The 72,089-nt window shown below is 43.0% G+C and overlaps 2 protein-coding genes across 2 annotated transcripts in view; both read right to left on the bottom strand.

Annotated features, from left to right (window-relative positions):
• dpy19l3 (dpy-19 like C-mannosyltransferase 3) overlaps positions 1-396 on the bottom strand; it is an 81,977-nt gene extending 81,581 nt beyond the window's left edge. The window contains exon 1 of the mRNA XM_056278391.1: positions 279-396. Coding sequence (XP_056134366.1) covers positions 279-396 — 118 coding nt within the window. The remainder of the gene's footprint in view (positions 1-278) is intronic.
• An 11,469-nt stretch (positions 397-11,865) lies between these two features.
• On the bottom strand, positions 11,866-51,826 carry znf507 (zinc finger protein 507). Its single transcript, XM_056279339.1, has 12 exons — positions 51,701-51,826; positions 40,466-40,931; positions 40,197-40,347; positions 39,226-39,469; positions 32,859-32,924; positions 32,624-32,692; positions 26,261-28,762; positions 25,098-25,215; positions 24,576-24,684; positions 19,288-19,392; positions 14,661-14,795; positions 11,866-13,546 (listed from the first exon to the last, which is right to left on the bottom strand). The coding sequence occupies exons 1-12, from the start codon at positions 51,824-51,826 to the stop codon at positions 13,066-13,068; spliced, it is 4,572 nt and encodes a 1,523-aa protein (XP_056135314.1). The 3' UTR covers positions 11,866-13,065.
• Between the last annotated feature and the right edge of the window lie 20,263 nt (positions 51,827-72,089).

Raw genomic sequence — 72,089 nt, forward strand, 5'->3', positions numbered from 1 at the left:
TGACCCGAGTTCTTACAACATGACCTTCATATGGAAAGTTGAATGATGCCACTTACTGCCTACAAAACCCTTTGTTTTCTGATATGGATGGGTTATGACCAGAGAATTCTAATCTTTCTTTGGGGGATAAGAGTGAAGTTTAAATTGATAGTGTTTTTGGGAGGGGGCATCAACAAACTTGACCCTGCAACAGCAAAGGTTTAAGAGCGGAGTGTTTCTGTCAGGTGCGCTGCATATTAAAAGAAAAGGAAATGTGGGGTGGAGGACGAGCGACTCACTGTCAACTGTCTTCTCTGAATGATGGTCAGTACAACAGTTTGACTTCTGAGTGTGTAAGTCAGAGCCAAGAGGGGGCTCTTTGCCCCTGCTGCTCTTCCTCTGGCGCAGAATCGTCATGACACTGGAACCACAGAGACTAGGTTACAATATGAGCTATAGAATAATAACAATAATAATAATAATAATAACAGAATTGCATTACTATAGTACTTTTCAAAACGAAAAGTTAAAAGTGGTTTATAGACATTGTGAATAAACAAAATGGACAAGCAAATAAATAAATACATAAGAGCAAATAGTCATAGACTTTAGGATATCGGGGAAACAGTTAATGGACGTCTAATTAATGTACAAACTCAACAGCCATGCGCTCTCGCGCGCTCTCTCTCTCTCTCTCTCTCTCTCTCTCTCTCTCTCTCTCTCTCTCTCTCTCTCTCTCTCTCTCTCTCTCTCTCTCTCTCTCTCTCTCTCTCTCTCTCTCTCTCACTCTCTCTCTATGTTTTCCCACGGTATCGCTGAGACGCCCCGACGGCCATCGTAACGGACGGTCGCTGTCGCTTATCAAGTTGATCCCGTTCATTCTCTAATATTTTTTCAAGTCACAACACAAGCAAAACAAAAAAGCAACCCAACCACAGAGGAGAAACACATGAAGATGGGCGTTCACGGCCAAATACACGCAACATGCGAGCACCCGTACGCGCGAACACATGCAGGCACGCGCGACGTTATCGTTGCATCGCTGTGATCTGAGGAAATCAAACTCGTAACCACACGAGTGCAGTTGCTTGTTTGTTTGATTATTTTCCTTTTTTCCCAAATCAACGCCTATCATTTCATTCATTCATTCACTGAGAGACGGACAGACAGGCCTGCTTTGCGCCGGCGTTTCCTAGTCACGTCGCTGCTGGAATGACATGAAATCTCAGATCCAATCACTCCGCCCATCTCGGCCGCCTCGGACGGACAAGCACATGTTTTGTTTGGTTTTGTTTCCTGACAACAACAAAAAAACACACACAAAAAACACAAAAAAAAAAACCGGATTTCATTACACTCTAACCATACGTTTTAAGCCTCACCCTCCTATACAGCGTGTTGCAGGATGGTCCAATGGACGGCCGGTCTCTCTCTCGCTCGCTCGCTCTCTCTCTCTCTCTCTCTCTCCCTCTCTTCTCTACTCCTCTTTTCGTCTCGTGTAGATGTATAGCCGATGCATGCGCAGCTGAGTGGAGTCAGTCGCAACGCGGGCACGGAGCGCCGCTGCGGATCAACACGCAGCCTTACGGAAACTGTTGTTTTAATTTCCCTTTGTTTCAAATTCAAATGTCCTCGGCTCGCTCCACTTTAGCAATGTATGCAATCGCAGATTGCACGCCGCCGTCCGGGGGGGGGAGGGGAAATAACCTATGAAATGAATGAAAATAACCTGAATGCCAAGACTACTATCCCAATACAAAGCGAAGCAAGCGTTTCCATCACGTTAAAGGGACGCCACCGGGAAACCACTCTTAACGCCCTTATAGAAGAAACAAACGTGGGGCTCTGAATCTGTTGAGAGGTCCATACGGCCACCGACGACCATCTCGTGTCGGCTGTCTGAAGCTGATTTGGCCATTGTTATGGAATGCAATGTAATAAAACTGAAATCGAACAGAATATGTGAACTTTTTTCTTTCATTTATTCAAATACATTTGAGGAATGCGAGCCCTTGTAAGGGTGTGATAATATAAGGACCAAGTCAAGCCAATTTTATTTGTATAGCCCAATTTTTGACCAACACAAACATAGAGACTAAAAGGGAAATTGCCTTGATTCAAGGTCTAACAGTTAACATTCTCAAAAAACAAAAAAACAAAACAAAAAAAAAGAAAATCAAGGGGGATGTTGAGGTGGGGTCAACCGTGTGTGTGTCCGCGCGCACGTGTGTGGAGGGGGATCACTAATCACTTTTTAAACTTTACCATGTAGGCCTATATAAAGAACTATTTGAGCGCTCACAAAAAACATGTCTATGTCTCTTGTGGTTAATTTTGTGATTCGACTCTTGTGTTATTTATTATATAACACAGCATACATTTTGTAATTATATAGTCATGCTTTGGACTGTGTTAAGCGTTGATTTTATTACGCTACATTAACAATGTCCACAGAACTCCTAGAATCTCTTATTTCGCATGTATAAGTCAGTCCTTGTGTATATATGTGAAGATTGTTGTGTTGTAGTGCTGTTATTCTATGTTAAGTACACTGAGAGAGCCATGAAACTAGAGTCAAAATCCCATGTTGTGCAAACCAACATGGCCAATAAACATGATTCTGGTTGTGATTCTAAGAACACAAATATGGGTAGAATTTAAATATTGGCGTGGCTCGGTGGCACTGGGGGAGTTTGCGTGCTCTCTCCAGGCCTGTCGGTCTGTACTCTGCATGTTTCTCCCCCGTGCTCACATGGGTTTCCCCCAACATCGAAAAGAACCCGAATGAAAAACACGCAGGACGCTTGCCTTTCCTGTACCTGACCACGACATGGATATCCATCTGGAGTTGGTCCCCAGGCACCGAAGGAAAGGGCTGCCCACTGCCCCTAGCTGCCCCTGGAGGAAGGACAGCATGATGAGAAAATGTAGAATGAACATTTCTTAAGCCGCCACTCCCTGCACGTGTGTGTGTGTGTGTGTGTGTGTGTGTGTGTGTGCGTGCGTGCGTGCGTGCGTGCGTGTGCGTGTGTGTGTGTGTGTGTGTGTGCTGGTTCCAGAATGTAGCTGTAAAATGGAAAAAAAAGTCTCTCCTTTTTCTCGTCTTGTCGTCTACTTCTTCTTCTTCTAATTCTAATAAGATACATCACATAGCGCCATTAACCCAAAGGGGATGGAAAAGGGGATGGCACTTTTACAAAGGATTTTTTTTTTTGGTCAAGTTGTTTGATATGGGAGATGGCATTCATTTGCATTCCCCCTCAGATCTACCCCTGGATACATGATTCAAAATGGTTTGCCTTGTTATTGCCTACAGAGTATCTGCAGCGCCACAGGGAGGGCTGACCATTCTTACTTCAGTCCCCCACCTACGCCTAAGAGTTCGGAGTCCTACACCGCTGGTCAAGGTGATGATTTTTGAACTAGCAAACAGATCCCAATACAGATATCGAAGGCTACTGAAGCCTATTGTTTGTTTGTTCATTTGTTTTTGCTTGTTTTCACTCTCTTAACCTCAAAGCTAGAATTGATAAGGGGGGGGGGTTGCTTGTTAAATTTTACTCCTTATTCGGCATTCAAAGTGGCTCAGTCTTGGCACTTATGTTGCTCTTCTTGTGCAACAGCAGCCTGTGCAGAACATACAGAGAATGAAGATCCCTATGGCCACTGGATTTTATACCAGCCACAACTACACTGCTCAAAAAAATAAAGGGAACACATAAGCAATGCAATGTAGCTCCAAGTCAATCACACTTTTGAGATATCAACCTGTCCAGTTAGGAAGCAACACTGACTTGTGAATCAATTTCACCTTTTGGTAAATTGTCTAATTTCCACCAGGTGGAAATTAGACAATTTGCAAGACAACCCCTATAACAGGAATGGATTTGCAGGTGGTGGCCACAGACCATTTGCCTGTCCTCATCTTTTCTGGCTGATCTTTGGTTAGTTTTTCATTTTGCTAGTGCCCGCACCACTAAAGGTGGCATGAGGCGGTATCCGCAACCTACAGAAGTTGCTCAGGTAGTGCAGCTCATCCAGGATGGCACATCAATGCGTGCTGTGGCAAGAAGACTTGATGTCTCCCAGCACAGTGTCCAGAGCATGGAGGAGGTACCAGGAGACAGGCCAGTACACCAGGAGACGTGGAGGGGGCCGCAGGAGGACAACAACCCCGCAGCAGGACCGCTATCTGGTCCTTTGTGCAAGGAGGAACAGGAGGAGCACTGCCGGAGCCCTACAAAACGACCTTCAACAGGCCACTAATGTGCAGGTTTCTGCTCAAACAGTGAGAAACAGAATGCATGAGGATGGTATGAGGGCCCGACGTCCACAATTGGGGCCTGTGCTCACAGCCCAACACCGTGCAGCCCGATTGACCTTTGCCAGAGAACATCTTGGTTGGCAGATTCGCCATTGGCGCCCTGTGCTCTTCACAGATGAGAGCAGGTTCACACTGAACACATGTGACAGACGTGAGAGAGTCTTGAGACGCTGTGGAGAACGTTCTGCTGCCTGCAACATCCTCCAGCATGACCGGTTTGGCGGTGGGTCAGTGATGGTCTGGGGAGGCATATCCTTGGAGGGCCGCACAGACCTCTACGTGCTAGCCAGAGGTACCATGACTGCCATTAGGTACCGGGATGAGATCCTCAGACCCATTGTCAGACCATATGCTGGTGCAGTGGGCCCTGGGTTCCTGCTCATGCATGACAATGCTCGTCCTCATGTGGCCAGAGTGTGTCAGCAGTTCCTGTATGTCGAGGGCATTGATGCTATGGACTGGCCTGCACGTTCCCCAGACCTGAATCCAATCGAGCACCTCTGGGACATCATGTCTCGTACCATCCGCCAACACGATGTCGCACCACAGTCTGTCCAGGAGTTGACCGATGCCCTGATCCAGGTCTGGGAGGAGATCCCTCAGGAGACCATCCGTCGTCTCATCAGGAGCATGCCCAGACGTTGTAGGGAGTGCATACAGGCACGTGGAGGCCACACACACTACTGAGCCTCATTTTGAATCGTTTTGAGGAATTTCCACAGAAGTTGGATCAGCCTATGTTCTCATTTTCCACTTTGATTTTGAGTATGATTCTGAATCCAGACCTTAATGGGCTAATGATTTTGATTTCCATTGATCATTCTTAGGTTATTTTGCTCTAAACACGTTCCTCTGTCTAATAAATAAAGGCTTTCGGCTGAAATATTTCATTCATCGTGGTCTATATTGTGTTTTTAGGTGTTCCCTTTATTTTTTTGAGCAGTATATTTGAGGTAAACTCACGAGGCGCCATTTTTAAATCTGTGCAGCTCTCTCTAATTGACCAGCTCCATCTCTGTACTGTATTGTACTCCACACATGTACAGGCTGAATAGAACTTGGCTGACGACACCTAACCTGAGGGAGGTTCATCTTTCCTATACAGATGTTGCTTACATTAAAGTCTGACATGCAGGAAGGTCAAGAAAATCCACAGGCTGTGGTGAATGATGACGAAGTTGTACAAAGACATGCTGCCAAGCATCTCACGTTTACCCCCTAAATGCACGCACGCATGCACGCACGCACACACACACACACACACTCAATAGGGGATGTGGATCATTGTTATCTACCTGTTTTTGATTGTGTGAATGTTAAGCCCTCTGACACTGCAACTGTGATTTGGGTTAAATACTTGACATTTTGATTGCACGCTCCATCACCTCAATATTTAGTGACCTTAGCGATTTCCTTCCCCTTTTAACGTGAACTTTTCATCATTGAAACAAAAAAAAAAGCATGAATAAAATTCAATCAGATAGGGGTGTCCAGGTAGCGTAGCACTCTATTCCGTTGCCTAACAACATGGGGATATCTGGTTCGAATCGCCGTGTTACCTCCGGCTTGCGCCTCCTCTGGTCGGTCGGGGCATCATGATCTCCTCTGGTCGGTCGGGGGGAATACTGTGATCCTCCCACGCGCCACGTCCCCCTGGCGAAACTCTTCACTGTCAGGTGAAAAGAAGCGGCTGGCGACTCCACATGTATCAGAGGAGGCATGTGATAGTCTGCAGCCCTCCCCAGACCGGCAGAGGGGGTGGAGCAGCGACTGGGACGGCTCGGAAGAGTGGAGTAATTGGCCAGAAACAATTGGGGAGGAAAAAAAGGAGGGGGGGGGTTAAAAATGCAATCAGATAAATCATTGTGTTGTATGAGCGTAAACTGCGTTGACATGGACACTGCAGCCTGTGGAGACGGTGGGAGAACACACTCTACTCAGATGGAAAAGCAAGCGCAAGCACAAGGCCTGAAATGAAAGGCCTGACGATTATCAAAGAGATTTGAGCGAATAAATTGGCAGGACTCGCGTTGAAGAGGGGGGATTATTGGAGAGTAAACCATGAATGTTTAATGGTTGTCATCCCTGATCGTGTCTTTTCCTCCTGCTATCGTCGGACGGCTCCCCTTGTTCATCTCTTCTATCTCGATAGGCACGCGTGTGTTGTGCACACACAAACACATAGCACACATAAAGCCGGACACAAACCAAAATCCCATTCACACACACTTCACATCTCTTTCTCACCCACCCGCTGCTCATTTCTCCAGCCCATGTCATTCCAGGCGGGGATGGAGGAACATTGAAAGGCTATGGCCCATTAAAGATAAGCCACATCTCTCGCAATAAACCCAATTGGTATCCTTAAGCCAGTGTGGGATCGAAGATTCGTTTGCCTTTTTTGACTTGCATAAACACAAAACAAGGCTCATGGAGCAAGGAAATTTGGGAATTAACCATTACACAAGTTAAAAAATGGCCCGTTTGTGACTCACAGAGAGAAACATCTTTTGCACACTCCCTCTCTGCCCTCTTTTCTCTCTCCCAGCAGCATTATTTCAATTTTGCCTTGATCTCCATTTTCATGGTGGCTCTCTAAAAGGTTTAAGTAAAAAACTTGGATCTTGTAAACGAATGAATGAGCTGGCATGATTTCTTCCTCTTGAACAGCTCACAGAGGACGTTCGAATTTCGTGTAAAATGAAAGGATTACAGAGGCAGGCATTTTCCTTTTCAAAGCGAGTCAACGTTTATCTGAGTGTGCATGCGTGTTTGAAGGGTGAATGTGCATGTGTTTTCGCGTGTGCATATGCGTGTATGTGTGTGTGTGTGTGTGTGTGTGTGTGTGTAGTAGGACCTAAGGGGGATAGGGGGATTGTTGCTCTGCTTATCATTGCACGACCAGATCTTGAATTCTAGCTTTTCATATGAACTTAGTAAAAACACTGAAAAAAAAATACATGTTTTAAAAACACTGATTTTTAACATATTTCCAGCCAACCCTATGGAGCAACTGCTCTGACTGCAGTTGCGTTACAATCCCTTCATGTGTTCAGAAGATTCATTAAATGTTATATCTTAAACATACAACTTTATAGTGTGGTGAAACTGAATTTCCTAGCACTTGGACATTGGCCTTGTCAACTCACAAAACCTCAAACTTTCTTCATCAAAAAGTATGGTTTCTTTTCTGACAGAAAATCACATTTAATGAGAAACATATTCCAAGATACGATAAAACACAGCTGCAGTACACTGTGCTCGTTAAAAAAAGGGAGCAGTATAGGCCGTTACTATGCCACAACTGAATTGCATAGCTCTGGAGCACATCACCAACTGCAACGTAAATTTAGTCTTTTATGAATTCAATTATTCCACTGTGTATATTTCAGATAAAAGGCAGGAGTGGATTGCTGGACATAGCATTGAGATAACTCCCATAACGATTCAGCTCAACTGCTCTCAGTGAACCGTGCACGGCCGCTAAGAGAAATTAATGCACAAAATGCATTTCTGCCCGAGGCGAGGCTGTTGACATGCCCCGCTCGAACACCGGTGGTTTTTCTCCAGAAATGGGGGGTCATGGGCAAAAAACTGTCTCAGGACCAGGCTTGTGCGCGTGAGAGGGGAAAAAAACAGCCGCTCGTGTTGAATTCTGGGAAATACTCAACATGTCAGACATATTGTCTTTTGTCTTAAATTTCAAGAACAAGTGACTGGAACTGCGTCACACTGGGGGATGAGAATGATGGGTTTCTGATTCTACTTTGGTTGGGCGGGTCAGGAGCTAAAGCCCTTTTCCCACATCACTAGCTCCTCTCTATTCAGTTGACCCCAAAATGTAAACATAAATTTGATTTTGCTCATCAGGCTTAACTTTATATGAAAATTATAAATAATTCGATCCACTTCAAGACTCATCAATAAGATACAGGGCAGGCGTTTCTACTTTTTTTCAGTCTTTATTATGAAAAATACATTGGCAAAGATGCGAGATAATACTGCTTATGAGGTTGTGAAAATAAATAACAGTGAGGGTCATACACAAGTATGGTCAGAGACAAATCCACAATGGACTTGTGTTACAAAATCAAATGTGAACGGAAACGCACTGATCAGCATGGTTACAACCTCATTTGGTTCACATGCAAGCAGCTCAGTGTGCTTTGTTTAGCGTAAAACTGTCAGTTTCAAAGCAAATAAACAGGACCAAAAACTCCACATTTTACAATTTTTTTGCCTTAGTGTTTTTTTTTTACAAGATCATTAAAAAATAGATTTATTTTTCTCTTAAAAAATTAGTCTTGTAATTTTACAATATTCAAGTACAGTATATACATACTGACAAAAAAACACAGTACCAATTAGCTGAGCTGGACACAGGGAGATATCTATATATATATATATATATATATATATATATATATATATATATATAAAAGGCAATGGCTAATGGGAGATTTTGCTGGCAGAAACTCCCTGCAAATTTTTTTTGTTCAACTGTTATGGTAGTATGACACACAAACACAAAGAGCTAAACAAACAAATAGGTGCTCCACATAAGAGATCTTAAAGCAAAAAGGCACAATGAACTAAGACTGACCACAAAAACAATGACAGTTTTCTCTTCCCTTGACAATCAAGAAGTGAACAGATCACTTCAGATCACTTTCAGAAGGTCCAATATGACACTGATTTATGGTTTCAGTGTGGGGCAAGTTCATGAATTTCTGAAATACTGAGTTAAAAGGGTTCATCTCAAATAAGTATGCGTCCAATTACCTGGTTTAAAATCAAACCAATCAATTGTGAATGTAAAGGGCACCAAGCAAGGATGAGAGAACTTTATCAATTCACTCAATGTGCTTTCAAAGTTTTAATTAATTCAACACACTGGCATTTGCTGACTCTTTGCCCAAAATTTGGAGGCTACATAGCTAGCATGGGTAGATAGCCCATGAAAACACATGGATTGGTGCAAGGTGTACCTCTTACCGGAGCTAATGAAATCAATTGTTAATTCAATTTCTGTCTTGAAAGGTAGAGGTTGAAACTCAGTTTTAGACATATGGTCCCAATTCCATTGCCTACCAACACGGGGATCTCTGGTTTGAATCCCTGTGTTACCTCCGGCTTGGTCGGGCATCCCTACAGACACAATTGGCTGTGTCTGTGGGTGGAAAGCCGGATGTGGGTATATGTCCTGGTCGCTGCACTAGCGCCTCCTCTGGTCATTCGGGGCACCTGTTCAGGGGGGAGGGGAAACTGGGAGGAATAGTGTGAGCCTCCCACGTGCTACATCCCCCTGGCGAAACTCCTCACTGTCAGGTGAAAAGAAGCGGCTGGCGACTTCTCATGTATCAGAGGAGGCATGTGGTAGTCTGCAGCCCTCCCCGGATCGGCAGAGGGGGGTGGAGCAGCGACCGGGACGGCTTGGGAGAGTGGGGTAATAGGCCCGATACAATTGGGGAGAAAAAGGGGGGGCGGGGAAAGTATGGTCCCAATATTTTGTAGACTGTGTGTGTGCCTGTGTAGGGCACAGGAATGATCCCTCACTGACTAAAAAAGCAACCCTGGTCTCTTTTGAGACAAGGGAGGATTCTGAAGACAAGATTAATGCCAGGTTATGACACTAGGTTTTGATAAGGCTATTTCCATCCACTTCATAACCATTACCATTGCCCTCAAGCCAGTTGCACACTGAGTATATGGGTTGATAATAACGTAGCACATGAAGAAATACCTTGTCATTTTGAATTTAAGCCTGCTGTTTCAATTGATAAGGCACATATCATGTTGTGTTAGCAAAAGTGTCCATATTCAGTGACTCAGAAAAAGTTATTAGCATTGCCTAATACAATCTGCACCGCTAGTGGCAAGTTCAGGACCTTGCCGGAGTTAAGCAGGACACATTGGCTTCGATATGGAGCACCGACAACCCACTAAACTGACTAAAATTCAGAATGTCGACATATTTGACACTGCACAACAGAAGGGCAAGAGACTGATCACTTGGATTGCTAAGAACAGAGCCAGTTTATAAGTCTATAGTTATTATTCAATTAGAGTGGAATACTTGGGGAGCTGTCAGAGTGAAAAATGGCCTCAGTGTAATGGGAAAAGTAGCCTCTCAACTATCGTCAGCTTGGGATGTGAGGGTAGTTCTGGTTGGCTGAGTCTTTCTTTAAGTCTCACTGCTTATTGAAATACATATTGTTTAAATCATGCAGGAAGGAGACTGAGGTGCAATCTTGATTATTTGCAGTCTGTAATCATCTTCCCTGCACTCTGATCTGTGCAAGAAAAGACAGACAAAAGTAATCTGCTATGATAATTCAAATTTCAGCTGAGGTAACAGATCTTTAAAAAACAATTTCATTGTGCTTGTTTTGCTGAGCTACAGACATGCACATAAGACAGCAGACAACCCAGGGGGCCTGGAGTACAGGTGGGGGCATGAATAATGGATTTTCTCTTTTATCTTAATTTCCTCAGCCTCTGTCTTTGTGGACATATAAACAGTAAGAGCATGCAAATTGGCCACATAATAAATGTTCTGCATTATAAATACTATATTGGGTGGGGTGAGAGATTGACATGAAAAAACAATGTGAAGTTTAAAGGATACCCCCCCCCCCACACACACACACACACAATACACATTTGTGTATTCTGCACCGCTTTACTCAATCTGGATTTTTTTCTGAGATCTTGATTTGGCCAAAGAGCTGTCTTCTAACTAGGTGGAACATGAACTCATTGTTTGGTTCTTCTTCAATCCACTAGCAGACAAGACATAACTGAAAAAAAAGTCAAAATGTACTCACTTAGAAACCCCTACTGAATGACATAGGTAGTTTAAAATTATGTAACCAGGTGTTATGAGACATAAAGTGATTGCCTCTATAGCTAGATAGAAACTGGTTTAAAGGACTTAAATGTCTCACCATCAATTCTGAATTAAAAGAAAACACGCAATTTAAAGGGAAAAACAGAAATATATTTGACTTATGAGGCTTCAGCTGGAAAACTGTCATCAAGGAAATATATAATAAACTATATCAATAACTCGAACATTTGTTCCATCTTGTCTCCAGATCTGACGCCTACTTAAATGTATCTTACAACTCTCAGATGACAATAATACTCATCTATAGGCTTTTTTTTTATGGTGAGGTGATCAGATTCACAACAATGGTGGGAGGAATAGAGGTGTTATAGAGTACCAGTCTACCACTTCAAGCTGTTCATACCAAAAAAAGGGCTATTAAACACAATATTGGAGGTTATGAAAGCCAAAAAGACTGTGCTTTGTTGCTAATAAATATGTAAATAACACTATGCTCCAAACTATCCTTGACAGAATATAAAACATTTTCACCCCATCAGACAACTGTGAATGCTAAGATGTCTCTAGAATATGTACTATGGATAAACCTTGACAAAAACCAGTAAAATATTTAGTGATTACGTTGACACCAAAATCGATTAAATCCCTAACTCTAAAGTAATGAACCCAACTACAGACATCTATACACTATTAAATAATTAAGCCCCCATAATTTAACAACTTTCCAAACTTCCCTTTAGAAACTTTCCTCTTGTGTATCTCAGTCGACAGGCTGCCATTAAACGGACAGACATCTGTTGTATTACAGTGTAAATAAAGTTCTATCTGTCCATGTAGCCCAGAGACCCTCTTTTTTTTCCTAAGTCTGTTTTTTTAAAACAACTTGTCATCAACATTGACTAAAAGAAGCTCCAACAAGTAAAATTTTCAGTGACATAAAAGCAATAACTGCAAAATATTATATAGTAATAACAATAATAGTTTGTCTGTTAAAATAGGTATATTGGAAACGGACATGCATAGAAGTAAAATGATAAACATCAAATCATATTAAAACAAGAAAACATGCCTTTTGGCATCAGTAAGTCTAAACATTTGGGTGTGTGTGAGTGCCTTTTTAACTGGGCTAGATCCTCAACTGTGTGGGATTAAATAATACAGTAGCAATGCTAGAGCTGCCTTGTGGTCAAGGTATGAATTAGACCGGGGGGAAAAAATGGAAATTATTCCATTTTTGGTGAGGGATTGTTTGGTTTTGTGAGGTATGAACTGGTTTAAACCATCTGTGCACACAAACTTGGATTTAACTTGCTTTTTTTCCCTTGACATTACATTCCCTACTGACATATTACGTTACTTTTTAAACATCAAATCAACTCATATAGATTAACAAGTGATAACGCCACACCTACTTCATATAAATGGTGGACATTTTCTTTGCACTAGCTATAAAGGTGAGTATAGAGAAGTGGACTTTGTTGATTTTATTACTTATTTTAAAAAGAACACTTCTCTAGCATATATTCATTTAAAAGGATAAGCCACTTAAAAAGAGAAAAACATTTCTTACCAAGAGATGTTAAAATTGGACCGTGGCATAGCTCATCTAATGAAAGTCACCATTAAGTTGTTTTTCCTGATGGTCAATAGCCCTATGTTGTTCTCTTTTAACTGCATATACAGCAAACAGTGAGAAACAGACCATCAAATGCACTGAAAAAAGAGCTGCAAATGAACTGCCAAAAGCCAATTAAGGCCAACTCAAAATGGTACCACGATATCATTGCCCAGTTGAACCATCTTGAGGTAAGAAATATGATGAAATCCCTTTTTTGGTCGGTACATCCTTTCAAGAACATAGAATTTGGTGTGTAAATTATAAGATGGGAGATAAATGGCAGATATTGCAGTCTCACTGTGCGGCACTGCCTTTTGCTGTTTGGAGGCCAGGTTGTGGTTCTGTTTGCTGCTGCTCTTTGTTGAGTATGATGCTGATAATATCTCCCTCATGGTCCTTCATGTGTTCCATCAACCGCTCTTTACTGGTAGACTCAAAGCCGCAAATACAGCAGCAAAACAGAAGCACACAGTACTCCATGCTGGCACCTGGGGTGGGGCCTGTACGCAGCCGACCCTGAGGCTGAAACTGTAGCTGGGACTGGGACTGCACTGTGTCCTTTGCCAAGGGGTTTGAGGATTCAGAGGGCCATTGTGAAGAGTCAGTGGTGGGCAGTGGTAAGCCCACTGAGCTATCAACTTCCAACCCAGCTGCTGAGGTTGGTGTGGGTACAGGCAGTGGGTCTACCAGGCCTTTGATTTTGTCCTTGGAAGACTGGGCCACTGAAAGCCTCTCTGCCACAGGCTCCAAGACAGCTGATGGCTTCTGAGGGGCACTAAGGACATCATTGCGAGAGGTTGGGGGAATGTAAAGAGAGACAGAGAGAGAAACACAGCGAGTTGTACATTTGAATGTTGGCAAAGAGACAAATGATGTCTCTATTTAATCTATAAAAAACACAGATACATGCAAACGTGTAAACACAAATACAGATGTCAATTCAATGGATAATTAAAGCAGTGATGAACAGGCCCTCGCACCTCACGTGCGTTGGAGGGAGTGGAAGCCATTAAAGCTACTGGAGGTTGGTTCACACTACTCTGAATAAACTTTCATGAATATTAAACATTGCATGTAGGAGAAAACTACCATTTCCTGTGTCCACAATGTGGTGCTAGAAAACACACACTAAATGTACATTATGTTGCTGCATATAAAATGTAGAGCACACACATTACATTTCATGGAAAGGAAGTTTGTAACATAAGGCTTGACTCCTGGTGCCAGTAGGCGGTGCTGCAAAAGTGTGTCATTAATGCAGCAATACATTTAGTGGAGGTCATCTGACATGCATATGCATTTTCATGAATATCTGACGTTGCACAAAAGAGTTGCATATCACTTCCTGTGTCCACTAAGTGACACTAGAGAACACCCACTAATTGCACGTCATGTTGCTGTATCCACTGTAGCCCACACTATGTAAATTTAATGTAAATCAAATGATGTTTGTCACATGACTGACTTCCTGTTGCCAGTAGGTGGTGCTATGACTATTACTTAATTTCCTGTTGCCAGTAGGTGGTGCTACACAAGTGTGTCATTAATGCAGCAATACGAGCCAAAATCGAGGCAATTTGGCAGCCCCCCCCCCCCCAAGCCCTAGACTCAGATATCAGTGCTTGCCACTTCTGATACAGGTGCAAAGTTTTGTGAGTTTTCAAGCACCTCTAGCACCTAAAAAATGCGGCTGAATACGGAAGAAGAATAATCCCTACAAATACAATAGGGCCATCCAATCACTCGATGCTCGAGCCCTAATGATATTTGGAAAGATTATTATAAAAATTTGCAATTTTTTTCTCCTGGTTTTGTTAATCCGCTGTGTGCCATTTAATTCATTTGATTGATTGTAAGAGAAAAACATACAAATCCCATTGTTTGCTCACCGACTGCTCTGGGAGATGGCTTCATTAATAGCTTTGTTGACTTGCTCATAATTGTAGTTCTGGTCTCCAGCATGCTTCCACATATGGGACTTAAGTGATGGCGGATGGCTGCATACATAGCCACATAAAGTACACCTGCAATATAGATGGAGAGAGGGAGGGACATGCAATAGAGAGAGTTAGAGAAAGGTAGGAGTGTGAGAAAAAGAGAGGATCAAGTCTAACTTAATTTAATATGTGTGTCGAGGTTCTCCTAATCCTTCTCCGCCTTTCTATCAAGAGGAATCAGCCTGCCTTCAAGACTCCACAAGGCGGCCAAGGGAAAGAGACAGAAGAGGATTCACAGTGAACCGGGGAAGTCATTTGTCAAAACTAAACGAATCTCTCTCTTTCTCTGACTTCTCATATTCTTCACAGAGGAATCTGCGCAATTATTAAGAAAACATTTCTACAACCCTTGGAAGGACATGAAAGTAGAAGATCAAGAGCATTGTTTCTCCCTTTAATAAGATGTAACCAATGAGTGAAAAGTGACCAATCATAGAAACAACAAAACAAACAAACAAAAATAGTGATATGGTCATTAGGGGAAACATGAAGACTCATAATATTTTGTGCTCCAGATCAACAGACTGAACAGCCCCCAAAACCAAGATGCAAATGTACCATTTCCTAACCGGTGCCATCACAGCAATGTCATTCCAGCTCCCAAGCTCTTAATTTCAGATCAATGCCAAAGCAAAAATGAATGAGAAATTTGAATTCTTAAAAACCATGACAAACCAAACATCTTGCTCAAATTAAATTAAATGCTAGGACTCTAAAATCAACCTATCAAGTTTTCCTCATGAAATCCATTTATCTTGGCCAAGTGAAATACACACATAGAAGGTGCAGTGAAAAAGAAGGGACTGGAGGTTGATCGTCTGCATTTTTGAATACTTTTCTCAGACGCCATTAAGAAATAAGTAACAGCCATATTCTCTGTCCTCACAACTTTTACCAACTTTGTAATCAGGACCAGAAGAGACATAGCAGTTGTATCAAAAATCACTACAGCTTCTCTTGTGTCAGTCAAAACAGGCATGAAAATGTCATTTGCTGGTTTTTAGGACTGTTCACCCATCTCATTTATTACCATCTCAGGTGGTCGGTGTCAATCAGAATCACTATATGATCAGGCAAAATCGTTTTTCAGTGAAGACCCACAAGTGTGCACTTGACAAATAAATAAAAAAATACCATCCAATTTTTTGCCCCAACTGTGACAAGCATCTGCCAAACCTCGTCCTCAGAGGACCATCTCCTTGGGCCTTTTAGCCTGACAGAGTCCCAGTCCAGATCCAAAACTTACATTCTTTAGAGAGAACGGATCTGAAACTGTTAAAAAGCATTGCAATATGAAGTGCATTCCATCTCTGCAACAAACACGTGGCACTAGACTCTACAGCGATACCTAGATCACCCAAAACATTAATGTGTGGTCAAATGTAAAATTATCTGTGGAAATAGGTTTGTACAAGAATTTAATTTTGAGAAAATTATAATTGTATGCCACTGTACATATGTCCGGTGATGTCTTCGAATGATTTAAAAGGTGGAAAATTATGTTGTGAAGCAATTTGATAGAGTTCCCTCCATGTTCTGGTGGGTTTCCTACAGGTACTCTGGTTTTCTCCCACTGCTCAAAGACACACATGGTAAGTAAATTGGAGACTTTTAATGTCCCATAGGCATAAATGTTGTGTGAGCAATGGTGTGTTGACCCTGTGATGGACTGGAAACCTGTCCAGAGTTTCTCCCTGGCTGCATTCTAATGCCTGCTGAGTAGGCTCCAGCCTCCTGCAAATTGAATTGGAATAAGCAGATATAGACAATGAATTAATGAATGGCGAAATTGCAAAAGAGGCCGGGTGAATTTTAAAAACCACAAACCACTGGTACCGTGATCAGAAAGTAAGTTCCCGACCCTGATTATTCTCGGGTTGAATCACTGCTTTGTCAAGTAGAAATCCTCTTTAAGAAAGTGTAAAAAGAGAATACAAGCAAGGGGATGAACTGAGACTATAGATAATTTTCCCTAAGCCTAAGAAAGTCGCACATTTAGCATGAAGAAGCTAATTTTCAACTTGAGTTTTGAGACCATCATTACCCACAGAGTAGGGGTCAAATGGTTCATGTATTCACACTGACTGTTCGGTACTGACCTTAGTTCAGGGAATGCTGTGCGCCCTTATTGGATCACAGTACTTGGAAAAGTGCGTGTCTGTACACATGTGAACAAACTGGACTGTGATCCAACAAACTGAACTTTGATTTAAAAACCATGGTAAAGACCAAACTATGAGTTTTGTGAACTGTTACGTTCTTATTACAGTGTATAGTTTTTTTTCTAACTTCGTTGCACAGCAAGGACAATCTCCGGTGGAATGAAAAGAACAATGAGATTTTTTTCCCCCACCGACTTCACAAAATTGTTCTCCAATTTAATTTCTAGTTGCCTTGTTTAATTTGACTATAATGCTGCCTGCATGCCATTAGCATACCTCCTGTTTAGTGCTCAGTATAAGCCTTATAAACTAATCAGGGTGGGGACAGAGCAAGCATAATGTCATTACAGTGTCTATATTTTTGCTTAACCCTTCAAACTTATTGACACATGCAAATGGTACAGTCGTGTTACAACTGAAACTGCATGAGAAACCAGACAGTAAACCAAAGTTGTTCAAACAATACAAAATAAGGGAAATGCAGGGTTTTAATGGAGACTTGAAACACAAAACAGTGGTTTGCCAGTTGTGTCCTTGAACCATCAGAAACTGAATGTACAGCAATTTAATTATGATCACCAGATATCATCGTGGTGTTAGCAAACCAAACATAGATGTCATTTTTATCTTCATCACAAACTAAGAACAGAGAAGACATGACATGCCTTCCCAACTTCCCTCGGTAGTTTTCCTAATAAGATCATAATCATACACTTGAAAAAACATCAGAGAGACTTGTAGAGACTCCATTTTAGGCTAACGTTAACACGTGAAAACCTTTCTGGTAAACCTGCTTTTTTTTAAAAATATGGGTATCTTACAAAAGTGCTTCTATCAATTTGTGTCTTTGCCATTCTTCAAATGTGATAAAAGCTGAAGTAATTCACTCGTTCACTGTTAGAGAAGAGTGAATGTCGACATGCCATACGGTGAAAGCAATTAAACGCAATGCCAAAGCTCAGTTTGCAACGATTTACTGTCTGCCATTACATACACAGACCTGTTTAGCTGACTAAAACTCCACTTTCAGACAGGATGGCAAGTAGGAAGACTCACTGTTCTACAGGAATGCAGAAAAAGTGGATAGAAGAAAATACAGACAGAATGGGCATGCTTGCTTGATGACTGTAACAGCCATAAATGGCAGTTAAAACAGAAGCATTGAAAGAACTGACATACCACAGACTGAATATTTAAAGAGACAATGTATACCCGGATTTTTCTAAAATTGTAAACACTTAAAAGCTCCATGTGATAACAACTGCATGTTAAAATTTTAACTTTGAATTAATATCAATGTGGTAATTCGGCTGTTCAATATGCAACGACACATTCAGCTTAACTTGAGACCATTTGTTATAGCTCACGACAATAGCTCACAGCAGGCCGTAATCACAATATATCACTGCCTGGAGTGAGCTATTACCTTTATAAAATGGTTACCAAGTATGGCTGTTTTTATTAACATGTTCATAAAGCATTGTTCTTACAAAGAAATAAGCCCTCCTGGCTGCCTGCACATAGTGCAAGGCCGTTGCTATGTAACATAATAGCTTATTTATCACATGCAGAGTGATACTGAATTGTGTAAAGGAATTAGATGTCATGGCTGTTGTATATGGTTATTATACCACGGCTAACAACCAATCCGATTGCTCGATTTTGGCTATCTGTTTTATAATGTTTATTCTAATCACTGGAGTACTCGTAAGTATACAGGCGGGAAATGTTAGTGTCATGCAGCAAGTGATGCATTTTACTTCAATTCAATTTCAGTTCAATTTATTGTCATTAAAAACAAACATCATGTTTCCCATAGTAGACGCCAGAGGCCTGTGGACACTATGATAAGCAGCTGTTGAAAATGTGGATGGTTCTTGGATATGCATTTGCAAGATGGAACAGTTTAGCGATTTTACAAGAAGTCACACAGCAAAGAGTGACTGTGTATAATGGCTAAGTACAGTTAGCCAACTAGTCACTCTAATCATGCATTTATAGTTTCATTAATAAGATATCCCAACTTGATTTCCAATATATAACGTATTTTCCTTTTGATACCTATCTGATAATTGAACATTTCATCTTCTTTTGTCAATGTAGTTTATAAATAACAATTGAAAAAAAAATGCTATTACCATTCTGTTAATTTGTGTCGATCCACTGTGCACCCTTTTTTGTCTGATGTCATCATGAATTCCGACCAGGGTGCTGCTATTGTGGCAAGTTATCACATGGACTTTTGATGAATACTGCCTTCAACTGATTACGCCTAGTTATACAAGTTATTTGTTTCCATGTAAATGTGCGCTCTTACTCCCCTGCTTTGACTGTCTACATATAATTTTTTTCCCCACCTGTACTGCTCCAAGAGCTGCACAGCCTGGTGCTCCTGAGGGTGCCTTCTCATGTGACTCTTGAGGCTGTTCATGTTCGTCGTGGCGAAGTCACAGCTACAGCACCTGAAAGACAGACAAGAGATGGAGAAAGTGAAAGAGAGGAAATGACAGAAAATGAGAGGAGATAAGGAGCAGAAGAGAGGAGAGGGAGAGACAGGGGCTTAACAAGCTGCTTTCGGAGGTCAATGTATGGCCACAATTGGCCTGCAGCCTGGAGGGAAATAGGAATCTACCACAGACCTGAAAGCAAATGGGTACTGTATGCGGAAAAAATACATTACTGTGTTTCTTCTACTTTGTAGCACTCTGGATGTTTTAGATCTAAGATGAAACGGCCTTGTTAGTTGCCTTGAGGGCATGGAGGCAAACAAAAGACCTGTGGAGGCAAGCAATGCTCAGCTCCATTCCATTAGCCCTGTCTTAAAGCAAAAGGAGACAAAACACCTTAGGCACCTGTGCTCCTTTATGTTAGCAGTCTACAGGGTTTGGTAAAGTTGATCATGGAGCCTTACCTGAGAAACTCTTGATAACTGGAATCCATTAGAACCACTTTTCCCAGTCATAAAGACTTATGTCGTGTGTTTGCTATTTCCCCGGTAAAAAGAAGGTGACGAAATGATTATATTTTGTTAAGACCAATAATGATCAATTTTAGCATTATCTTTAAAGGTAGACCGAGTAGGATTTGTTGGTTGCGGTTTGTAAACACAACATTCAGAGTTGGCCCCTCCCCCTGACTCAATGTCAGAAGGATACGCCCCCTGACCACAGTCGCCAGAACCCATCCCAGTGTATAGGCCAACTTCGCGTTGCTCTTCATCCCCATACTCTTCTTCAGTGCTTGCCAGCAGGTGAAAGGCAACCCCAGATTCACTGTAAAATCTTTGTCTCGCTTGGCGTTTTGCCTTGTTATAGTTGGATCTTTTCAGCGCCGTGTCCGTCATTGTCATGGATGCGTGCTCTTGGATGCGTGTTTACGATCTGGCACCTGGTTGCTATGTTTTTATAGAGTCCTGCTGCCCAAAGGTTAACGCCCAGAAAAAATCACGTACACAGCAAAATAAGAAAAATCAGAAAATACAGGCAGAGGACAGAGTCTTTTTAGAAACAGACACCACCATACGCTTCCAGTGGGTCATAAGTGATGATTGAGATGGATTTTTTTTATGAGTCTATACAGAGATTTTTAGAAAAATCCTACTAATACCTGCACCCCATTTTCATTTGCTTTTGTTAATATTTCTATCATATCAATCTCATTCACTCCGTCTCCAGTTATAACATAGCACCAAATAGTATTACTCCAAGCATTTTCTTTTGTTGATATATTTTTGTCAGGTTTGACATTTTATTGTCTCCTATATTGGTTTTTTAATTATTGCTACAACACTTGGAATAGTATAACTCCAAATTTCACTTTGTGACAGCAATGCCCTGAGGGCTATTGAAAACAACTTGCAAGGAAGCTGCTACTGTAGCAGAGCAAATACATTACTATGTATCTATTCTGCTGCCTGTTCTCTGTGTTGAAGAGGGAAGATGAAGTGGCCTTGTTAATTTGCCTGGAGTAAATGGCAGCAAACATAAGTGCGCATAACTCATAAGAAGAATTTCAATTAACACAATGCAGAATTTACTGCATTTATATCTAATGATTTAATTATATTCACAAGAATGTTTGATTTACCTTAATGTTTACAGATTTTGGAGGTTTCAGGGAAGCTTTTACAGGCTCTAAATATGTCTTAAACCCATAACCAACATGGTATCATTCAATTACTGTAAGGGTAAAGAAAAAAAAATGCTTTCATTTCAAATTAAGTAGAGGTAAAGGCAGCAGAGAAAGAACAGTTTGGATAATTCCTTTACTTAACTAAGAAACTGAGCAAAGGCATCTCAGCATCAAGCAGCTCAGAATTACTTCCAGGAATCACACAAAGTATGACTAGGACTAAAAATATATGACTAGGGAGTTAGTTATGAAGATTTCTTCATGCAATTCTCAGCTAGTAGTTGGACTCCTCCTAAGAGTAACTGTAACATCAATATATACTAATGTAATGTATACATGTAAAACATAATTTACACACTGCACAGTAAAACTATGATGATGTAGTGTTCTTTGCAGTGGGCACTGCACATTGTGACTGCAAACACATATCAAGGACTTTTGGAGTTTGCATTTGTCACAAAGCAAGTGACATCCAAGGTAAATGGTGGTTGTGCTCAAATAAAGCTTTGTTCCACTCTCAGTGAGCACCCTAAAGTCAGGCATAAGACTTTGGCCAATTTAGCAAAAATAATGTTTGCATCCATGGCAATTTGGGTGTTTATGCAGGAGTATTGTGCTTGCGATTCACAAATGCCTTCTTGTCCACATTTGAGGCGATAATCTTAATTTGTTCTAATTTGTAACACCAACAAACCCTGGAATCCCTGCAACTCACAGCTTGTTTCTGTTACTTCTCTTGGTGGGAAAATGAATGAATCTGTGTGTTAGTGGAGGCAATGACAGCGCAATTGGAGTATATATATTATTCTACTGATGGATGTTTGTAATGGACCCAAATCTTTGCTATGGCAATAATTCATTTATTTCAGTTGCTGAAAACAAGTTGTAAGAATGTTCATTTCTATGGAGATGGCACAACATCTTGACATTGATGGATAGATTGCATCCCAATAAATAAAATAAATTAATTATTATTAATTTATTTCAATGTGGAAACTCAAAGAGCTTAACAAGGGAAAGCATGACATTCAGTGTATACCAATTTTCATAAAGCAGTCTGCTTAATTAAGAATAATCAACCACCCTCTTCTTTCAGTTAGTTATACACTTTCAGATTCAGTGTATACATCTCAATATTTATGTCCCCTCTGTTACCATTTCAGCTATGGGATTCCCACTCATTTGGTGTTCCAGGAACACTGTAAGCTAGTGAATGGTTCTCTTTAAATTCAAAATTCATTATGGCTACTGTTATTTATCAAGGCATTTTGAAAGTGAAAAGATGAAACTCCCATCAGTTAAAGCTGCAGTAGGTAGCATCAAACATTCCAGTGCAAATCCTTCCGCCTCTCTCTGCTGCCTGTATCACTTCGCTAAGTCCCACCCACCAAATGACATCCACATTGCTCTTTAGTCCCGTACACTCGTGTACAACCAGGAAATATCAAAGTGAAACACGTGAAACTTCTGTTGTAGTTGAAAAACTTTTTTTTTTTCAGTGAATCTCTTAGTTACACTAATGTTATTAACGTCAAACAGCCAGTTCGAGTTGGCCTTGTTGATTTTTAGGTTTAGGGTTACAACTACAAGCAACCGGTGGGGCAGGGCAGCTGTGAATTGATGGCACATGGGTGCATCTGCACTTACAGAACAGCCAATAGGAATGGCCTCTCTCTGAAATGACCCATGATTGGCTAAAATCTTCCATTCCGGGCTAGATTTTTTAAAATCCTGAATACAGACCCAAGAGGAGGTGCAGAAGTCTAGTTTTCTCTCAGACCACTTGAATTACAATATGCTGAAAGGTTATTATGGAATTCAAATGGCCAAATGACTATCCCTGTAACAAATTGACCACAATTTTGAACAGTGACCATACACGGTCCAGCCATATACTAGATTTTGACCTAGTTAGTTAACTGGCTTATGAGATTTTTCAGTATCAATTCTTCTCACCTATTACAAACATCCTCCAGGTCTTTGCCACTGGAAATGATGAGAGGAATGAGAAGTTGTTGAGCTTACTACTGAGATAACTCAATAGCATGTTAAAGAAAGTTAATGCTAAAAACGTTTGATGGTTTCTGCTCTTGGGTCTTATATACAGATAGTGGGCTGTAGGACAGCCTACAGGTAAAAAACCAAAACTAAAACCCAAGGACCATGAGTTTGAATCTTTGTGTCAACAAACAGATGAAGTCATTCCATCCAAAAAAAAAAAAAATCACCACCATGTCTATTTATTTGAATGATGATATCTACATCCAAAAAATGTAATACCAGTGCAAAACTGATGCCAAAACAAGAGGAGAACTGTCGACTCTAATCAATTGGCATCTACACGTATGCTCTTTACCATCACTGCTGCAGTGCACTTGTGCAAGGTGCACTAGACATGCAGTTCACTAGTACTTGAACAAGGCATCTGACCTTAAAACTATAACACAGGCACTATACTGCAGACCAATTGACCCTCTAATAACACATGTGCATGGTTTTGTGTGCATGTGTGTACCAATTGGAGATATAACATAAAATGTTCGATCACCAGATGTACCACTATTGTGTAAGTGTCCCAATTAAGTGATTCTTCTCCTAAGCAAGGTCTGGTTGTGGCATCTGTGTAAAAATTAGCAAGTGAACAGGCTTGTGTAATTCAACACTCAGTACCTCAGATGTTTTCTGCAGCAAAAGATAACTCTGTGTGTGTGTGTGTGTGTGTGTGTGTGTGTGTGTGTGTGTGTGTGTGTGTGTGTGTGTGTGTGTGTGTGTGTGTGTGTGGTGCGTTTGTAACTTTGTATGCAAGTATGACATTAGATCATAGGCTATGCTTAAGAAGATTGATGCCAACACCAGTGTGTGTTTACATCACATAGCGGATATGTGCTAACACAGAAACTATGTGTGAAACACAGCGCAGCACCATGAGAAATACTACAGCCTCGGTATGACAAGCTTACGGGTTGAGAACTTGATTCTTTACTTGGCTTTTCCTTGCATTTACTGCCCCCTAAAGGGCATCTTTAAAATGACAGCTACAGCCTGTGTATAGAATATTGGAAGGAACACAGAGAGGTAAGGAAACTAAGATAGGCTGCTTCACAAGAATAGGGAGAAGAAATTGAGTCTGCCTGATTCTGTTTGGTTACCTTACTCTTTTTAACACAATAAATGGAGAATCAGGAGTGAATTTGCAACAGCAGACTTCCAAGTGTAGTCACAATAATAGTGATACACCTCTATTACTGATCTCAATAATAGCTCAATAATAACCAGGATAACTACTAAAAAATAGGATAGGATTTGTCCTATTTTTGACACAAGTACAAGAATTAGGATATTCTCCTTTTTTTTTTCCCCCAGCAGAAACAGAAAATCTCAAATTTTTTCGGTGCCGACATTAATACTGCTGGTTAGTTGATTTGGATCACTCAGGATTGGAATGCTCAAATTCAGGATTTTCAGTAAGGAGAGATTCCTTCCCTGAATTCCTATGGGTTGTTGCCAAGCTCACCTGTAAGGCTTGTCAGAGTTGTGGATCCGCCTGTGGTTCCTCACCCCAACATAGGTAGAGCTGGTGTAATCACACACATCACACTTGTACACCTTCGGCACGCTGTATTCTAAAGGGTAAACAAGGTAGGTAAACAGAGCTCTGCAAGCATGGTGGACAAAAAGCTCTAAGAAAATTCTGAAGTCAAATAGGGCTTTCCGTAAAGGCTGTACGGAAAAAGGCAAATGCACAAATACAGAGTTGGAATTAGGAATTAATCTACCATGTCATTGCTGTCACATTAAAAGTTCATAACAGTCTTTTACATGAAAAGTGTAGTCTATTTCATGACTATAGTCAGTGAAAGGCACTCCGACTTCAAATATTAATGGTCGTCAAACTGATTAAAAAAAAAAACTGTGAAAATTACTTGAAAAGAGGCCAGACTGATAAATGTATGTTCTCTTTAAAATGGTAGACATTTCCTAATTGAAGCAAGCTCCAGGCAAAGTTGTAACTACAAAAATATCCCATGCATCTTACCCTCATCTGTTACTCGCTCCACTTCCTCTGCAATTGCCATGGTCTTAGTGACCGGCGCCAGTGCTGCCATGGCATTGCTGGTACAATGGTGCTCTCTTTCATGAATTCTCAACTGACTCTGGAGAAGAAAAAAATTTAAATTACATACACAAATTCTATGCTGTTCCTGTAGACAGGGAATATTCTATTTGTGAGGATTTTCCCTCTTCAAAGAATTAAGACAAGTTCAGGTTTTTTTATTTTGTCTTTGTGAACTAGAAACCTCACGGACTGATATGCGTCTGAGCTCTGTGAAGATCATGACTGTTGAGTTTGAGCAGAGAGAGATATTGAGAGGACATGTTTTATGTGCCTTTCACAATTAGAAACTTTTATCCTGACTCCCAAATCTACTAGATAATATGATGAACTTAATGATCTCTGCTGCAGTTTGGCACTGGAATCTCTTGATAGCAGTTGAATCAATAGTTCTCTCCTCTGCATGCGTCATCAAACCAAAGCAAACTTCTGCTACAGCAATGCGCCATGCTCGTCTAACTTTCATCTCTGACTACCAAACTAATTTATCATTTTTGGCCTTAACTTTTCTTTATGGCCATATCAGGGGTACTTGTGAAACAAAGGGAATTAAAGACTAACCACCAAGAAAACAAGGGAAATATGACACGTAACAATAAAGAGATGAATAGCTGTGAATGTGTCTGCAGTGTCTGAGGATGATGAGATGCATATTTTCTATCCCGATCTCTGTCTCTACTTTTAGGCTTAAACGTCTAATCGAATGGTTACGGTGCATGCCACGTAACCACAACATCACTGGTTCGATTCCAACCAGGGGACCTTTGTTGCATGTCATACCCATTTCTCTCTCTCTCCGTTTCCTGTCTACCACATCACTGTCTGCTATCCAATAAAGGCAAAAAAGGTTAAAAAAAATAAATAAAAATAAAAATGTTGAATCGAGTGGTTCTGAACAGCCTACAGTACTACTGGGTCCATAACAGCTAAAAAAAAAATCTATAAAGCTGGAGGCCTCTAAACATAATGTAAAATGCTGAATATTTTTTGCATGACTAAAAAGGCTCTATTCAAAAACTCAAAATTGTGACAAAGGAAAGGGTGCTTTTGTCAATTGAGTAGAATCCTATTTACTCCAAACTCACCTTGTAATGGAAGGCATCCGAGCACTGCTTACACTGGTACATCCGGGTTTTGCAGTGGTGGATCATGTGGCTCTCCAAGTCCTTACTATCTGTGGCAATGTGATCACAAATGGGGCACTGGTATGGCTGCCTCTGCCTGTGTACCCGCAGGTGCTGTTTGATGTAGCCCTTGTTACCGCTGCTGTAGCGACACAGGCGACAACGGTAAGGCCTCTCACTCCCAGGGATGTAGTCCACTAGACCCCCGTCATGCGCAGCAACCACCCCATCCACCCCACACATGTCGTCCCGTGCCCCGTTTTCTGCTACTACATCCGTCACTGTGTTGTTCTGGAACTGTGCATTATCCTGAAGTTCTTTGAGAATGTCCTCATCGGAGGCATTCTGATCAGAGCGCTCGCGAAGCCTCTCGATGACAGTGAGCAGAGACAAACTAATGCCAGCTTTGGTGGCAGGCTCCTCCTCATCAACCACTCCAAGACCCAATCCTAGGGAATTCAGTCCCTCTTCTCTGCCCTGGCTTTGGAGCGTCAAGTCTACCAGAGCTGTGTCAGTCCCTATCTCAAAAGCCCTTGCTGCTGGGGATGTAACCTCTACGGGACCCTGGCCTGTGTTTGGGCCCTGCCCTGGGGATACAATAGTCTTGAGACTTGCCTTGATGTTCGAGCAGCAAGCACTAGTGGTAGGGGTATGCAGTTCAGGGGTCCTCATGGGCATAGTTACCAAGGCCTCAGCAGCTAGTGAGTGCAAGCGGAGGGACTCGGAGTGAGTCCTTCTGCGACCAGCTGGGGGCATGTTTTCATCATGAGGGAGTTCACTGTTTATGGTGGTCAAGGGTTTGATATCAGTACCTAACTTTTGTCTTTCACTACTGTTGCCATCGCTCCAGTCAATGATCATGTCTTCCTTTACCTCCCTGTCTGACCCCACTGGCTGATGCTGGAGAGCATGCTCTATCTCCTCTTCCTTTGCATCTACTTGGCTCTTATCCTCATCTATGTCTGGGCTAAGTATTAGGGGGCTGGTGGCCATTACTGAATCCTCAGCTGTGGGTAGCCGTTCAACAATAACATTGATGTGACCGGCGCTATTTGGACTACTGTTGATAATTTTCTGTGCGGATGACAGAAGACTGTCTGCCATCAAGGTATTACTGTGGTGACTATCAATCTCCACCTCAGACTCTGCCTCCGTAGTCACTTGCACTTCTACAATTGGCTCCTCAGTGGTCAGGCCTTTAAGTGGGAATGTCCCCTCTTCATCTTCCTCAGTGTTACTTGGGCTTTCATTATGATTAACAATTGTCTGGTTCATCACCTCCCCCTTGGTTTCAACAGCTAGTGGTGTGCAGAGCTGGAGCTTGAAGGTAGCAGGTATGCTGTGAAGGCTTTTGTCTTGTATGACTGGAGAGAAAACAACAACCTCTTCTTTGGCTGTTGTTGTGTTAGTAGGGATGCCTGCTGACCCCTGAGCCTCTCTTCTGGTGGAAGCCTCATCTTCATCCTCAAAGATAGGGTATGAGCAGTCGACCAAGCCCGCATGTTTCCATGCGTGGGTCTTAAGCATCCGCTGCTGGCTGCATACATAGCTGCATATTAAGCAGCGGTATAATCCATACTCTTCATAGCTATACCATTTCTTCTTCTGCTGGAGCTCCACAGTGCTGTCCATTGAACTTCTCAGGACCTCAGCATCAACAACAACCCCAGACCCAGCTCGAGCCCCATCACCTTGTCTTAATAACCCTACCTTTCCCTCACTGGCAGTGTGATGATCCACCAAAGGGGGATTCTTTGTCAAGGTCCCTCCATCATCAAAGTGAAGCCTAATGTGTGCCTCCAGTTCCCCTTGATGCTGGGAGGTAAAGCAACACTCGGAGCACATGAGGATGAGGTCACTGTGTTGCTCATCATGCTGCCTCAGATGCATCCTCAAAAGAGACAGTGTCGGTGAGAGGTGGCGACACAGGCTGCACTGATAGCATGTCACTGTCCGTGTTTTGTGGTTGCTAACGTTGGGACTGCTGGTTATCTCCAGTACATTGGTGGGAGTGGCAGTGTTTATATTATTATTGCTGTCATCCAATGCTGGAGGAGAGAGAGCTTTGGCCACAGTCCAGGTGTCCAATCGTACCTCCTCTAACCTCTCATCCTCTTTACAGTTCCTCCTGCTTTTCTTACTGGCCAAGGCTCCCCTACTCCCACATGTCCCCCCTGGCCCCCCTCCTCCTCCAACTGAGCCCTGCTCTGGAGCTCGTTTCTGCCCTGCCAAAGTGCAGCGGCGCTGCGGGCGCTTCTCCACAATCTTGCTGAGTTTCTCGATAACCTGAATGAGGGAGTCAGCGGCCTGTTTCTGCTGTAACCTATGGGAGGCTTCCTCCTCACTGGCTTGCCTGGTTTGGGACTGAGAGGGGGAACCTGGGGTTAGAGGGGCAGAGGCGGTAGAGGAAGCAGTGGAGGAATGTGCAATAAGGATAGCAACATCACTGATCTCCTCCATGACCTAGTAGGGAACAGAGAACACAGAAATAAGGTATAACATAAGAGTGTGATATAGTAGATCAACTGTGATATAGTTGAATTGACTTAAAACACCCTGCCCCTTTGTTAGGTAGATTGGAAAACTTTCACAGGGCTGATCACATGACACACTGTGCAGTCAAAATTTCTAATCATGTGCTGTTGAGCCTTCGTTTGTGGTCTAAACCAGACTGAAGGGAAGTACTGAGTTGAACTGTCTGTCAGTAACCATCTGTTATTTAAAAATGGTAAGGTAAGGACAGAAGGCAGCCAGGAGAAAAGGTAATAAAGCTGCAGACCAAGTTTCAATGTTGAACATTCACTCATAGCTGGGCACCCAAAGTCGCCCCAAGTACACATGCCAGACAATTGTCCACATATACATGTGGCCATCTTTGAGGGGAATGGTCTAGGCTTGACATTTATGTCAGACAGAGTGTAAGACATTCTTTTCTTTTTTTTGCCCCTGACCAATCAATTCATGAATATGTAGTGGTTTAGATCAATGAGTTTACAATGAGTGTAGCTAGGACTTCACTATTTAGAAAGAAGAGGATTTTACTATTTGACTACCATGACAAACATGATAAGTAAAGCTAATGTGATCAGGATTGTCTTGTCTCTATTCACCGACATGTGCATTTGTTTGCAAACAACTAGGCATATGCAAAAAAGGGGTGGTTAACAGCTAAAGGGAACTTATCCCATGGCTGAATATTGGTTATCCTTACAAATCCAACACTTTCATCCTCCTTGTTCACTTTCTGACCACAAACTATCTTCCTCATTCGCCGACTTCTGCTTCTGTCGGCAATGTCTGCTCTATTTATTTCTCACCAACTTGGAAAGCAGTTGGGTAAAACGATATCCAGGGCAGTATTTAACGATTATCTAGCTCGGTTCTTAAGATAACGTGGAAATTGGGCTAACCGGCTTATCTGAATATTAACCAAGTGGCCATAGAAGAGTTCTGAAGAAGATGATGTAAATAGTCAATGTTTGATGATTGCTCTAAACGCGTGGATCAAATCTGACAATATCAAAGCTACGGACAATTTTGATAGATACCAGGGTGGACAAAAATGTGATTTGAATATGACCCGTTTTACGAGGTTGGCGTTGAAGCCGGTCATTCATGTTAGTTTGCTAGCTGGAGGAAGAACATCGATATGCTTCTCCAGGCTCGGAAAGGCATTCGACATTGTACGCCAGCGTCTAAAAATATTTCATCCACTCTCAAACCCGAGTAGATGATGTTAGTCTCAGGGTCAGGTCTCAACGACACACCCGATCACTCTTGCCACAAGGCAGTTGGCCTTGAAATCTGAATAATGTTACTCGAGACGATGAAATTAATTATAATCGCAGCAACATTGCAGAGCTTTGCATCAAGTTCAAATGAATTAAAAGTCACAGGCACGAGCGCAAATACAGTCACCTACAGCTAGTTAGCTTCGTGGCTTGCTGGCTGCTAGTCACACACACGAGTCACAGTAATAGTTGCACACATGATCATACAAGGACATTTTAATGATCTTTTCGGTTAATGAATGACAAACTTTTACTCAGCTGTTTTACTTTCCAATAGCGTTGTACTTGCTGATCCCGAAAAAAGATCGAGGGTCTTCGGCCTCAACACATAAAAAGGGTTTGTTTAATCGTTAGCAATAAAAAAAAGTAGCGTCTGTCTCCCACATTGCAAAATGGCGAGGATGGAATATAAGTCACGTGATCCAGAGTTTGGGTCAGGTGACCGACAAGAAACGTGTACGGGCAATGATTGGCAGGTCGGCGGCAGGCTGTTCGGCTAGAAAGGAGAGGTCTGAATTTGCATTTCCATGTGTTATGAAAACCTATTGAGCAAAATGGAAATGTGCTCGTCAAAAAGGAGTCAGAGGAGAGGAATGAAACAAGATAATGTCGGCCTAAAACTAAGCCAAATTTATAATAAAAATATTTGACGTAAACATTGTGACCTACAGCCGGTTGTGACAAATTAAAGGAAAAACCTGAGTGTGTGGGGGGGCATTTTCCTGGTGATGGTTTGGGTCTTCCAGGATGACAACGCCCCCATCCAAAAGGCACGACGGGTCACTGAATGGTTTGATGAGTATGAAAATGGTGTAAATCATATTGTAACGTGCATGGATAAGTAGACACGTTGGTCCTTGACTAAGGGGTCGGACCTATTAGTCGACTGGTTAACGTTGTTTCTTGCGGAGCGGGAGATACGGGTTCGCGTCCCGGCTGTGGCGACGGTTCCCGGACTGCCCCCCGAATTCGCTACATTGGTGTCAGAAGTGGGCTGGTGAAACCGTGAGGTCATCGGATGCGCGTGCGCCCAGAGGCGTGAGAGAGCTGATATGCTGAAGCGCGTTCCCGAAGGAGGGGGGTTAATATAACGTAACGTGCATGGATAAGTAGACACGTTGGTCCTTGATTAAGGGGTCGGACTCTTTAGTCGATTGGTTAACGTTGTCGCTTACGGAGCGGGAGATACGGGATCGCGTCCCGGCTGTGGCGACGGTCCCCGGACTGCCCCCCGAATTCGTTACAATATGCTATGGTCTTCACAGTCACCCGATCTCCAATTGAACACTTATGGGAGCTGTTGAACCGACGTGTTAGACAGCGCTCTCCACCACCAAAACATCAAATGAGGGAATAACTTGGAAGAGTGGTGTTCCATCCCTCCAGTAGAGTTTTGTGACAAGGAGCATTGAAGCTGTTGAGCTGGGGTGCGCAATCTTCTTGTTGCGTATGGAGGATACGCAAAGCTTGACTCTGTTTTCTCTTTAGCCTTTAACGTTAGGCATATTTATTTAGGCAAATACAGCAGGTCTTAGCTCTCTACTACCGACTCTTACAACACACACTGTGTCCCAATTCAGGGTCTGCACCCTTCGGAGGGTGCATTCTTCGGCCGATTATGTCATAGCGCTGCGCGAAGGCTGTCCCAATTCGCAGGCTCCGTCAGATGCAGCCCACAAATGCGGCCTTCTTTTACCTCTTTTCGAAGGATGCACTGCTACTATCCTTCGCGGACTTCCATATCCCTGGGTTCTTTGCGCGTCGCTGCTTCACCCGTTCTCACCAAACACAAAATAATAATAATAATAATAATAATAATAATGGACGGTGGACGAATGTCTATTCAATAAACCGAGCAAGATTTCACTTATAAATGTAAGTATTGGGTTTCTACTCATTTGAACATCTAACGCCAGATATGTTAAACTTCGACCTTAAAACATCAAAAGTTCTGTTAAAATACGTGACGTTAGATGGAGAGGCTCTTCTCCCTGCTCGAGAGGATGATAGAGAGGCGTTGATTTTTTTTATTTTTTTGTGTGTGTATTAATTGTTATTAATAAGTTTACTGTGCAAAATGTTAGATGTTTCATAAATTAAAATATTGTTACTTTGTTATATGTGTTATCTATTCTTTTTACTATTTACAACTAAAGTACAACCATTTATAAAAGGGTTAACAAACATTTCACGGACAACAAAGGACTATTTTTTTCTTTTATTATAATTAATAATTAAGTGACAGTCTTACAATTTCCAACTATTTACAAATTAGAGAAAAAAATGCTATTTACAAATTACATATTTAAAATTACATATAATTAACATGATTAGCTGAGCAGGAGTCCCTGGCGGTGCTGCTGGGCTGGATGGAATGCCACAAGAAAGACCCTGGTGTCTTCTGGCTGCCAGTGGGACTCATCAAGGGCAGTCCCCAGAGTTTGTTTGGGGGTGCATGTCTCCATTGTCCACCACATCATCCATCTACCTATCAAATAATAACATTACCGTAGGTTAAAAATAATAGGTTTACCTCTCCACGGTCCTCTCTCAGGCGGATATAAATCAGCCGCCGGCTATGACGGGGGCGCATCTCCTCTTCCTCCAGCAAGAGGCAAATAAAAAAAAAAAAAAAGCGGCAGCTCTGGCTCCATATTTTTTCCAGTAGTAACTTCCAAGAGTAATCGTGACGTAAGGATAAGGTGACACATCCAGGAAATCCACCGAAGGCTAGACCGTCCCATTTAACAACTGTTGACGCGGTATACGCAAGAGCCTCCGGAGGATTCGGCTTCGTAGACCGCGAAGGCTGCACCCTCCGGAGGATGCAGACCCTGAATTGGGACACAGCTACTGTCACACACTGAGAACGTTGCGAAGTCACATCTGAATGGACCGTAATCAATGAGTAAGGGCGCCATCAAACACTTAACACCCCCACTCGCTCTTAGCTCATTGGATTACCTGGAAAACAAAACAACAACAAAATAAGGCTTCTTTTTTACCCTGACAATGAAAACACACTCTTTGCACTTCAAACTGCCAAACATGTCTTTAGCAAGCCTCTTTAGCTTTAGCTTGGTGGCTGGCTTTGTCATTACACCAGCGATCATTTGCTCAGTAGGACAGTATTCAAAGATTACCTTTCCATTATGTTTTTCTCTTGTATACACACAGTGATCAGCGGGATTCTGTACAAAACCATTTTCGCTCAAACATGTATGTAACATAGCATTCCAGTTTCTGCCTGACTGCTTTAGACCATAGACAGACTTATGCAACTTCCATACTAGCTTTTCACATGTTTCTGACCTTTTCTCATAACCTTCTGGTTGCTCTATATAGATTTCACAGTCAATTGGTGCATGCAAATAGGCTGTCTTAACGTCCATCTGGTGTAAGACTAGGTTCTCCTGTGCTGCCTTCTGCATGACCACTCTTACACTTGTCATATCAGCTGTGGGTGAGAATGTCTCCTCGTAGTCAGTTCCTGGTTTCTCACTGTAGCCTTTTGCTACGAATCTCGCCTTGTACTTATCAGATCCATCAATGTCACACTTGAGTGTGTAGACCCATCTACCCCCCACTGCCTGTTTACCTGGTGGCAACTGGGTGAGGCTGAAGGTCTCGTTCTCCTCCAGTGATCACATCTCCTCATTCGTGGCATTTTTCCACTGCCTTGATTTGGTTGACACCGTGGCGCCCTGGTAGGTTTGAGGAATGTTGCGTACTGCTCTATAACAAGAGTCCACGCATGTTTGCAGTTTGTCCTCTGTATCCTCAGTTTCGAATTCCTGTATGCTGGTCTCCCCTTGGTTCGCGGTGGGTTCTCGGTGACTTTGCCTGGCTGTGTGCGTTCAGTCTGCTCAGGTTAAGTCCCAGAAACTCCACTCTGAACACCCTGACCTGGTATATTTCTACATTTTCATCAACAACATTTTCTTCACTGTCATTGACCCTAGGATGTACATTCCTATCACCATATTCTATGTATGACTCAGGTGTTTGTGTTTCCTTTTCTTTGGCTGTCTTGGTTGTGAACTTCACCAACCTGTGCATTTGAACCCTCTCTGTGTCTGGATAGTACACTTGATAAGCTGGGCTGTTTTTATCGTAGCCAATTAAAACACCTTGCTCGCACCTCGAGTCTAGCTTCCCTTTCTCTTGCTTGTAAGCAAAACACATTGATCCAAATGTCTGCAGTTTGGATACGTTTGGTCCATTGCCTGTGAACAGCTCGTATGGCGTTTTCTTTGTGCTCCTGCTGTAGCACCTGTTCCTCACATAAGCTGCTGTCTGCATAGCGTAGTTCCACAACTTATCTGGTAACTCACTTTCTATCAGTAAGCATCTGCTCATATCAAAGAGAGTTCGCCAGTCTCACTCTACTGTGCCATTTTGGTGGGGTGAATAGGGTGCCGACGTCTCGTGTCTAATCCTATTCTTGGTTAACAGTGCCTGGAAGTCTCAGCTTGTAAACTCAGTGCCGTTATCTGAACGGATACACTTGACTTCTCCGTAAGGTTGTATGTCTGCTAAGAACCTTTCTGTGGCTTGCACTGTATCACTTTTGGACCTTAGAAAATACACCAACACGGTACCGGAGTAGTCGTCTGTAAAAGACTGTGCATATCTGTACCCTTCTCAGTGTTGGCATGGGACCAGCTAAGTCAGTGTGGACTAGTTAAGGGTTTCTTAGCCTTTCTGTCAGGCTCCCTATGTCTCATCTAGGTGAATTTGCCCTGTGTACACACTTCACATAACTGATCTGGTCTGACTGCACTTCCTTTTATCTCCATGCCTTTCACTACACCATGTAACTTTTGTATATCTTCATAGTTACAATGACCCAAAATTTCATGCCAAGTTTGCATGTCGTGACACCTTTTACATTGGTCAACACTCTCCTCAACAGTTGGCAAGTAATACAAATTTCCACTTCTGTGGATGTCAAACCTGCTAGTCCTTGGTAACCATGTGACTGTCCTCTTTCTTGAAAGTGATTGTTGCCTCTCCGTTTGTTGCTCTTGCCACCGAAAAGATGTCATGTGGGTATGAGGGCATGTACAGTGTATCCCGTAGCTGTGCTCTGTGCTGTCATCCGGCGCTGTCTAGTATAGCGTTTCTCAAACCTCTCCTGGAGGACCACTTGTCCTGCATGTTTTAGATCTCTCCCTGCCCCAACACAGCTGATTCAAATGATCAACTCGTTATGAGCTCCCGAAGCTGCCTAATAACAAAACTGATAATTTAAATCAGCTGTGTTGGAGCAGGGAGAGATCTAAAACATGCAGGACAAGTGGTTCTCCAGGAGAGGTTTTAGAAACGCTGGTCTAGTAGACACAGCAACCCCGTTCCTCTTCGTTGTGCTATTCCAATGCACTTGGTCCCATCGGCTAACTCCACTGAATGGGTGTCAGGCTGGAATGACTTGTCGAAGCTTTTAAACTTTCCGATGTCGTTCACGATGTGGGATGTTGCTCCTGCATTCACCATGCCTTTCATCTTCACGTTGTCTGGTGATCTCTCGTTCTTTGTGTGCTTGGCCTTGAAGAGATGGTCTTGGTCTCCATTTTGTTCCTCTGTGACTTTTCTGATACCATCTTGTTCCCCCTTTTTCTTGCACAGGGATTCTTGGTGTGTATTGTTTTTGCAGTAACTACACCACACTTTTCGAAAACATTTTTTTTGCCTAGTGCCCTTTTATTCCACACTTGTAACACGTCACGTTGGCATCTTCATCTATTCTGTTGCTAGCATGCGTTTTGGTGGGGCCTCGGCCTTGCCTTGCACATGTCTTCATCACATTATCCGTAGATCTTGCCGTGTTAATTTTCTCCGCCTCTTCATATACCTGTAGTCTTCTTTTAAAGTCTGCGAACGTAACGTTATCTTCGTTTTGTGTTATGTGGGCGGCTAGTGGCTTAAAGGAGCCTGGTAACCCGCCTAGTATCATGGCTACGATCAGTCCATCACTCATGGTGTTGCCTGCATCTCTCAGAGCCGTAATGAGGTTCTCCGCCCTTATTGTGTAGTCGGTAACACTCTAGTTAATCTGCCATGCGTAGCTTGGTCAACGACGTGTATAAATTTATTACCGTGGCTTGCTTTTTCCGGAATAATGTTCTTTCAGTATTCTCAGAGCCTTCCTGCCATCATCAGCGGCTTCATGTCTTATCAGCGATAGGCTTTTATCATCTATCAGTCTTATTAGCTCAGCATAGCAATCAGCATTCTTCCTCCTATCTTCAGCTAACTGTTCTTCGCTAGCGCCGGTGGGCTCGTGTAAAATTGTCTCTTTTAGCTTCAGAGTATGTAAGCAGCTTAGGAATCTTGTTTCCCAAAGGTCATACTTATCTTCGTATCCGTCGAACAAAAGCTGCGTTGCCAAGACTCCTGTTGCTCTGCTTGCCATTTTGCTAACGCGCTAATTTTACCGTGGCCTACTAGCTTGCTATACTTTTTCTTTGCTAAGCTAGCTTGTTAGCGTCTTTGGCTAATGCATAATACGTCGCGTAAAACTTCTTCCGAGAATATAAACACAGATTAAGAAACTCTGTGATATAAACGCTCACTTATCTCCAAGCTGGTCCACATAGCCTGTAGAAGTTCCGTGTAATACTTCGCGTTAAACTTCTTCCGAAATGCTAGCTTGTGTCCAACTCTGCCTGAGTCCATAACCTGTTGAGCTCGGGTGCGCAATCTTCTTGTTGCGTATGGAGGATGAACAAAATTTGACTCTGTTTTCTCGTTAGCCTTTAACGTTAGGCATATCTATTTAGGCAAATGCAGCAGGTCTTAGCTCTCTACTACCGACTCTTACGACACACACTACTGTCACACACTGAGAACGTGGCAACGTTATACAAACACAATTTCTCTCCACAGAATTGTTTCATCTGGAACAACTGTAATATTGTTTATAAGAACAAAACATTGTTTTTGGACAGATGGTTTAACAATGGTCTTGTTTTAGTTGGTCAATTGTTCAAAAAAGATGGGCTGCTATATAATTACTCTGAATTTCTAATGAGATATAATGTACCAGTAACGCCTAGAGAATTTTCGGTGGTATTTGATGCTATCCCTTCTGGTTTGTGCATGTTATTCAGGTCCTCTGGCAGCTCTCCTCTCATATCATTCAACCCTCCTGATGTGTCACAGTCTCCTCTTGGTACTGTCTGCTTCTCATCATGTAAACTTCTGAACTCCAGAATAAGAGCCATGTTTCAGGATAGCCTAGTTTCCGTCCCGCCAGCAACATTTTTTTGGAATAACTGTGAATGATGTTGAATGGAAGAAAGTTTGGTCGTTACCACAAAGATTTTTTTTAACAAACAAAGTCAAAGAGATTTCATTTAAATTGCTACACAAATTCTACCCTGCAAAACAATATTTATCAAAGTTTAAAAAATGATATAGATGTTGAATGTTCTTTTTGCCAAATGCATCCTGAAACATGTGTCCACTTATTCTGGTCATGTCAGTTCACTTATAAATTCTGGAGAGACTTCCACAAGTTTATCGCTGATTTTGTCATTTCTGATTTTCACCTTTACTATAAGAATGTTATTTTTGGTTTTCATAATTTTAATCACAAAGATGGTGATGCATTCTTTTTTATAAATATGCTTTTATTTTTAGCCAAGTTTCATATACATAAATATAAATTCTCCAACAGAAAGCCTCAACTCTTTGCACTTAAAAAAGAAGTTGAACAATATATAAGGACAATCTCTACTTCAAAAAACACAAAGGCTTTAAAAACTATCAACATTTGCAAATCTCTGAATCTGTTTACATAAAATATGATCTCACCTTTATTTACTTATTTTTTTCTGTTAATTATTTTTTATAATTTACTTTCTCTTTTGTGTCTTTATTGTTTTTTTTATCTTCTATCTATTGTTTTTGTGGTGTCTCGTGTGTCTATTTTGCTGTGTTTGAATGTATTTGAAGTATCAATAAAGTAAGAAAAAAAAAGAAAAAAAAGAACGTGGCAACGTCACATCCGAATAGACCGTAAAATAATGAGTAAGTGCGCCATCGAACAACAACACTTAACAGAAGCTGTTCTGGAGGCTCGTGGTGGCCCAACACCTTACTAAGACAGTTTATGTTGGCTTTTCCTTTAATGTAACACCAGTCTGTATATCAAGCAACATTGCAATGACCGTGTGCTAAAAAAGAAACAAAACAAAAAAACGAAACTGCAAGTTTAGGGGGATATTGGAACAGTGCCAGGTTCCAGAGTTTCAAATGATAAGTAGCCTAACAAGGTTTCAATTTCTATACTTATAGATATGACTCATGGAGCTTAATGTGAGTATCATAAACTAAATAAATGAGTCAGTTAAAGATAATGATTTGGATTCTGTGAATCTTATTTTGCTGACTGTGTTGGTTTGTATCCGGTTTATTGTTGTTTTGTAACATTTAGAATTTTTATCGAAGTACTGTTAAAATAGCTGTCAAACACATACACAGAAACTCATAAAAGCATTGTCATATACATGTGCATACATGAATGAATGAATGAATGAATGAATGAATGAATTAATGCCTTTATTTGTCATTGCACAGATGTACAACGAAAGTAAGTGCAACTCCCCAGTGATACAAAATAAAATAATAAAATATATACAAATAGTCAAAATACAAAGAGACACACATTTGCAGCACAATCAACATATAACAATATACATGTACAAACACACATATATATCTATATATATATATACGATGGCAGTTCATTGAAGTGATGATGACTGATGCAGTTTAAGCTCGGCAAGCATGCCTGTGGTCCACCAGGCCCGTATTAGAGCAACAATATCGTCCACATTTGTCACAGATGAATGTTGTTTTAGATGGTCTGTTATGTCTTGCATGGTGGGCCTCATCATAGGCTTCTTGTCGCTTTTGTTCAACAGATGTTCTTGGTTGCCTTACTGTCTTACTTACTCTGTCTGTCCAGGGCCACTGTCTCCCAGCTGGAGTCATCTATGCCGCAGATTTTCATGTGGCGCTTGAGCACATCTTTGAAGTGTAGCTTCTGGCCTCTGTACTTCCTTTTTTCCTTGCACAGCTCCCCATAGAAAACCTCTTTCGGTAGGCGGTTGTCTGCATTCTTCTCACATGGCCAGCCCATCTGCGCTGAGAGGCTGTTATAAGGGCTTCAACACTGACAGTACCAGCATGTCTCAATATTTCCACATCAGGCACCTTATCTTCCCATCTGATTCGCAGCAGCTTTCGCAGATGATGAAGTTTTATGCTGGTGAGCTTCTTGATGTGCTTGCGATACAGGATCATGCGTTCAGTGGAATATAGTTCAGATGGGAGAACAGGTGTGTTGTAGATCTTGATCTTTGTTGTCAGCCTGATGTCATGGTGGGACCAAAGTTATTTGTGGAGGGCACCAAAGGCTTTTGTGGCCGCTTGGATTCTTCTGTCCACTTCTAAGTCAGAGGAGTTTTATCTGTCACAGCACTGCCCAGATAGGTAAAGCACTCAGTGGTCTTCAGAGCTGCTCCATTAACCAAAACACTGGACGGACCTTCTTTGGGGCTTTTCTGAGGCGGAGGCTGGTACGGAAGCTCTGTTTTGGAGATGTTGATCTTCATTCCAAAGAGGGTAGCCGCTGAAGAGAAGCGGTCTACTATTTCTTGCATTTCTCAAGGATCATTGGCAACCAGAGCTGAGTCATCTGCATAGAGAAGCTCTCGAACACAGAGTTCTCTTGTTTTGGTAGACACCTTGAGTCTCGCAAGATTGTAGAGGTTTCGATCTGTTCGGGTCCTGATGTACACGCCACTCCATGCTTGATGTTGAAAGCATTGCTGACATCTCCTCCAATTGATACTTTCCCTGTCATATCTTCGTGGAATAGTCTGATGATGCTGATCAGTTTCTGGGGGCAGCCATAGGTCTCTAGCACTTTCCACAGTGTCTCTCTATCAACAGTGTCAAACGCTTTTGAAAAGTCCACAAAAACAATATAAAGTGGCTGGTGCTGTTTGGTCGCTTTCTGTTGAAGTTGTCTCAGGGTGAAGATCATGTCTGTGGTGGATCTACCAGATCTGAAACCACAATGACTTTCAGTCAACACTTCTTCTGAAAGGATCTTTATCCAGTTCAGTATGATCTTAGCCAGGACCTTTCCAGCACTCAACAGAAGTGAGATCCCACGGTGGTTTCCGCAATCACTTTGTTCACCCTTCTTCTTGTAGATGGTCACAATCAAAGCATCTTTGAAGTCTTGAGGAAGGCATAGGTTCTGCCAGCAGGCATTATAGAGCTTTTGTAGCACTGACTTATTGAGCTGCCATCTTCAGGATGTCTGATGGGATGCCATCTTGTCCTGGTGCCTTCCCACTTCTGGTGTCTTTAAGTGCTTTCTCTACCTCAGCCATTGTGCTCGGCTTACAGAGGTCTTCTCTTATCAGCCTTCTTTTAAGCCACCGGCATGCATTTGGATCTGCTGATCCTTCTTGATTCGAGAGGGTGCAGAAGTGCTCTTTCCATCTTTCCGTGATCTCTTTCAGGTCAGTACACAGCTTACTTCCATCTGCCATTTTTACTGGTGCTATCATACTGCTTCTTGGGTCGTAGATGGCCCTCAGCGCAGAGAAGAGTCCCTGCATATCATTTCGATCTGCTAAGGCCTTCAGCTCTTCTGCTTTCTTGCTCCACCAGTTGTCCTTCATCACCCTAATCTCCTTCTGAACTTTCGCTTTAATTGCCTTGAAGGCCGATTGACTCCTCTCAGAGTTCTCCTTCAGGTGGGCATTGTGAAGCATTTGCTTTTCCTGTAGCAGTTCTTGGATTGCTTCATCTTGATCCTGGAAACAGTCAGGCGATTTTCATTTTGGATGACCAAGCACCTCTTTTGCTGAATTATAGATGGTCTCTTTCATTTGTGTCCAGTATTCTTCAATATTACTTGCACCTGTTGCAACCCTTTCTTCATCTTGAAGAGCAGATGTGATTGCTGCAGCTAGTCTCATTTGATGTTCTGTGTTTGCCAGCTTGTTGGTATCCAGTTTCTTCGGTGCTTCACAGGGTGTTTTTCGTGACCTCATCTTTAATTCATTTGCAACTGTGTTCGGACCAGGTAGTGATAAGTTCAGCATTCCGCTCCACTGATCACCTTTCTTGAGAGTACTGCTGTCAAGTTTGCCCTGCGAGTCAAAATGTAGTCTAACAAATGGAAATGCTTTGATTTTGGATGTATCCAGGTGAAGTAGTTCTTTTCGGGCTGAGAGAAGAAGGTGTTTGTGATACAAAGGTCGAACTCAGCACAGAAATTCAACATAAAGTCACCATTGGTATTATTACTGCCCTTGCCAAACTTTCCGATGACACTCTCATAGGTTAAGTGGTCCTTGACTATCCTTGTATTGAAGTCTCCTAAAATGAGAAGCTTGTCTGCGCTTGGTACACTGTCCACTACTTCAGCCAATTTCTGGTAGAAAGATTAATTGTCTTCATCCGGATACACCATGGTTGGAGCATACACATTGATGAGTGATAAAAAGCGTTCTCTCCCCACAGGGTCTCAGAGACTCCTCTTAGAGATTCCTAATGGTAGTGTGGGCAATCTGGATGCAATTCTGTTGGTGATGGCAAAGGCCACTCCAGCACCTCTCCTTCCATTGGCCTTCCCAATCCAGAAGAAGGTGTAGGTGCTCTCTTTTATTTGTCCTTGGCCTTCAATCCTTGCTTCTTGGAGAGCAGTAATGCCAATGCAGTATCGCTCTAGCTACTTAGCAATCAATGCAGTTCTTCTCTCAGCTCTGGTGTGGTTGTCCAACATGGTCAGAACGTTCCATGTAGCAACAGTCAGTTTCACTTTCATGTATTTTCGACCGCTGAAATGAAGACCCGCTGGCTGCGGCGAACCAACCAGGTAGTTTCTGAGCAAGCTTTTTTTTACCCCACCTTTTCTAGGGGCTTCCCCTTATGGGGCGGGCAGTGCTTTCCCTGAAACGGGATGCCCGGACACTCACACAGCTGCCTCGACCCTGTTGTTGCCCAGGATTCAACAGAGTTGTGACCATCACATGTGAGTCGCCTATGTGCAGAGGTCCCGCTAATAGCTTCCAGCTACTTAAGCCTGCTACCGCCACGTTCATTCTGTTGCCATAGGACTTTGTAAACAAGCTCTCCTTGCAAGTGCTTTTCCCATCGAGGTCTCCTCACAGCATGCCTTGCACAGTAGTTAAGACAGTCAGTGTCGTGCCCCCGCCGAACAGTCTCTCTGGACCTCAGAACTCATTCCTAAGCGGTACACCGTAGTGCAACGGCCTCAGTAGATAAAGAGGTTGCCCCGCAGTGACAGCTTACTTGTCAAGTGATGCTATCCATTGACCAACAGAGTGGTTCCTCTGCATGCCATGTGATGTTAGTGCCATTGGTCCGATAGGGCTCATGATCCTATTGGGCTCTTCTGCCGCAAACACCATCAAGCACCCTGCTGCCAGCACCTTCTTACATTTGAATTGGAGTTACCTTCTCCTAGCGTTTGTCTAAAGAGGCAAATATACAAGGCAGTAGAAACAGATGCAGATAGTAGCATATATACATATATACATATACATATATATATATATATATATATATATATATATATATATATATAAACATTATTAAATGAAACACTCAACTTTAGGGGAAGTGCTCAACAAACAAGGGGCAAAATAATCGAGTGATTCAAGTAATTCTTTAATGGACAGTACAAGCTTGTTTCATGCCATAAGCAATCATCAGCTGTCAATTTGAGGGCTGATGATTGCTCACACCTAAGGACAATTTAGTAACTTAGCTGCCAATGTGAATTTTTCACACTGGCAGCTGAAGAGTGCGTGACGCACAATCATGCCATAAGCAATATATACAACTTCTTAAACGAAACCCTAAATGGTGGGGAAAGTGGTAAAAAAACAGAGCAAAATAATCCAGTTCTTTAATCAGACAGTACGTACAAACGTGTTTCATGCTAGATGCAATCATCAGCTGTCAATAGAGCACTCTATTGACAGCTGATGATTGCATGCATACCTTTTAAAATGAGGTTTAATGGCCATATGAGTAGCAAGAAATGCAACAGCCTTGAGCCAACACATTTGGTCATTGGTAGACAAGACTATCAGTTACTCTATTTCATGGAAAATCCCTGCAAAGAGCAATGCATATTCAATTAGCGGCAAAAGATGTAATCTGTGCTTGGCAGAAAAGTATTTTATTATTTGCAAACCTGATATGTTTACCTTGAATAGTAGAAATGAATTGGCCACCAGCTGTAGACACCGAAAAAAAAATCTTTGTAATTACAAGTAAAATGTCTTTATTATTATCTCCCCCCCTCCCCATTAGAGGATACACATGTGACATTAATTAGATGTATTTTTTTATATTTTATATTTTAACTGCCTTCCAACTGTGCCCCATCAGCACCCCATTATATCTACTACTACTGCTGCTGCTACTACTACTACTACTACTACTACTACTACTACTACTACTACTACTACTACTACTACTACTACTAATTTCGGCTGCTCCCGTTAGGGGTCGCCACAGCGGGTCATTCGTTTCAATTTCTTCCTGTCTTCTGCATCTTCCTCTGTCACACCAGCCACCTGCATGTCTTCCCTCACCACATCCATACGCTTGATTTTTTTTCGTACCCGTTTTCCGAGAACTCTGCCTCTGATTGGCTAGTACTCGTTGCCTCCGTTGGTTAAGGTTAGGGTTAGGGTGGGGTTAGGGATAGGGTTAGCCAATCAGACATAGAGTAGGGGCGGGACTTCCCGGAATCCAGGTGGGAAAAATAATAAGGCTGCAGCAAAAAAGGGGTACGAAAAAAAATCACGCCATCCATACACCTCCTCATTGGCCTTCCACTTTTCCTCTTCTCTGGCAGCTCCATATTTAGCATCCTTCTCCTAATATACCCAGCATCTCTCCTCCGCACATGTCTAAGCCATCTCAATTTTGCCTCTTGCTTTGTCGCCAAACCCTCCAACTTGAGCGGTCCCTCTAATATAATCATTCCTATTCCTGTCCTTCAACTAGATGCGAAGATTTTCACTCTTAGCATATTCAACTCTGCCACCTCCAGCTCTGCCTCCCATCTTTTCATCAGTGCCACTGTGTTGCGTCCTGTGCCTTTAAGATGTGATGACGTAGGAGGAGAGAGGATGAGTCCTCGTGAGCGGTGGCCGTATGGACGGAGCCAAGATGGCGGCGTAGTGTTCGGTGTACTGCAGAACCCGCTCTGTCTTGAAAACTTTTTAAAAGCAACAAAACGAACTTTCAGGATAAAAAATTGAAGCCACATATGATGGCAAAAATCTGGGCTCAGATAAGAGAAAAATTACGACTCCCAGTTCTTCTCCATCCAAACGTTTTGGCAAGAGACAAAACATGGAAACCGACGCCGCAGAAAACATCATTGCTACGCTCAAGATGGCTATCAAAGAGCAAGGAGCTAGTAGCATTGGGAAAAGTATCAGTGACCTGCAGGTTACTGTTAACTTTATTTCTGAAGATCTCAAGGAGCTGAAAGGAAGGTTGACGCACACCGAAGCGAGAGTGAGTAAAGCAGAGGAAAAAATCCAAAATTTGGAAAGCAAGGTGCTGGAGCTGTCACGATACAAACGAAGATGGAACCTGCGACTTCACGAGCTAACTGAGGAAGACGGAGAAGACGTTCGCAGAAAGGTAATTGAAATCTGCCAAAACATGGCTCCTGACCACCGAGAGACATTCCCGGAGGTACTCGACTCAGTGCACAGGCTTGGGCAAAGACGTGAGTCTTCAGCGGCACCACTGCCCCGTGTAGTAATCATTCAATTCACCATGAGGCATTTTCGAGACATTATCTGGAAGACGGCGAAACGATCCGACTATTTGACGACCAGGAAGCTGCGCTTTAAGGAAGACCTTTCTCCCGAGGACCGAGAGAGGCGCAACCTATTGTGGCCGCAGGTTGAGAAAGCACGAAAGGAGGGGAAGATTGCATACTTCGTGGGAGCCCGCGCGTTTGTGAACAGAAAGGAGATTCACTGAAGTGCCTTTCATCATGTAAGCTAATATGACTCAGGAGTTATTTTTCCTTATTCGTTTTCTAAATATACAATATGCTGTTGTTGCTAAAAACACTTATGTAATGACAGAGTAGTTCTGTTCTCTCTGTAATTTACACACTTTTTCTCAGGGTGAAAAGTTGTTACACTCAAAATTTCATCTTTGTGGTGGACACGTATTGGGGACAGAATTCAACCCAGGAACTAAGGGTTAAGTCATGGTTGCCCTGGCAGGTTAACGCAGGGTTAAGTTATGGTTGTCCAGCCAGTTTTCTGGTTATTCTTGCCACCTCCGCTCAGTCGAGCTGTGGTTTGGTTGTCTCTCTGATTTACCGTGGATTAAAGAAAGTTGCCTACACGGCTAAAGTGTGAACCTACGGTCTTCTCCGTTCCTTCGGCTCTACACTGGTGACCCCGACGTCGGTTTTCGGATAAGTTTTCTGAAACCACACACATTATGGCTACGAACGCCGTTGCAATTAAACTGCCGGAGTTTTGGGAGTCTTCCGCGGCTACATGGTTCGCGCAGGCTGAGGCACAGTTCGCGCTCAGAGACATAACAGCAGACGAGACCAGGTACTACAACGTAGTGGCAGCGCTGGGGGGCGCTACGGCTTCCAGGATAAGCGGTTTCATAACCAACCCACCGGCCGATGGTAAATACGCCGCACTTAAACATCTCCTCCTTGAAACTTTTGAACTGTCAACAACGGAGAGAGCACGTCGCCTCTTCGCAATTCAGGGCTTGGGAGATGGCAAACCATCGGAGCTAATGAGCAGGATGTTAAACCTACTGGGTCAAGAAAAGCCATGTTTCCTGTTTATGGAGCTGTTTCTGCGCAACATGCCGCCCCACGTCCAGACTGCGCTCGCTAACTCCACCATCACTGATCCCCGTGAGCTGGCAAAGGAGGCTGACCGATTCTTCGTCGCTACACAACGTTCCTCCCATGCCGGGGTGCTGGCTCCTACCTTCACTGGCCCCCCGCCGACATCGCGGGCGTGGCCCGACGGTGGCGCCACAGCATCAGACCGCTACAAGCCCTCTGGACTCTGTATGTACCACGCTCGATTTGGTGCGAAAGCTAAACGGTGCCGTTCCCCCTGCAACTACAGGCCGACGGGAAACGAGAGGGCCAACACTCAGTAGTGGCCATGAGTGTTGGCGATACGAGCAGGCTACTCTTCATCCTCGACACCATCTCCGGTCGGCGATTTCTTTGTGACACGGGCGCACAGAGAAGCGTGCTCCCTGCTACTGACGTCGACATCATGGGCGGGGAGCGGGGCCCCCCGTTGGCGACGGCTGACGGCAGCCCTATCCACACCTACGGCGTGCGGTCTGTAGAACTGTGTTTTGGTGGACAACGTTTCACGTGGGAGTTCGTCATGGCCAATGTAACGCTTCCCCTCCTCGGAGCTGATTTTTTGTGCGCTTACGGTTTGTTAGTGGACATTCAGAACCCGAAGGAAGACCTACAAGCCTCCTCTGCGGAGCTGGTGTACGGCACGCCGCTGCGAGTCCCAGGCGATTTCATGCCCAATGCAACGCGTCCCTGGTCAGCTGTGGACCAACGAGCCTCCTTGCTGGACGGGGTCAGAGCTTTCACACCCGTCCCTACCGCCCAACACGGCGCTCCGGTGTCCCAGGTGCCCCCAGGTCTGCAGTCAGCGGACTACGTGTTCATCCGTCACGACGCACACCGCCGCCCTCTGCAACCCCCTTATGACGGCCCCTTCCGCGTCCTGGAACGGGGAACTAAGCACCTGGTGGTGGATTTTGGGGGCACGGCCGAGCATGTTTCAGTGGACCGAGTTAAACCCGCACACCTGGACTTGACGCAGCCGTTGGAGTTAGCCCAACCTCCTCGTCGCGGTCGTCCCCCGGCTCCGCCTCCTCCCACCGTGGAGGCCCGAGCTGCCTCTTCTGCTCCTCAGGCCGACCTCCACAGGCCCGCGTCAATGCCTCCCAGAGACACTCCGGCCCCTGTTATCCGGAGCCGCCGCGGACGGCCTATCGTCCCCCCGCGCCTGCCTGACTTCGATTACTAGGGCGAATTCTGGGGGGGGGGGCTCATGTGGTGGACACGTATTGGGGACAGAATTCAACCCAGGAACTAAGGGTTAAGTCATGGTTGCCCTGGCAGGTTAACGCAGGGTTAAGTTATGGTTGTCCAGCCAGTTTTCTGGTTATTCTTGCCACCTCCGCTCAGTCGAGCTGTGGTTTGGTTGTCTCTCTGATTTACCGTGGATTAAAGAAAGTTGCCTACACAGCTAAAGTGTGAACCTACGGTCTTCTCCGTTCCTTCGGCTCTACATCTTTATCTTTTGTTTCTTTTAATGCTCGAGGATTAAGGGACAATACCAAAAGGAAAGCACTGCTATTATATGCTAAAAGCCTGAATACTGATTTTTGTTTGATACAAGAATCTCATTCTGAACCTAATGACATTAGATTCTGGAAATCCCAATGGGGAGAGGACTTGTGGATGTCTCATGGCACAAACCACTCAGCAGGAACTCTGATTTTGAAACACAAGTTTAAAGGGAAAGTTATCTCTTCACAGACAGATCCAAACGGTCACTTTATTCTGTTGGTTATTTAATTTAATGACCAGGTATTTTTATTGGGAAACGTTTATGGTTATAACAACAAACAGGAGAATATTACCTTAATGCATTCAGTAAATGCAAAAATTGATTCTATAATAAGTAAATTTGCAGATCTAAAGATCATATTCGGAGGAGACTGGAATCATTCAATTAATGATATGTTAGATAGATGGCCAAATAAAAGTAATACAAATAATAGTTATTTGTTAGATTTTATAAATGAAAGAGATCTGATTGATATTTGGAGGTATAAGAATCCTACAGTTAAAGAATTTACGTGGAAGAACAGGTCAGGGTCATTACAGTCTCGTATTGACTATTGGTTGATTTCTGATCCATTATCTGAACATGTCTCTTCAGTTAAAATGTTACCAACACCCTTGACGGATCATAAAACAATCTTTTTGGAGCTGTATATGTCTACTAGTCATCAAACTAAAAGAGTCAACTCATATTGGAAATTAAATAATTCTCTTTTATTGAATGAATCTTTGGTAAAGGAGATTAAAATAAAAATAGATGAATGCTGGGATAGGGCATGTGCTGAAAATATGTATGGCAAAAATTGGGAGTTCATGAAATTTGAATTAAGGTCCCTTGTAATGAAAAGAGGAGCTGAAATAATTAAAAACAGAAAAAAAGAAGAATCAGAAATGATCTCTGAAGTTATTGCTTTATCATCACAGCCACTTGAAAATTTATCAGAGGATAACAAGAACAGACTTCAAATTCTACAATTAAAATTAGATAATCTATATATTCACAAGGCAAAAGGAGCCTTTGTGCGCTCTAGGAGGAGATGGCTTGAGGAGGGAGAGCAAAACTCCAGCTATTTCTTCAAATTAGAGAAACAACATAATACACTTTGCAGCATGACCAAACTCTGTTCAGATGGTGTCATCACACAAGACCCTAAAAAGATTTCTGAGACATGTGAACTATTTTATAAAGACTTACATAAGTCTAAACTGTCAACAAATGACATGGAAAGTTTCTTCAACTCTTTAGGTAATATTGAGAGCATCAGCAATGCTAATAAAGATTTGTGTGATGCCCCCATCACAACATTGGATGTTGAGGATGCTATTAAAAAAATGAAACTCAATAAGAGTCCTGGGAATGATGGTTTAACCTCAGAGTTATATAAATGTTTCTCCAAGGACTTATCACGCTTTTTACATAAAGTATATATAGAAAGCATTGCTAATGAAAAGCTCCCTCCTTCATTGTCTCAGGGGTTGATCACTTTGATTCTCAAACCGCAAAAAGACTATTTGTTGTTAGATAATTGGAGACCTATTTCACTCTTGAACAATGACTACAAGATAATTGCTATGTGTTTGGCTAAAAAATTGAAAAGTACACTTAGTGACATTATTGATGAAACACAGTCCGGTTTCATGACTGGTAGACATATAACAAACAACATAAGACTGGTGATTGATATCTTGGATCATTCAGAATTAATTACAGATAACAGCTTCATTCTTTTTTTTAGATTTTTATAAAGCTTTTGATTCCATTGAACACAAATTCATATTTAAAGCACTTGACATTTTTGGTTTTGGGAATATGTTTAAAAAAATCTGTCAAAACGTTATATGCAGGTGCAAATAGTTCAATCAAACTCCCATATGGCGCTACTAAAAGATTTAACTTAAATCGTGGAATCCGTCAAGGTTGTCCGATCTCGGCATATCTCTTCCTTCTTCCTATGCAATTACTCTCCATTCATTTCAAAAACAGTGATGTATTGGGTCTCTCTATTGTTGGCAGAACACTGTCTATCACTCAACTTGCAGATGATACAACACTTTTTTTAAAGGATACATTTCAAGTTAATAACACAATCAAAGTCATTAACTCTTTCTCAATGGCCTCCGGCCTTAAACTGAACATTTCAAAATGTGAGCTTCTTCCTGTTAATAGTTGCACAGATACTATTATTTATGGGATCCCTGTGAAGCATAAGGTTAAATATCTTGGTATTATAATTGAAAAAGACCAAAGCTCCAGACTATCTGAAAATTTTAATCCACTTATAGCTTCAGTCCAACAGAGGTTTAACCTTTGGCTTCAAAAAGATTTGTCTATTACTGGAAGATCCTTGGTAGCTAAAGTTGAAGGCCTCTCCAGACTTATATATGCAGCTATAGCACTTGATGTCTCAAAAGACATATGCACTAAAATTGACAGAATATTATTTGAATTTATCTGGAAAAAAAGAATACATTATATTAAGAAGAATGTCATGATAAATAAGTTAATTCTTTAGACTTCACCTCCTTAAACTCTTCTTTTAAAGTCAAATGGATCAAACTTTTCTTAAAAAATCCCAACTCAATCTGGAATTTTATTACTGCCCATATATTTAATTCACTTGGAGGAATGCATTTTCTCTTAAGGTGCAATTACAATATTTATAAATTACCGATAAAACTTTCCAACTTTCATAGTCAACTTTTGTTATCCTGGTCAATGATGTACTCACACAATTTTTCTCCCCATAAACATTTCATTTGGAACAATCAAGATATTAGGTTTAAGAAAGAATCTTTATATATTAAGAGATGGGTTGATAATAAAATGTTACTTGTTAGTCAATTACTGAATGACAATGGTCAGCTTTTCACTTATGAAGAATTTCTTTCTGTATATGGTTTCCCTGTTACACCAAGAGAATATTCTATTGTATTTGATGCAATACCAGATGGAGTTAGAAGGTTATTGTTGTCTGCTCCTAAAGGTAAAAGTTGTACTATTCCAGGTTTAACTCCTGAAGACATATATATTGGTAACTTGTGTCCTTTATTAAGTGATAAAGCCACTAATCAATGCGTTAGAAATATTATTCAGAGAGACATTGTTTCTAAACCTGCAGCCATTTTCTACTGGAATAATATTTATAATGACATAGATTGGAGGAACACTTGGATTTTATCACGAAAATATTGTATTACAAATAAGGTACGAGAAGTTACATTTAAACTGCTTCACCGATGTTATCCAGTCAAGTCCCTTCTTGTAAAATACAAGATTAATATTGACACACTCTGTTCCTTTTGTGGCAATGTGGATGAAACCATATGTCATTTATTTTGGGATTGTACCTACTCTCATGTTTTTTGGATTGATCTAAATAATCTCATAAATAACAAAATTGACTCTTCTTGTAAACTGGACATCCAACATGTTTTATTTGGTCTGTCACAAAATGAGGAAATAAGTTCAGAAAAAATTTATATTATCAACCTTCTATTAATATTTGCTAAATTTCATATTCATTGTACCAAATTTGCACACCAGCGTCCAAACATTAGTGTATTCAAAGCACTTCTTTCATCCTATTTAGAGTCTTTAAAAGAATGTATGAATCCTAAAGCCAGCAAAACCAGAAGACTATGTGAAGAATATAATTTAACTTAAATCCTGTATCTCGAGCTTTTTTATTTTGTGTTTTCTTTTCTTTTTTTATGGATATGTAAATTTTAATTTTGAAATAATTTATATTTTTGTAACTACTTTTTGTCCTATTGTGATGTAATATTTTCTTGTTTATATGTTTTGTTCAATAAAAAAAAAAAAAGCGGTGGCCGTATAGCGTACCCCAGAGGTGTCCAATAAATAACCGTTGATTAATATACTACTTTGCTTACTTATTACCACAGTGCACACACAGTGCACACAACAATTGGCGACGAGATAATTTGGATTTACTTTTGAGTTCGTTTTTTTCGCTTTGTACAATGGCTGGGAATGTGCCGTTCCGGAGGTCTTTCCTGCCCTGCGCTGGTGAACCTGCCGTTCCGTTCAAAACCTGGCGGTTAATTTTTGAGAACTACTTGCTAGTTATCAATGCCACTGGAAACTCTTGGCCTACTGCAAGACGAAGAGCCGTTTTATTTCACTGCCTGGGGACAGAAGGACAGCGACTTTTCTACTCGCTTACGAACACAGGAACGGGCTACGATACTGCTATGGCTGCGTTGGAGGCGCACTTTGTCCCAAAGACGAACATTGTTGCTGAACGTCATCGATTCCGAAAGAGAGCACTAGGTCCGAATGAAACGGTTGTTCAATGTGTTGCTGCGCTACGTGAACTGGCGTCGACGTGCGACTTCGGTGACCAAGATGAAGTGATCCGTGATCAGCTGGTTGGATGGTTGTATAGGCATTGAATTGTATAGGCATTGATGGTCAGTTCGTTGTATAGGCCGACCGCCTGCAACAGTACAACTGGGACAATGTGGTGGCTGACCTGCTATCACGCTCGGTCCCCAGCCCACCCTCAGCCCCACCTCTGGGCCCCGAATGGGACCAGGCCGAGCATGACCTCATCCAGCTCCTCCACACACCTCTTCAAGAGACGGTGTCCCTGCAGGAGTTCCAGGATGCCTCAGCTGACGACGCCACCCTCTCTACACTCTCGACCTACGTCAGGCAGGGCTGGCCGGCAAGGGTACCAGATGAGCTACTCCCCTACTTCAGGGTCAAGGACGAGTTGTCGTGTTGGAATGACACCTGCATTGCTCGCGGGCTCTGCACTGTGGCCCCAGGTGCCCTTCGGGCGCGTATCATTGCTATGGCTCACGAGGGCCACTTGGGGATAGTCAGGCTCAAACAGTGGTGTCGCAATGTCATGTGGTGGCCAGGCATTGACAGGGAAATCGGAACCCTGGTCAAAGACTGCATTGCCTGTCTCCTCAGTGGTAAGACCAGGGCCCCAGCCCCACCCCCACCCATGCAGCTGTTGGACTGGCTGTCCCAACCCTGGGAGCACCTGCAACTTGACATCTGCAGCGAGCTGCATGGGGTACTGTATCACCAGCGCTTCCTCGTCGTGGACTACAACGTCCACTCTAGAGGTGACACCCCTGGGCTCAGTCACAGCCAAGGCGTTGATCGACATTCTCGATGCCCTGTTTGCACGTTGGGGTCTGCTCAAGAGCATCACGACCAACAACGGCCCCCAAATGGTCTCCCACGAGCTGTCCTATCTGGCTGGGAAGGGGATCCGCCACATCTGCACAGCCTTTTACAACCCTGCTGCGAACAGGGGTGTGTGGAACGGCTGAATCAATCACTGAAAATGGAATAAGGGCCCACCTGGCACAAGGGTGCACGCTCACCACCAGCCTCCTCCAGACGCTGCTGTATTACCGGGCCACCCGACACGCCACCACAGGAGTCTCCCCAGCTTCCCTCATGCTGGGGCGGGAGCTCCAACCACTTCTGGACAGGCTCCGCCCTACACCGGCTCAGGCCCCAGTCCACCCAATTCAAGACACAGTTGCCACACACCAACGCCTGATGAAGAATCGCTTCAACAGTGCCCGACATGCCAGACCATTTGCCATCGCCGTCTCGGACTGGGTCAGGATCCGGCGACCCCACCGTGACAACAAGCTCCAGTTGTTCTGGTCAGACCCTGTTCAGGTCAGCCAACAGCTTGGCCCAGCTTCATTCAGGCTCGCCAACGGCACTCGCTGGCATGCTAGCTGCCTGCATAAGGTGCAGGCCCCCCCGGGCCGAGACTGAGTGTGTTGGCGACATGGTTCGATGCCGCAGTAACACCAGCCCTTCCAGCCCCTCCAGCCCAGCCTCACGCAGTGGGGCCACCACCAGTAGTGGCTGCACCTGAGCCCTGCCCGGTCAGGGCACACAGCAGGCCCGGGCACCTGCGTGACTTTGAGACTGAGTACCACTCCTAGATTATGGGAAGGGGGGGGGGGGATGCTACATCTGGCACTGCTATGACAGTGCATTGCTTTACATTAATTTCAGTGTTGTGTTTATGTCACCTGTTTGCTTGATGGTCAGTTTGGTATGTTGATTAAATGGGGTAGGTTCAGCTCCAAAGACAGCTCCGGTTTTGTCTGTTATTTCAACATAACAGTTTCATGCCATGAAAGAGCACCACAGATGTGAAGTTTGCTTTGAGAATTTTGACTGAGAAGTATAGAGAAGGCCAGAATGAGTTACATTGTGTCTTTGTGTATTTAGAGAAAGCATATGACAGGGTGCCGAAAGAGGAGGTGTGGTATTGTATGAGGAAGTCGGGAGTTACAGAGAAGTATGTAGGACTGGTGCAGGATATGTATGAGGGAAGTGTGCCAGTGGTGAGGTGTGTGGTTAAAATGACAGATGGGTTCAAAGTGGAGGTGGGCTTACATGAAGGATCAGCTCCGAGCCCTTTCTTGTTTGCAACGGTGATGGACGGGTGACGGACAAGATCAGGCAGGAGTCTCCATGGACTATGATGTTTGCAGATGACATTGTGATCTGTAGCGAGAGTAGGGTGCAGGTTGAGGAGAGCCTGGAGAGGTGGAGGTATGCACTGGAGAGAAAAGGAGTGAAAGTCAGTAGGAGCAAGATGGAATACATATGCATGAATGAGAGGGAGGACAGCGGAATGGTGAGGATGCAAGTAGAGATGATGAAGGTGTATGAGTTTAAATACTTGAGGTAAACGGTCCAAAGTAATAGGGAGTGCAGAGAGGTGAAAAAGAGAGTGCAGGCAGGGTGGAGTGGGTGGAGCAACGTGTCAGGAGTGCTTTGCGACAGAAGTGTACCAGCAAGAGTTAAAAGGAAAGTTTACAAGATGGTTGTGAGACCAGCTATGGTATGGTTTGGAGACAGTGGCACTGATGAAAAGACAGGAGGTGGAGCTGGAGGTGGCAGAGTTGAAGATGCTAAGATTTTCATTGGGAGTGACAAAGGAGGACAAGATTAGGAACGAGTATATTAGAGGGACAGCTCAGGTTGGACGGTTTGGAGACAAAGCAAGAGAGACAAGATTGAGATGGTTTGGACATGTGTGGAGGAGAGATGCTGGGTATATTGGGAGAAGGATGCTGAATATGGAGCTGCCAGGGAATAGGAAAAGAAGAAGGCCGAAGAGGAGGTTTATTGATGTGGTGAGAGAGGACATGCAGGTGGCTTGTGTGACAGAGGAAGGTGCAGAGGATAGGAAGAAATGGAAACTAATGATCCGTTGTGGCGACCCTTAATGGTATATATACACTACCGTTCAAAAGTTTGGGATCACCCAAACAATTTCGTGTTTTCCATGAAAAGTCACACTTATTCACCACCATATGTTGTGAAATGAATAGAAAATAGAGTCAAGACATTGACAAGGTTAGAAATAATGATTTGTATTTGAAATAAGATTTTTTTTACATCAAACTTTGCTTTCGTCAAAGAATCCTCCATTTGCAGCAATTACAGCATTGCAGACCTTTGGCATTCTAGCTGTTAATTTGTTGAGGTAATCCGGAGAAATTGCACCCCACGCTTCCAGAAGCAGCTCCCACAAGTTGGATTGGTTGGATGGGCACTTCTTTGAGCAGATTGAGTTTCTGGAGCATCACATTTGTGGGGTCAATTAAACGCTCAAAATGGCCAGAAAAAGAGAACTTTCATCTGAAACTCGACAGTCTATTCTTGTTCTTAGAAATAAAGGCTATTCCATGCGAGAAATTGCTAAGAAATTGAAGATTTCCTACACCGGTGTGTACTACTCCCTTCAGAGGACAGCACAAACAGGCTCTAACAGGTACTATTTAATGAAGATGCCAGTTGGGGACCTGTGAGGCGTCTGTTTCTCAAACTAGAGACTCTAATGTACTTATCTTCTTGCTCAGTTGTGCAACGCGGCCTCCCACTTCTTTTTCTACTCTGGTTAGAGCCTGTTTGTGCTGTCCTCTGAAGGGAGTAGTACACACCGGTGTAGGAAATCTTCAATTTCTTAGCAATTTCTCGCATGGAATAGCCTTCATTTCTAAGAACAAGAATAGACTGTCGAGTTTCAGATGAAAGTTCTCTTTTTCTGGCCATTTTGAGCGTTTAATTGACCCCACAAATGTGATGCTCCAGAAACTCAATCTGCTCAAAGAAGTGCCCATCCAACCAATCCAACTTGTGGGAGCTGCTTCTGGAAGCGTGGGGTGCAATTTCTCCAGATTACCTCAACAAATTAACAGCTAGAATGCCAAAGGTCTGCAATGCTGTAATTGCTGCAAATGGAGGATTCTTTGACGAAAGCAAAGTTTGATGTAAAAAAAATCTTATTTCAAATACAAATCATTATTTCTAACCTTGTCAATGTCTTGACTCTATTTTCTATTCATTTCACAACATATGGTGGTGAATAAGTGTGACTTTTCATGGAAAACACAAAATTGTTTGGGTGATCCCAAACTTTTGAACGGTAGTGTATATATATATATATATATATATATATATATATATATATATATATATATATATATATATATATACTATTTTTTTTTCCCTGAAACCATCAATGGTGTTGAGTACTCAACTAACGAGGAACAGAATAGCAACACGGATACAGGAAAAAATATTTTAATGCATAGCAGGGTTATGGGAATCTCTACTTGTCATCTCTACTTGCATCCTCACCCTTCCACTGTCCTCCCTCTCATTCACGCATATATACACTACCGTTCAAAAGTTTGGGATCACCCAAACAATTTTGTGTTTTCCATGAAAAGTCACACTTATTCACCACCATATGTTGTGAAATGAATAGAAAATAGAGTCAAGACATTGACAAGGTTAGAAATAATGATTTGTATTTGAAATAAGATTTTTTTTACATCAAACTTTGCTTTCGTCAAAGAATCCTCCATTTGCAGCAATTACAGCATTGCAGACCTTTGGCATTCTAGCTGTTAATTTGTTGAGGTAATCTGGAGAAATTGCACCCCACGCTTCCAGAAGCAGCTCCCACAAGTTGGATTGGTTGGATGGGCACTTCTTGCGTACCATACGGTCAAGCTGCTCCCACAACAGCTCTATGGGGTTCAGATCTGGTGACTGCGCTGGCCACTCCATTACCGATAGAATACCAGCTGCCTGCTTCTGCTCTAAATAGTTCTTGCACAATTTGGAGGTGTGTTTAGGGTCATTGTCCTGTTGTAGGATGAAATTGGCTCCAATCAAGCGCTGTCCACTGGGTATGGCATGGCGTTGCAAAATGGAGTGATAGCCTTCCTTATTCAGAATCCCTTTTACCCTGTACAAATCTCCCACCTTACCAGCACCAAAGCAACCCCAGACCATCACATTACCTCCACCATGCTTAACAGATGGCGTCAGGCATTCTTCCAGCATCTTTTCATTTGTTCTGCGTCTCACAAACGTTCTTCTTTGTGATCCAAACACCTCAAACTTGGATTCATCCGTCCACAACACTTTTTTCCAGTCTTCCTCTGTCCAATGTCTGTGTTCTTTTGCCCATCTTAATCTTTTTCTTTTATTGGTCAGTCTCAGATATGGCTTTTTCTTTGCCACTCTGCCCTGAAGCCCAGAATCCCGCAGCCGCCTCTTCACTGTAGATGTTGACACTGGTGTTTTGCGGGTACTATTTAATGAAGATGCCAGTTGGGGACCTGTGAGGCGTCTGTTTCTCAAACTAGAGACTCTAATGTACTTATCTTCTTGCTCAGTTGTGCAACGCGGCCTCCCACTTCTTTTTCTACTCTGGTTAGAGCCTGTTTGTGCTGTCCTCTGAAGGGAGTAGTACACACCGGTGTAGGAAATCTTCAATTTCTTAGCAATTTCTCGCATGGAATAGCCTTCATTTCTAAGAACAAGAATAGACTGTCGAGTTTCAGATGAAAGTTCTCTTTTTCTGGCCATTTTGAGCATTTAATTGACCCCACAAATGTGATGCTCCAGAAACTCAATCTGCTCAAAGGAAGGTCAGTTTTGTAGCTTCTGTAACGAGCTAAACTGTTTTCAGATGTGTGAACATGATTGCACAAGGGTTTTCTAATCATCAATTAGCCTTCTGAGCCAATGAGCAAACACATTGTACCATTAGAACACTGGAGTGATAGTTGCTTGAAATGGGCCTCTATACACCTATGTAGATATTGCACCAAAAACCAGACATTTGCAGCTAGAATAGTCATTTGCCACATTAGCAATGTATAGAGTGTATTTCTTTAAAGTTAAGACTAGTTTAAAGTTATCTTCATTGAACAGTACAGTGCTTTTCCTTCAAAAATATGGACATTTCAATGTGATCCCAAACTTTTGAACGGTAGTGTATATATATATATATATATATATATATATATATATATATATATATATATATATATATATATATATGTAGGGTGTTTCCCTGCCTGCCACCATGACTGCTGGGATAGGCTCCAGCATCCTCATGACCCCGATTGGGATAAGTGGCTTGAAGAATGAATGAATATATATATACATGCACACACACAATTCAGTGGGTCAAGTAAATTCTTCATGAGACAGTACCAGCCTGTTTCTTGCCATAGGCAACCATCTATAGTATGAAACAGGCTTGTACTGTCTCATAAAGAATTTACTTGACTCACTGAATTATTTTTGCTCCGTATTTGTTGAGCACTTTCCCTACCGTTTAGTGTTTCTTTTAATAAAGTTGTATTGGAACACCTGGCCATTATACCTACAGGAGCTTTTATGACACCCCATTCTAAATCCATAGGCATTAATATGTAGTTGGTCCCCCCCTTTGCAGCTATAACAGTTTCCACTTTTCTGGGAAGGCTTTTCACAACATTTTGGATCGTGTCTGGGAATCTTTGCTCATTCATCTAGAAGGGCATTTTTGAGGTCAGGCACTGATGTTGGACGAGAAGACCTGGCTCGTAATCTCCGTTCTAGCTCATCCCAAAGGTGATCGATGGGGTTGAGATGCAGACCAGTCAATTTCCTCCACACCAAACTCGCCCAACCATGTCTTAATGGACCTTGCTTTGTGCACTGGTGCACAGTCATGCTGGAACAGAAAAGGGCCCTTCCCAAACTGTTCCCACAAAGTTGGAAGCATAGAATTGTCCAAAATGTATTGGTATGCTGAAGCATTAAGATTTATCATCACTGGACCTAAGGGGCCCAGCCCAACCCCTGAAAAACAACCCCATACCATTATCCCTCCTCCACCAAACTTTACAGCTGGCACAATGCAGTCAGGCAGGTAACGTTCTCCTGCCATCCACCCAACCCAGACTCGTCCATCAGACTGCCAGACAGAAAAGCGTGATTCGTCACTCCACAGAACACTTTTCCACTGCTCCAGAGTCAAGTGGCAGCGTGCTTTACACCACTCCATCCGACGCTTGGCATTGTGCTTGGTGATGTAAGGCTTGCATGCAGCTGCTTGACCATGGAAACCCATTCCATGAAGCTCCCGGCGCACAGTTTTTGTGCTGATGTTAATGCCAGAGGAAGTTTGGAACTCTGCAGTTATTGAGTCAACAGAGCGTTGGTGACTTTTGCGCACAATGCGCCTCAGCACTCGTTGACCCCGCTGTGTGACTTTACGTGGTCTGCCACTTCGTGGCTGAGTAGTTGTTGTTCCTAAACGCTTCCACTTTTCAATAATACCACTTACAGTTGACCGTGGAATATATAGCAGGGAAGAAATTTCACGAACTGACTTATTGCAAAGGTAGCATCCTATAAGTACCACGCTTGAATTCACTGAGCTCTTCAGAGCGACCCATTCTTTCACAAGTTTGTAAATGCAGAGTGCACGGCTAGTTGCTTGATTTTATACACCTGTGGCAATGGGTCTGAATAAAACACCTGAATTCAATGATTAAGAGGTGTGTCCCAATACTTTTGTACATATAGTGTGTGTGTGTGTGTGTGTGTGTGTGTGTGTGTGTGTGTGTGTGTGTGTGTGTGTGTGTGTGTGTGTGTGTGTGTGTGCTCATTCCACTGGCTAGCTGTCAACATTGTAAGCCACTGTTTAAATATGAATATTCAGGTGCATCTTAAAAAATTAGAAAATTGCGGAAAAGTTCATTATTTTCTGTAATTTAATTCAAAAAATGAAACCTTCATATATTCTAGATTCATTACACATGAAGTGAAATATGTAAAGCCTTTTTTGTTTTAATCTTGATGATTATGGCTTACAGCTCATGAAAATCAAAAATCCAGTATCTCAAAATATTAAATATTACATAAGACCAATCAAAAAAAGGATTTATAATACAGAAATGTCGGCCTTCAAAAAATATGTTCGTTTATGTACTCAATACTTGATCGGGGCTCCTTTTGCACAAATTACAGCATCATTGCGGCATGGCATGCATGGAGACAATCAGTCTGTGGCACTGCTGAGGTGTTATGGAAGCCCAGGTTGCTTTGATAGCGGCCTTCAGCTCGTCTGCATTGTTGGGTCTGGTGTCTGTCATCTTCCTCTTGACAATGGTTCAGGTCAGGCGAGTTGGCTGGCTAATCAAGCACAGTAATACCACAGTAGATTTGGCACTGTGGGCAGGTGCCAAGTCCTGCTGGAAAATGAAATCAGCATCTCCATAAAGCTTATCAACAGACGGAAGCATGAAGTGCTCTAAAATCTCCTGGTAGACGGCTGCGTTGACTCTGGGCTTGATGAAACAGTGAACCAACACCAGCAGATGACATGGCACCCCAAATCATCACTGACTGCCGAAACTTCGCATTGGACTTCAAGCAACTTGGATTCTGTGCCTCTCCACTCTTCCTCCAGACTCTGGGACCTTGATTTCCAAATGAACTGCAACATTTACTTTCTTCTGAAAAGAGGACTTTGGACCACTGACCAACAGTCCAGTTCTTTTTCTCCTTAGCCCAGGTAAGACGCTTCTGACATTGTCTCTGGTTCAGGAGTGGCTTGGCATTAGGAATGCGACACTTGTAGCCCAGTTCTTGGGCACGTCTGTGCGTGGTGGCTCTTGATGCACTGACTCCAGCCTCAGTCCACTCCTTCTGAAGCTCCCCCAAGTTCTTGAATTGGCCTTGTTTGACAATCCTCTCAAGGCTGCGGTCATCCCTGTTGCTTGTGCACCTTTACCTACCACACTTTTCCCTTCCAGTCAACTTTCCATGGATATGCTTTGATACAGCACTCTGCGAACAGCTCGCCCTTTCAGCAATGACCTTTGTGGATTAACGGGTATTGTCAAGAGGAGGATGAGACACCAGACCAAACAATGCAGACGAGCTGAAAGCCGCTATCAAAGCAACCTGGGCTTCCATAACACCTCAGCAGTGCCACAGGCTGATTGCATCCATGCCACACCACATTGATGCAGTAATTCATGCAAAAGGAGCCCTGACCAAGTATTGAGTGCATAATTAACATACTTTACAGAAGGTTGACATTTCTGTATTCTAAATCCTTTTTTTGATTGGTTTTATGTAATATTTTAATATTTTGAGATACTGGATTTTTTATTTTCATGAGCTGTAAGCCGTAATTAATCATCAAGATTAAAACAAAACGTAATCATCAAGATTAAAACAAAAAATGCTTGACATATTTCACTTTATGTGTAATGAATCTAGAATATATGAAAGTTTCACTTTTTGAATTAAATTAAGGAAAATAATGAACTTTTCCACAATATTCTAATTTTTTGAGCTGCACCTGTATCATAAAGGGTCGCCACTTGATGGCATGGCCCAGTGGTTAGCACTGTTGCCTCACAGCATGAAGGTCCTGGATTTGAACCCCAGGCCATCCCAGTGCTTTCTGTGTGGAGTTTTCATGTTCTCCCCATTTCTGCATGGGTTTCCTTTGGGTGCTCTGGTTTCCTCCCACCATCAAAAAGACAAAAAGACAGGATTAATACTCTTGTCTGTGCCCCTGACCAAGGCAATGGAAAAAAGAACTGGAATTGGTCCCTGGGCGCTGCAGCTGCCCACTGCTTCTATACAGTAGGATGGGTTAAATGCAGAGAACACATTCATTGTTAAGAATACAATTCATTGAAAGTGTTCGTTGTTTTTCTAAAGTTGCAATCATCTCCCACCTCACACACACACTCCCCCACACACACACAGAAAACCTTTCGGCAGCAGCTGGGTAGACAAACATTTTTCTCTCTTTCTCAATTTAACCTTTCTCGCTCTCGCTCACGCTCTGTTCCATATCGAATTGAACTGAATCTGTGGATGAAACGTATACAACATGGAATCATGCAGTTTGTTCCAAATCCATCCGCTTTAATGACAAAACTGCTGATACGAAGCCAAAAAGAATACCACAGTAGTTTCTCAACAATATGATATATCATTACACATATTGACACATTATAACTTACTGACACATACAAATTACACTTTTGAGATATGGAGCTTTGAATGAGCCTTTGCTTCACTGTTCTACTTGTTAACTCAAATAAGTTACAGCATTTCAGCATTCAACACCACTGTACCCTCTAAGCCTGTCATTAAGTTCAAGAGACCTAGAACTCAACACTGCCCTGTGCAGCTGTATCCTGGACTTCCTGATGGGCACCACCACCTCCTCCCCACTGACTCTCACCACTGGTGCCCCCCAGGGCTGTGTGCTTCGCTCCCTCCTATACTCCTTATTTACATATGACTGCATGGCCACACACAGTTCCAACACCATTGTTAAGTTTGCTAATGACGCCACCATCAATGGCCTGATTACAGATGACGACAAGATGGCCTACAGAAATTAAATGAGAGCCCTGACATCATGGCACCAGGACAACAACCTCCATCTCAACATCAGTAAAACTAACGAGTTGATAGTGGACTTCAGGAAGCTGCTGGGGGGAGGATACACCCCCATCCACATCAGCGGGTCAGCAGTGGAGTGAGTTTGCTGCTTCAGGTTCCTTGAGATGAACATCAGCGAAGACCTGACCTGGTCAAACCACACCAGCATCGTCATCAAGGCTCTTTTTCCTCCACAGGCTGAAGAAGTTTGGCATGGACTCAAGGATACTGTGCCACTTCTACAGATGCACCATCGAGAGTACCCTGACTGGCTGCATCAATGAACAGGCTTAAGAACAGCTTCTACCCACAAGCCATAAGACCTTTGAACTCAGACTCTGGACCCTTGAGCATAAACACACACATCTCTCTAACCCTCCCATATTATTTATTTACACAACCATATTTACCTCAGCTGCTGCACTGCATACTACACTGCTCAAAAAAATAAAGGGAACACCTAAAAACACAATATAGACCTCGATGAATGAAATATTTCAGCTGAAAATCTTTATTTATTAGACAGAGGAATGTGTTTAGAGCAAAATAACCTAAGAATGATCAATGGAAATCAAAATCATTCGCCCATTAAGGTCTGGTGGATTCAGAATCATACTCAAAATCAAAGTGGAAAATGAGAACATAGGCTGATCCAACTTCTGTGGAAATTCTTCAAGACGATTCAAAATGAGGCTCAGTAGTGTGTGTGGCCTCCACGTGCCTGTATGCACTCCCTACAACGTCTGGGCATGCGCCTGATGAGACGACGGATGGTCTCCTGAGGGATCTCCTCCCAGACCTGGATCAGGGCATCGGTCAACTCCTGGACAGTCTGTGGTGCGACATCGCGTTGGCGGATGGTACGAGACATGATGTCCCAGAGGTGCTCGATTGGATTCAGGTCTGGGGAACGTGCAGGCCAGTCCATAGCATCAATGCCCTCGACATACAGGAACTGCTGACACACTCTGGCCACATGAGGACGAGCATTGTCATGCATGAGCAGGAACCCAGGGCCCACTGCACCAGCATATGGTCTGACAATGGGTCTGAGGATCTCATCCCGGTACCTAATGGCAGTCATGGTACCTCTGGCTAGCACGTAGAGGTCTGTGCGGCCCTCCAAGGATATGCCTCCCCAGACCATCACTGACCCACCGCCAAACCGGTCATGCTGGAGGATGTTGCAGGCAGCAGAACGTTCTCCACAGCGTCTCAAGACTCTCTCACGTCTGTCACATGTGTTCAGTGTGAACCTGCTCTTATCTGTGAAGAGCACAGGGCGCCAATGGCGAATCTGCCAACCAAGATGTTCTCTGGCAAAGGTCAATCGGGCTGCACGGTGTTGGGCTGTGAGCACAGGCCCCAATTGTGGACGTCGGGCCCTCATACCATCCTCATGCATTCTGTTTCTCACTGTTTGAGCAGAAACCTGCACATTAGTGGCCTGTTGAAGGTCGTTTTGTAGGGCTCCGGCAGTGCTCCTCCTGTTCCTCCTTGCACAAAGGACCAGATAGCGGTCCTGCTGCGGGGTTGTTGTCCTCCTGCGGCCCCCTCCACGTCTCCTGGTGTACTGGCCTGTCTCCTGGTACCTCCTCCATGCTCTGGACACTGTGCTGGGAGACACATCAAGTCTTCTTGCCACAGCACGCATTGATGTGCCATCCTGGATGAGCTGCACTACCTGAGCAACTTCTGTAGGTTGCGGATACCGCCTCATGCCACCTCTAGTGGTGAGGGCACTAGCAAAATGAAAAACTAACCAAAGATCGGCCTGAAAAGATGAGGACAGGCAAATGGTCTGTGGCCACCACCTGCAAATCCATTCCTTTTATAGGGGTTGTCTTGCAAGTTGTCTAATTTCCACCTGGTGGAAATTAGACAATTTACCAACAGGTGAAATTGATTCACAAATCAGTGTTGCTTCCTAACTGGACAGGTTGATATCTCAAAAGTGTGATTGACTTGGAGCTACATTGCATTGCTTATGTGTTCCCTTTATTTTTTTGAGCAGTGTATTTAAGTAGCAAGTTTCCTTTTCTCACTTATACATTTTTATTTCTATTCTCATTGTTACTTTAATGCTTACCTTTGTTAATACTTTTCGATTTCATAATGGATAAATGTTATACATTGGATTTCAAATTGGAGATTTTAGTTTAATTCTAATAAAAGGTCTGTAAATACTGTTAAATTTTAGATTTTAGCTTCACTTTAAATTTGCCATATTTTTCTTTAGCTTTTCGAGGTTAGCCTGATTTCTACGCATTTTATTGCCAGAAATGTCTGCCACTGCTGTATTGTTGTGCATTTGATAAATAAAACTTGAAACTTGATTTCTTAAGTCAAGTCAATTTTATTTGTATAGTCCATTCAGTCCATAAAACTCCTGTAGTTGCAAGGACAGCTTATTATAAGCCACACTGACAATTTTCTTCCAGAAATTCGTTTAAAAAATATCAACAGTCATGGGTTGTAGTTTTCTTGGTCTCGTTGTGAAATTTGTTTTATTTGTCAATCTTTTGTTCGACTGTGCACAGAAGCAAAAAGACCTAGTTGGTTGTAGATGAAATATAACTGTCAAACATCCCCACCTGCTGTCCAATTTTATTCACTGCACTAAAGCCCAGTCTGAATATGCAGCACCTCCCCACTTGCTTCAGTCTATCGCACTGTATAGTATTTGCACTCTCTCTCTCTCTCTCTCTCTCTCTCTCTCTCTCTCTCTCTCTCTCTCTCTCTCTCTCTCTCTCTCTCTCTCTCTCTCTCTCTCTCTCTCTCTCTCTCTCTCTCTCTCTCTCTCGCTATGCAGGATGCCAACAAAATGGGCAAAAATACTGTGAAAATATAGCAAAGGTTTGGAAAAAGACAACGAGTTGAAAGACTGGAATGGCTTAAAACACGATCATTATTATTACTGGTAAAATATATGGCAACCCTGTCAATATACTGCCCTTCACAGGCCTGACCAGATGGAATGAACCAGTATCTTTAAGGACTATTTGGTCCAGTGCTTTACTCAATGACCAAGCAAGCTGATTCAGTTCTTTCTGCTCCAGCATACTCTTATATTTATTACTCACACCAACTGCACCATTAACCCATTCTGCTAATGAAACTTGTGAATCGAAGCAGGGAGAATTTTAATGAAAAACAATCACATAAAGGGAAAGGTCAAACTGAATTTTTGTCCTGCCCACCCTTTTATGAACGGAAGAATACAGCTATTAAAAATTAAATTCTAAACAAAATCAGCCCACCATACTCACAAGGTGCCAACAACAAAGTCACTGAAATAAAGTACCTACTGCGCAATAACGATAGCTTTACAAAAACATCACACACATGCACACACACACACACACACGCACGTGTGCATGCACACATGCACACACATACACACATGCACACACAAATGAAATTGTTACACTTTATCGTAACACAAATGTTTTAAAATGTTTTGTAACACTGTTTTTGGGTGAAAATGCTGCATTAAAGAACGTTATACCAGAACTCCTACAGACCAAGCTTTCCAAACTAATCGTACCTGGCAGACATCATCTATTCATGAATCACTGACTTCCCAACAGACAGGAAACTGTCTGAAACTGGGAAAGAACACACCGACCCTGAAAATGCATGCACGCCAAGGCTCGGGGCTGCAGGAGCTCACTCCTCAGCTCTACGCTCTACTAATGACCACACCTCCTCAGACATCATGCTGATTGAACTCTTACATGACAGTAATGAGTTAAGAGTCATGATAGCATGTTGATTTACGGAAATTGTGGTGCAGCCACAACAACCTAGAGCATAATGCTCTGGAGAGTGTGTGAATAAATTCAGGGAAAGCCGCTCCTCTCTGTTTCCCCTCAACATCAATGGCTCAGCAGTCGTTTGAGTTCCCGCAAAACCACAATCTCCCAAGTGGAGGAAAAAACAACAACTCTATTACCAAAAAGAGTCAAGGATGTAGCCTACCCATTGTGATAGTTGAAGACGTTCAACCTGCAGCAAAAAGATCATGATCTAATTCTACACAGCCACCAGTGAGTCTACCCTTGCTGTCCAAGAGGCGATTCTGTTTGATTTGGCAGCACCAGACAACGTTGCATCATCTTGTCTGAGAAGAGGATCATCAGCTGCAACCAGTTTGACCTCAATGGCCTGTAACAGGAAGGATGTGGAAATGATTACTACCAACCTCACACATCCTGGCTACCACATAGTCAAAGTTCTCCTTTTTGGCGAGTCATTCTAGACAATGTGAACAGATACAACTATAGACACGAGGAAAGCTTGTTCTCTCAAGCACTGACTTAACATCTCTCTCTCTCTCTCCCTCTCAATGTCCCTCTCTCTTTCTCACACACATACAAACACACGCACACACACACACACACACACACACACACACACACACACACACACACACACACACACACACACACACACACACACACACACACACACACAAACAAACATTGTTTTTTTATACTTGTACGGACATTGACTGTGTTCATTCAATTGCTCTTATCCTTAAGGCCTGCTGCATGCTTTAAATAAAGTGCTAGTCAGAATCAGAAAATATCAGATTTTAAGAAGCTTTCCAATGGTCAAATCAGGGGAGTTGGCATCCGACATCCTTTGCAACTTTCCAAAACTGACATCCTTGCCCACTTTCTGCAGTGATTGATCGGGTGTGTTTATGTGTGAAACTCGGTAGTGTCAAGCAACCCTTAATCTAACCTTAGCTCTAACCTTAACCCACATCCTAACCCTGATCCAGCCCCCTTTTTTATTACTTTCATGATTACCTATGTGGGTGACAAACTAGTCAAATTTCTTGTGTCTGCAAGCTTAATTCTTGTTTATGCTGCTGGTAGTAAAAAAACAACCAAAAAAACAAACAACAAAAAACAAACTATGTTGTAATGAATTAAATGTATACTCGTGGAATTACATAAAGCTGCCAGTCATAAATTTAAATGCTGACTTGGTTTTAAAGATTTTAAATAGCCACATTAGGCACAGTAACATAGCTATGGACATTGCCCCATATTAGGATACAATATAAAGGGATGGTAATGGAAGACAAACACTATTTAGCTGTTTACACACTGCAGGACTTTACCCTTGGTGTTATAGAAACTTGACAAATGGGGTTTGAGAGCGAGAGCGAGAGCGAGAATGATGTGCTGCCTCTTAACACTATGGCACTACAGTAGACCTCTAAAATGACGACATGTATTGCGTTCCTTGGAGCACATGCAGACCTGTTTTGTTTTTTTTTTTATGTTACAATGAATGGGAGTTTTTTTTTACACTATTTGTCACGTCTGTCATTAATTCCTTTTTTAATTAATTTGTGAATCTTGTACATTTGGGCCCACAGCAGATGGTTAAAAATGGTCAACAAATGAAGTGAAAGAAATGTTGACCAACCAGTGGGTGGCAATATGCTCACACTGTGATTGGATTAAGCTGATACTGGGAACCGGATCTAAAAATGGCGCCTGTTCATTCCTATGAGAATTGCTCGCCTGGCACATATGCCGAAAAAGTTTCTTGCTTCCGGGTTACTTCGGGTACATGGGGCCTGTTGTCATTACTCGATCCGTTACGGAAACCCGTCCTGTCGCCGCTATCTCCCCCCCCCCCCCCACCGCAATCGTTTTACGGCATTGTCGAAAAAATGTCATCCCCTGAATATGTGCAGTGGTGTTACTCCCATCATGCCTCTAGGGCTAGGCTGTGAGAACGAGCGAACAGGATCCAGCGCTGCACGTTCATGAATGCTATGCTTGCGGACTTCATGGATGCATAATAACACTACTACGGGACTTACTTGGGACTTGAAACCATGGATGTGTAAACTACTAATAAGACACGTTAGCCCCTAGCTAACGGGTCTGACCCTTTAGCCGAGCGGTTAGTGATGTCGCCTTGTGGTGCAGTACACGCCGTATCGAATCCCGCACCGGGTAAGAAAATAAACGGTTACATTGGTGGCAGCGGTGAGATCCGGAAGTGTGCAGATCCTCAGAAGTCTCTTCGGAGCGCGGGAATAACAAAGCGCGAGGGCGCGCTTCGGGGAGAGGGTGATAACTGTAAACTACTAATAACACACGTTAGCCCCTAGCTAACGGGTCTGACCCTTTAGCCGAGCGGTTAGTGATGTCGCCTTGTGGTGCAGTACAACCGTATCGAATCCCGCACCGGGCAAAAAAATAACCGGTTACAGATGTATTTATACAAACGGCAAAAAACAAAACAAAACCCGTTCAAAACAAAGTCTAACAAGTGACCAATAAATGCGACGTCAAACCATAAACTCAAAATATCTTGATGTGTGAAAGAGAAGGCTCAGCTTTGTGTAATTTATTCACCTTTACCTTTGATTTTTGTTCATCCGATCCGCAACAGCGTTTGTTCAACCCAGAACCCTAGAAAGAGAGAGTTACGTCAACTCCGTAGACGTCAATGGGCCAATTATTTAACAGCAATGGCGGACCAAGGGAGCCCCGGATAGTTCCAAACAGTGCGCATAGAATATGTGTCACGCTGGAATATATTGTAACGTGCATGGATAAGTAGACACGTTGGTCCTTGACTAACGGGTCGGACCCTTTAGTCGACTGGTTAACGTTGTCGCTTGCGGTGCAGGAGGTACGGGTTCGCGTCCCGGCTGTGGCGACGGTATCTCGGACTGCCCCCGAATTCGCTACATTGGTGTCAGAAGTGGGATGGAGCGACCGTAAGGCCATCGGAAGCGTAGGCGCCCTGAGGCGTGAAGGAGCTGATATGCTTAAGCGCGGGGACGCGCTTCCCGAAGGAGGGGGGTAGTGTAACGTGCATGGATAAGTAGACACCATGGTCCTTGACTAACGGGTCGGACCCTTGAGTCGACTGGTTAACGTTGTCGCTTGCGGTGCAGGAAGTACGGGTTCGCGTCCCGGCTGTGGCGACGGTATCTCGGACTGCCCCCCGAATTCGCTACAATATCTATATATAAATGTAAAAATCTGAAAATATTGGTTAGTAGTTACCAGAAATCGAGGCTAAGCAGTTCATTTAAATGACCCGCCAAGCTTCGTTTGGAACTATCCACGTGACCCTCTCGCGTTCTGCCCCTCATTGACGCAGCTCTCTCTTTCTAGGGCTCTGGTTCAACCTGGCAAAGATCCTCATTCCGAGACACAGCATAGCAACATGACCGCGCGTAGAGTGCTCGTACACAGCCGTGACGTCATGCTGGGGAAAAAAAAGATTTTTCTGAGCTTTGGAAAAATTTTAAAAAGATTCAAACCCCATGGCTTAAAAATACTATAGCGAATTCGGGGGGGGGCAGTCGGTAACCGTAACAGCCTGGACGCGAACCCGTATCTCCTGCAACGTTAACCAGTCGACTAAAAAGTCTGATCCGTAATTACCTACCGTGCACATTACACTACGCTCTACCCTCTCGACCTCTTTCGAGAAGCGCGTCCCCGCGCTGAGCATATCAACTCTTTCACGCCTCTGGGCGCACGCGCTTCCGATGACTTGACGGTCTCACTACTTCTGACACCAATGCAGCGAATTAGGGGGTAGTCCGGGGAGCCGTCGAACCCGTATCTCCCGCACCGAAGAAGTGTTAGCTATTGCTGTTCGTGTTAAAAAAAAGATGACGATAAAAGTTGCTAAGCTACATATAAAATGTCGTTACGGAGCTCCGGGACATGTGCAGTTCGTGGTTGTACGTACAACCAGACGAAACTTAATCAGTGGCTTAAACTGGAGTGCTACGATCATAAACCTAAAACTAAATCAGACTGTTCCTGTCAGCGATGGTACGCTTTCCATCGCCTCCCAAAAGGCGACGAGGTACAACGAAATTGGCTAAAGAACTTAAACTTAAAAAAGTCCCCTCAAACTTTTTGTTTGCTCGTTTCACTCCGTTGATAAGAAACCAACGCTGGATAGCCCTTACCCAACACGTTTTCTGGGTTAAGAGAGGCCACCTGAGAAGAAGAAACGCCGACTCATCAGGACTCATCATGTCACAACAACAGGTAAGTTATCGTGACAGAATATGATGCATTACTGTAGATTAAAGTAACAAACAGTATAAAAAGTAGTTCAACTGTGCTCCACTTTAAACATTTACAGCAGTAAAATGCAGCATACACATTAATGCAGCGGTAATATTAATCCATAAACATCAAATATAAGAGTAAAAACACGGACAGGGAGCATTTTACTGCACAATGGGTGTTGAAATGATCATGCAGATACGTGGGTTTATGAATCTTTACTTATAACTCTGGGACATAGACAGAACATGCCTTGTACGTTGGTGCAATCATTCTACTTCCCCTGTCTAGTAGATCACAGATGCGTAAGCTTAACATACTGTTGCCACCTACAGGCCAACTCTCGTAACATCTCCCTTCACATAACAAATAAAAGTGATTCTCTCAGAGAAATAAAACTTAAACAGTGAGTTCTTGCAGTGGCTCCTGAAAAAATAATTAACAGTAACTCAGATGATAAGCATTACCTTATCAAACTTGTAGTCCTTGCAGTGGCTACTCAATAAACAATGAACAGTAAATCAGATGATAAACATTAAATTCTCATGCCTCTCTTTTTTTCTTTTTTTTTTATCAGTCCATGTTCAAGTCACATAGTCTTTGGTGTACCTCTCTGGAGGCCTGATGTTTTTCCTGGTCCTGGTTTGACGGAGACCTTGAGGCTCAGGGTCTGCAGCCTGGACTGTTTTCAGCCAGTGCTGGAGTGTGACCCTCTGGATCATCACCTACTACAGCTCCACCCCAACTCCCCCAGTCATCATCCTCTTCAGGGTTTCCAGGCGGTGAAGGTCTGAGTGTTTCGTCCACTGGGCGGATGTGTTTCCTGTTTCTTCGGTATGTTTTACCATGTACCAGCACCTCATATGATCTGTCACTCTTCTGGTCAGTGCAGATTCCAAGGGACCATGCACTGTTGGGCACGTTGGGTTGTAGCAAGACTCGGACTGTCTCCCCTTGAATGATCACTGGCATGTCATGGGCATGTGCATCATAGTGGTGCTTGGAAATAAGCCCCTTTCTGTGCTTCTTCGTGACCACATTTTGCACTATCCGAGGTTGAAGCAGAAGATCTTTGGAGGGCAGGTGTGTGCGCGTGCGCCTGGAATGAGCCGCTGAGCCGGGGAGCTGTCAAGTCCCTCCGTTGGACTGTTTCTCCATGCTAACACTGCCTTCCATGAGTCCTCTCCTGCCAGCGCCGCATTTTTCGGTATTGTTTTAACTATTTTGACAGCTGACTCTGCCTTGCCATTGCTTTGGCTGTGGTATGGTGATGATGGTGTTAGAAGTCCCAGTCATTTGAGAAGGTCTGAAAGTCAAGTCCAGAGAAGGGGGGGGCATGGTTTGAGATGACAGTGTGAGGGATGCCATGTCGGCTGAAGTGCTGTTTGCAGCAATCGATGATGGTAGATGCTGTGGTGTCCTCCAATTCATCCAGCTCCCAGTAGTCCGAGTAGTAGTCAACCGTTATGAGGTAGTGTGATTGGTTCACAGTGAACAGGTCCATGCCTACCTTGGACCATGGGAGTTTGGGGAGATGATGGGGATTGAGTGACTCCTTCTGCTGTCACCCCTGAAGGGTGTTTGACGTGCTACATCTGCTCACATACTTCTTCACCTCCTCCGTTATTCCTGGCCAGAATACTGTGTCCCGTGCCTTCCTGAGACTGCC

The sequence above is a fragment of the Lampris incognitus genome, chromosome 4 (genome assembly GCF_029633865.1).
Source record: "Lampris incognitus isolate fLamInc1 chromosome 4, fLamInc1.hap2, whole genome shotgun sequence".
In the NCBI taxonomy this organism is placed as follows: Eukaryota; Metazoa; Chordata; class Actinopteri; order Lampriformes; family Lampridae; genus Lampris; species Lampris incognitus.

Bases quoted from the DNA above. Each gene is read 5' to 3' on its own strand.
- znf507 (XM_056279339.1), bottom strand. From the start codon at position 51,826: ATGACGTTCAGCAACAATGTTCGTCTTTGGGACAAAGTGCGCCTCCAA. The intron at 32,925-39,225 runs GTGAGAAGAATG...GTCCCAATTCAG, and splicing joins AGCGCAGATGGGCTGGCCAT to GGTCTGCATCCTCCGGAGGG. The intron at 19,393-24,575 runs GTGAGCTTGGCA...TCTGTCTTTCAG, and splicing joins AACTCTGACAAGCCTTACAG to GTGCTGTAGCTGTGACTTCG.